Genomic DNA, 69,491 nt, shown 5'->3' on the forward strand with positions numbered 1-69,491 from the left:
GTATTACAGGTGTGTGTCAGGTGTATTACAGGTGTGTGTCAGGTGTATTACAGGCGTGTGTCAGGTGTGTGTCAGTTGTATTACAGGCGTGTGTCAGGTGTGTGTCAGGTGTATTACAGGCGTGTGTCAGGTGTGTGTCAGGTGTATTACAGGTGTGTGTCAGGTGTGTGTCAGGTGTATTACAGGTGTGTTTCAGGTGTATTACAGGTGTGTGTCAGGTGTATTACAGGCGTGTGTCAGGTGTGTGTCAGGTGTATTACAGGCGTGTGTCAGGTGTGTGTCAGGTGTATTACAGGTGTGTGTCAGGTGTGTGTCAGGTGTATTACAGGTGTGTGTCAAGTGTATTACAGGTGTGTCAGGTGTGTGTCATGTGTATTACAAGCGTGGGTCAGGTGTGTGTCAGGTGTATTACAGGCGTGTGTCAGGTGTATTACAGGTGTGTGTCAGGTGTATTACAGGTGTGTGTCAGGTGTATTACAGGCGTGTGTCAGGTGTGTGTCAGGTGTATTACAGGTGTGTGTCAGGTGTATTACAGGTGTGTGTCAAGTGTATTACGGGTGTGTCAGTTGTATTACAGGCGTGTGTCAGGTGTATTACAGGCGTGTCAGGTGTGTGTCAGGTGTATTACAGGCGTGTCAGGTGTGTGTCAGGTGTATTACAGGCGTGTCAGGTGTGTGTCAGGTGTATTACAGGCGTGTCAGGTGTGTGTCAGTTGTATTACAGGCGTGTCTGGTGTGTATCAGGTGTATTACAGGTGTGTGTCAGGTGTATTACAGGTGTGTGTCAGGTGTATTACAGGCGTGTGTCAGTTGTATTACAGGCGTGTCAGGTGTGTGTCAGGTGTATTACAGGTGTGTGTCAGGTGTATTACAGGCGTGTGTCAGGTGTGTGTCAGGTGTATTACAGGTGTGTGTCAGGTGTATTACAGGTGTGTGTCAAGTGTATTACGGGTGTGTCAGTTGTATTACAGGCGTGTGTCAGGTGTATTACAGGCGTGTCAGGTGTGTGTCAGGTGTATTACAGGCGTGTCAGGTGTGTGTCAGGTGTATTACAGGCGTGTCAGGTGTGTGTCAGGTGTATTACAGGCGTGTCAGGTGTGTGTCAGTTGTATTACAGGCGTGTCTGGTGTGTATCAGGTGTATTACAGGTGTGTGTCAGGTGTATTACAGGTGTGTGTCAGGTGTATTACAGGCGTGTGTCAGTTGTATTACAGGCGTGTCAGGTGTGTGTCAGGTGTATTACAGGCGTGTGTCAGGTGTGTGTCAGGTGTATTACAGGCGTGTATCAGGTGTGTGTCAGGTGTATTACAGGCGTGTGTCAGGTGTATTACAGGCGTGTTTCAGGTGTATTACAGGCGTGTATCAGGTGTGTGTCAGGCGTGTTTCAGGTGTATTACAGGCGTGTCAGGTGTGTGTCAGGTGTATTACAGGCGTGTATCAGGTGTATTACAGGCGTGTTTCAGGTGTATTACAGGCGTGTATCAGGTGTGTGTCAGGCGTGTGTCAGGTGTATTACAGGCGTGTATCAGGTGTATTACAGGCGTGTGTCAGGTGTGTGTCAGGTGTGTGTCATGTGTATTACAAGCGTGGGTCAGTTGTATTACAGGCGTGTGTCAGGTGTATTACAGGTTTGTGTCAGGTGTATTACAGGTGTGTGTCAGGTGTATTACAGGCGTGTGTCAGGTGTGTGTCAGGTGTATTACAGGTGTGTGTCAGGTGTATTACAGGCGTGTCAGGTGTGTGTCAGTTGTATTACAGGCGTGTGTCAGGTGTGTGTCAGGTGTATTACAGGCGTGTGTCAGGTGTGTGTCAGGTGTATTACAGGCGTGTGTCAGGTGTGTGTCAGGTGTATTACAAGCGTGGGTCAGTTGTATTACAGTCGTGTGTCAGGTGTATTACAGGTGTGTGTCAGGTGTATTACAGGTGTGTGTCAGGTGTATTACAGGCGTGTGTCAGGTGTGTGTCAGGTGTATTACAGGTGTGTGTCAGGTGTATTACAGGCGTGTCAGGTGTGTGTCAGTTGTATTACAGGTGTGTGTCAGGCGTGTGTCAGGTGTATTACAGGCGTGTGTCAGGTGTGTGTCAGGTGTATTACAGGTGTGTGTCAGGTGTATTACAGGTGTGTGTCAGGTGTATTACAGGCGTGTGTCAGGTGTGTGTCAGTTGTATTACAGGCGTGTCAGGTGTATTACAGGCGTGTGTCAGGTGTATTACAGGCGTGTGTCAGGTGTATTACAGGCGTGTATCAGGTGTGTGTCAGGCGTGTTTCAGGTGTATTACAGGCGTGTTTCAGGTGTATTTCAGGCGTGTGTCAGGTGTATTACAGGCGTGTTACAGGTGTGTGTCAGGTGTATTAGAGGCGTGTGTCAGGTGTGTGTCAGGTGTATTACAGGTGTGTGTCAGGTGTATTACAGGTGTGTGTCAGGTGTATTACAGGTGTGTCAGGTGTGTGTCAGTTGTATTACAGGCGTGTGTCAGGTGTATTACAGGTGTGTGTCAGGTGTATTACAGGTGTGTGTCAGGTGTGTGTCATGGGTATTACAAGCGTGGGTCAGTTGTATTACAGGCGTGTGTCAGGTGTATTACAGGTGTGTGTCAGGTGTATTACAGGCGTGTGTCAGGTGTGTGTCAGGTGTATTACAGGTGTGTGTCAGGTGTATTACAGGCGTGTCAGGTGTGTGTCAGTTGTATTACAGGCGTGTGTCAGGTGTATTACAGGTGTGTGTCAGGTGTATTACAGGTGTGTCAGGTGTGTGTCAGGTGTATTACAGGTGTGTCAGGTGTGTGTCAGTTGTATTACAGGCGTGTGTCAGGTGTATTACAGGTGTGTGTCAGGTGTATTACAGGTGTGTGTCAGGTGTGTGTCATGGGTATTACAAGCGTGGGTCAGTTGTATTACAGGCGTGTGTCAGGTGTATTACAGGTGTGTGTCAGGTGTATTACAGGCGTGTGTCAGGTGTGTGTCAGGTGTATTACAGGTGTGTGTCAGGTGTATTACAGGCGTGTCAGGTGTGTGTCAGTTGTATTACAGGTGTGTGTCAGGTGTATTACAGGTGTGTGTCAGGTGTATTACAGGCGTGTCAGGTGTGTGTCAGGTGTATTACAGGCGTGTGTCAGGTGTGTGTCAGGTGTGTTACAGGCGTGTGTCAGGTGTGTGTCAGGTGTATTACAGGCGTGTCAGGTGTGTTTCAGGTGTATTACAGGTGTGTGTCAGGTGTATTACAGGTGTGTGTCAAGTGTATTACAGGTGTGTCAGTTGTATTACAGGCGTGTGTCAGGTGTATTACAGGCGTGTCAGGTGTGTGTCAGGTGTATTACAGGCGTGTCAGGTGTGTGTCAGGTGTATTACAGGCGTGTCAGGTGTGTGTCAGTTGTATTACAGGCGTGTCAGGTGTGTGTCAGGTGTATCACAGGTGTGTGTCAGGTGTATTACAGGTGTGTGTCAGGTGTATTACAGGCGTGTGTCAGCTGTGTGTCAGTTGTATTACAGGCGTGTCAGGTGTGTGTCAGGTGTATTACAGGCGTGTGTCAGGTGTGTGTCAGGTGTATTACAGGCGTGTATCAGGTGTGTGTCAGGTGTATTACAGGCGTGTGTCAGGTGTATTACAGGCGTGTTTCAGGTGTATTACAGGCGTGTATCAGGTGTGTGTCAGGCGTGTTTCAGGTGTATTACAGGCGTGTCAGGTGTGTGTCAGGTGTATTACAGGCGTGTATCAGGTGTATTACAAGCGTGTTTCAGGTGTATTACAGGCGTGTATCAGGTGTGTGTCAGGCGTGTGTCAGGTGTATTACAGGCGTGTATCAGGTGTGTGTCAGGCGTGTTTCTGGTGTATTACAGGCGTGTGTCAGGTGTGTGTCATGTGTATTACAAGCGTGGGTCAGTTGTATTACAGGCGTGTGTCAGGTGTATTACAGGTGTGTGTCAGGTGTATTACAGGTGTGTGTCAGGTGTATTACAGGCGTGTGTCAGGTGTGTGTCAGGTGTATTACAGGTGTGTGTCAGGTGTATTACAGGCGTGTCAGGTGTGTGTCAGTTGTATTACAGGTGTGTGTCAGGCGTGTGTCAGGTGTATTACAGGCGTGTGTCAGGTGTGTGTCAGGTGTATCACAGGTGTGTGTCAGGTGTATTACAGGCGTGTGTCAGGTGTGTGTCAGTTGTATTACAGGCGTGTGTCAGGTGTATTACAGGCGTGTGTCAGGTGTATTACAGGCGTGTGTCAGGTGTATTACAGGCGTGTATCAGGTGTGTGTCAGGCGTGTTTCAGGTGTATTACAGGTGTGTTTCAGGTGTATTTCAGGCGTGTGTCAGGTGTATTACAGGCGTGTTACAGGTGTGTGTCAGGTGTATTAGAGGCGTGTGTCAGGTGTGTGTCAGGTGTATTACAGGTGTGTGTCAGGTGTATTACAGGTGTGTCAGGTGTGTGTCAGGTGTATTACAGGTGTGTCAGGTGTGTGTCAGCTGTATTACAGGCGTGTGTCAGGTGTATTACAGGTGTGTGTCAGGTGTATTACAGGTGTGTGTCAGGTGTGTGTAATGGGTATTACAAGCGTGGGTCAGTTGTATTACAGGCGTGTGTCAGGTGTATTACAGGTGTGTGTCAGGTGTATTACAGGCGTGTGTCAGGTGTGTGTCAGGTGTATTACAGGTGTGTGTCAGGTGTATTACAGGCGTGTCAGGTGTGTGTCAGTTGTATTACATGCGTGTGTCAGGTGTATTACAGGTGTGTGTCAGGTGTATTACAGGTGTGTGTCAGGTGTATTACAGGCGTGTGTCAGGTGTGTGTCAGTTGTATTACAGGCGTGTGTCAGGTGTGTGTCAGGTGTATTACAGGCGTGTGTCAGGTGTGTGTCAGGTGTATTACAGGTGTGTGTCAGGTGTATTACAGGTGTGTGTCAAGTGTATTACAGGTGTGTCAGGTGTGTGTCATGTCTATTACAAGCGTGGGTCAGGTGTGTGTCAGGTGTATTACAGGAGTGTGTCAGGTGTATTACAGGTGTGTGTCAGGTGTATTACAGGTGTGTGTCAGGTGTATTACAGGCGTGTGTCAGGTGTGTGTCAGGTGTATTACAGGCGTGTGTCAGGTGTGTGTCAGGTGTATTAAAGGCGTGTGTCAGGTGTATTACAGGTGTGTGTAAGGTGTATTACAGGTGTGTGTCAGGTGTATTACAGGCGTGTGTCAGGTGTGTGTCAGTTGTATTACAGGCGTGTGTCAGGTGTGTGTCAGGTGTATTACAGGCGTGTGTCAGGTGTGTGTCAGGTGTATTACAGGCGTGTCAGGTGTGTGTCAGGTGTATTACAGGCGTGTCAGGTGTGTGTCAGGTGTATTACAGGCGTGTCAGGTGTGTGTCAGTTGTATTACAGGCGTGTCAGGTGTGTGTCAGGTGTATTACAGGTGTGTGTCAGGTGTATTACAGGTGTGTGTCAGGTGTATTACAGGCGTGTGTCAGCTGTGTGTCAGTTGTATTACAGGCGTGTCAGGTGTGTGTCAGGTGTATTACAGGCGTGTGTCAGGTGTGTGTCAGGTGTATTACAGGCGTGTGTCAGGTGTGTGTCAGGTGTATTACAAGCGTGGGTCAGCTGTGTGTCAGTTGTATTACAGGCGTGTCAGGTGTGTGTCAGGTGTATTACAGGCGTGTGTCAGGTGTGTGTCAGGTGTATTACAGGTGTGTGTCAGGTGTATTACAGGTGTGTCAGGTGTGTGTCATGTGTATTACAAGCGTGGGTCAGGTGTGTGTCAGGTGTATTACAGGAGTGTGTCAGGTGTATTACAGGTGTGTGTCAGGTGTATTACAGGTGTGTGTCAGTTGTATTACAGGCGTGTCAGGTGTGTGTCAGGTGTATTACAGGTGTGTGTCAGGTGTATTACAGGTGTGTGTCAGGTGTATTACAGGCGTGTGTCAGCTGTGTGTCAGTTGTATTACAGGCGTGTCAGGTGTGTGTCAGGTGTATTACAGGCGTGTGTCAGGTGTGTGTCAGGTGTATTACAGGCGTGTGTCAGGTGTGTGTCAGGTGTATTACAAGCGTGGGTCAGCTGTGTGTCAGGTGTATTACAGGCGTGTGTCAGGTGTGTGTCAGGTGTATTACAGGCGTGTGTCAGGTGTATTAAAGGCGTGTGTCAGGTGTATTACAGGTGTGTGTCAGGTGTATTACAGGTGTGTGTCAGGTGTATTACAGGCGTGTGTCAGGTGTGTGTCAGTTGTATTACAGGCGTGTGTCAGGTGTGTGTCAGGTGTATTACAGGCGTGTGTCAGGTGTGTGTCAGGTGTATTACAGGCGTGTCAGGTGTGTGTCAGGTGTATTACAGGCGTGTCAGGTGTGTGTCAGGTGTATTACAGGCGTGTCAGGTGTGTGTCAGTTGTATTACAGGCGTGTCAGGTGTGTGTCAGGTGTATTACAGGCGTGTCAGGTGTGTGTCAGTTGTATTACAGGCGTGTGTCAGGTGTGTGTCAGGTGTATTACAGGCGTGTCAGGTGTGTGTCAGGTGTATTACAGGCGTGTCAGGTGTGTGTCAGTTGTATTACAGGCGTGTCAGGTGTGTGTCAGTTGTATTACAGGCGTGTGTCAGGTGTGTGTCAGGTGTATTACAGGCGTGTGTCAGGTGTGTGTCAGGTGTATTACAGGCGTGTCAGGTGTGTGTCAGGTGTATTACAGGCGTGTCAGGTGTGTGTCAGTTGTATTACAGGCGTGTCAGGTGTGTGTCAGTTGTATTACAGGCGTGTCAGGTGTGTCAGGTGTATTACAGGCGTGTCAGGTGTGTGTCAGTTGTATTACAGGCGTGTGTCAGGTGTGTGTCAGGTGTATTACAGGCGTGTCAGGTGTGTGTCAGGTGTATTACAGGCGTGTCAGGTGTGTGTCAGTTGTATTACAGGCGTGTCAGGTGTGTGTCAGTTGTATTACAGGCGTGTCAGGTGTGTGTCAGGTGTATTACAGGCGTGTGTCAGGTGTGTGTCAGGTGTATTACAGGCGTGTGTCAGGTGTGTGTCAGGTGTATTAAAGGCGTGTGTCAGGTGTATTACAGGTGTGTGTCAGGTGTATTACAGGTGTGTGTCAGGTGTATTACAGGCGTGTGTCAGGTGTGTGTCAGTTGTATTACAGGAGTGTGTCAGGTGTATTACAGGCGTGTGTCAGGTGTGTGTCAGGTGTATTACAGGCGTGTCAGGTGTGTGTCAGGTGTATTACAGGCGTGTCAGGTGTGTGTCAGTTGTATTACAGGCGTGTCAGGTGTGTGTCAGGTGTATTACAGGCGTGTCAGGTGTGTGTCAGTTGTATTACAGGCGTGTGTCAGGTGTGTGTCAGGTGTATTACAGGCGTGTCAGGTGTGTGTCAGGTGTATTACAGGCGTGTCAGGTGTGTGTCAGTTGTATTACAGGCGTGTCAGGTGTGTGTCAGGTGTATTACAGGTGTGTGTCAGGTGTATTACAGGTGTGTGTCAGGTGTATTACAGGCGTGTGTCAGTTGTATTACAGGCGTGTCAGGTGTGTGTCAGGTGTATTACAGGCGTGTGTCAGGTGTGTGTCAGGTGTAATACAGGCGTGTGTCAGGTGTGTGTCAGGTGTATTACAAGCGTGGGTCAGCTGTGTGTCAGTTGTATTACAGGCGTGTCAGGTGTGTGTCAGGTGTATTACAGGCGTGTGTCAGGTGTGTGTCAGGTGTATTACAGGTGTGTGTCAGGTGTATTACAGGCGTGTGTCAGGTGTGTGTCAGGTGTATTACAGGTGTGTGTCAGGTGTATTACAGGCGTGTCAGGTGTGTGTCAGTTGTATTACAGGCGTGTGTCAGGTGTGTGTCAGGTGTATTACAGGCGTGTGTCAGGTGTGTGTCAGGCGTGTGTCAGGTGTATTACAGGCGTGTGTCAGGTGTGTGTCAGGTGTATTACAGGTGTGTCAGGTGTGTGTCAGTTGTATTACAGGCGTGTGTCAGGTGTATTACAGGTGTGTGTCAGGTGTATTACAGGTGTGTGTCAGGTGTGTGTCAGGCGTGTTTCAGGTGTATTACAGGCGTGTTTCAGGTGTATTTCAGGCGTGTGTCAGGTGTATTACAGGCGTGTGTCAGGTGTGTGTCAGGTGTATTACAGGCGTGTTACAGGTGTGTGTCAGGTGTATTACAGGCGTGTGTCAGGTGTGTGTCAGGTGTATTACAGGTGTGTGTCAGGTGTATTACAGGTGTGTCAGGTGTGTGTCAGTTGTATTACAGGCGTGTGTCAGGTGTATTACAGGTGTGTGTCAGGTGTATTACAGGTGTGTGTCAGGTGTATTACAGGTGTGTCAGGTGTGTGTCAGTTGTATTACAGGCGTGTGTCAGGTGTATTACAGGTGTGTGTCAGGTGTATTACAGGTGTGTGTCAGGTGTGTGTCATGGGTATTACAAGCGTGGGTCAGTTGTATTACAGGCGTGTGTCAGGTGTATTACAGGTGTGTGTCAGGTGTATTACAGGCGTGTGTCAGGTGTGTGTCAGGTGTATTACAGGTGTGTGTCAGGTGTATTACAGGCGTGTCAGGTGTGTGTCAGTTGTATTACAGGCGTGTGTCAGGTGTGTGTCAGGTGTATTACAGGCGTGTGTCAGGTGTGTGTCAGGTGTGTTACAGGCGTGTGTCAGGTGTGTGTCAGGTGTATTACAGGCGTGTGTCAGGTGTGTGTCAGGTGTATTACAGGTGTGTGTCAGGTGTATTACAGGTGTGTGTCAAGTGAATTACAGGTGTGTCAGGTGTGTGTCATGTGTATTACAAGCGTGGGTCAGGTGTGTGTCAGGTGTATTACAGGAGTGTGTCAGGTGTATTACAGGTGTGTGTCAGGTGTATTACAGGTGTGTGTCAGGTGTATTACAGGCGTGTGTCAGGTGTGTGTCAGGTGTATTACAGGCGTGTGTCAGGTGTGTGTCAGGTGTGTGTCAGGTGTATTAAAGGCGTGTGTCAGGTGTATTACAGGTGTGTGTCAGGTGTATTACAGGTGTGTGTCAGGTGTATTACAGGCGTGTGTCAGGTGTGTGTCAGTTGTATTACAGGCGTGTGTCAGGTGTGTGTCAGGTGTATTACAGGCGTGTGTCAGGTGTATTACAGGTGTGTGTCAGGTGTGTGTCATGGGTATTACAAGCGTGGGTCAGTTGTATTACAGGCGTGTGTCAGGTGTATTACAGGTGTGTGTCAGGTGTATTACAGGCGTGTGTCAGGTGTGTGTCAGGTGTATTACAGGTGTGTGTCAGGTGTATTACAGGCGTGTCAGGTGTGTGTCAGTTGTATTACAGGCGTGTGTCAGGTGTGTGTCAGGTGTATTACAGGCGTGTGTCAGGTGTGTGTCAGGTGTGTTACAGGCGTGTGTCAGGTGTGTGTCAGGTGTATTACAGGCGTGTGTCAGGTGTATTACAGGTGTGTGTCAGGTGTATTACAGGTGTGTGTCAGGTGTATTACAGGCGTGTGTCAGGTGTGTGTCAGTTGTATTACAGGCGTGTGTCAGGTGTGTGTCAGGTGTATTACAGGCGTGTGTCAGGTGTGTGTCAGGTGTATTACAGGTGTGTGTCAGGTGTATTACAGGTGTGTGTCAAGTGTATTACAGGTGTGTCAGGTGTGTGTCATGTGTATTACAAGCGTGGGTCAGGTGTGTGTCAGGTGTATTACAGGAGTGTGTCAGGTGTATTACAGGTGTGTGTCAGGTGTATTACAGGCGTGTGTCAGGTGTGTGTCAGGTGTATTACAGGCGTGTGTCAGGTGTGTGTCAGGTGTATTAAAGGCGTGTGTCAGGTGTATTACAGGTGTGTGTCAGGTGTATTACAGGTGTGTGTCAGGTGTATTACAGGCGTGTGTCAGGTGTGTGTCAGTTGTATTACAGGCGTGTGTCAGGTGTGTGTCAGGTGTATTACAGGCGTGTGTCAGGTGTGTGTCAGGTGTATTACAGGCGTGTCATGTGTGTGTCAGGAGTATTACAGGCGTGTCAGGTGTGTGTCAGGTGTATTACAGGCGTGTCAGGTGTGTGTCAGTTGTATTACAGGCGTGTCAGGTGTGTGTCAGGTGTATTACAGGTGTGTGTCAGGTGTATTACAGGCGTGTGTCAGCTGTGTGTCAGTTGTATTACAGGCGTGTCAGGTGTGTGTCAGGTGTATTACAGGCGTGTGTCAGGTGTGTGTCAGGTGTATTACAGGCGTGTGTCAGGTGTGTGTCAGGTGTATTACAAGCGTGGGTCAGCTGTGTGTCAGTTGTATTACAGGCGTGTCAGGTGTGTGTCAGGTGTATTACAGGCGTGTGTCAGGTGTGTGTCAGGTGTATTACAGGTGTGTGTCAGGTGTATTACAGGTGTGTCAGGTGTGTGTCATGTGTATTACAAGCGTGGGTCAGGTGTGTGTCAGGTGTATTACAGGAGTGTGTCAGGTGTATTACAGGTGTGTGTCAGGTGTATTACAGGTGTGTGTCAGGTGTATTACAGGCGTGTGTCAGGTGTGTGTCAGGTGTATTACAGGCGTGTGTCAGGTGTGTGTCAGGTGTATTAAAGGCGTGTGTCAGGTGTATTACAGGTGTGTGTCAGGTGTATTACAGGTGTGTGTCAGGTGTATTACAGGCGTGTGTCAGGTGTGTGTCAGTTGTATTACAGGCGTGTGTCAGGTGTGTGTCAGGTGTATTACAGGCGTGTGTCAGGTGTGTGTCAGGTGTATTACAGGCGTGTCAGGTGTGTGTCAGGTGTATTACAGGCGTGTCAGGTGTGTGTCAGGTGTATTACAGGCGGGTCAGGTGTGTGTCAGTTGTATTACAGGCGTGTCAGGTGTGTGTCAGGTGTATTACAGGCGTGTCAGGTGTGTGTCAGTTGTATTACAGGCGTGTGTCAGGTGTGTGTCAGGTGTATTACAGGCGTGTCAGGTGTGTGTCAGGTGTATTACAGGCGTGTCAGGTGTGTGTCAGTTGTATTACAGGCGTGTCAGGTGTGTGTCAGTTGTATTACAGGCGTGTGTCAGGTGTGTGTCAGGTGTATTACAGGCGTGTGTCAGGTGTGTGTCAGGTGTATTACAGGCGTGTCAGGTGTGTGTCAGGTGTATTACAGGCGTGTCAGGTGTGTGTCAGGTGTATTACAGGCGGGTCAGGTGTGTGTCAGTTGTATTACAGGCGTGTCAGGTGTGTGTCAGGTGTATTACAGGCGTGTCAGGTGTGTGTCAGTTGTATTACAGGCGTGTGTCAGGTGTGTGTCAGGTGTATTACAGGCGTGTCAGGTGTGTGTCAGGTGTATTACAGGCGTGTCAGGTGTGTGTCAGTTGTATTACAGGCGTGTCAGGTGTGTGTCAGTTGTATTACAGGCGTGTGTCAGGTGTGTGTCAGGTGTATTACAGGTGTGTGTCAGGTGTATTACAGGTGTGTGTCAGGTGTATTACAGGCGTGTGTCAGCTGTGTGTCAGTTGTATTACAGGCGTGTCAGGTGTGTGTCAGGTGTATTACAGGCGTGTGTCAGGTGTGTGTCAGGTGTATTACAGGCGTGTGTCAGGTGTGTGTCAGGTGTATTACAAGCGTGGGTCAGCTGTGTGTCAGTTGTATTACAGGCGTGTCAGGTGTGTGTCAGGTGTATTACAGGCGTGTGTCAGGTGTGTGTCAGGTGTGTGTCAGGTGTATTAAAGGCGTGTGTCAGGTGTATTACAGGTGTGTGTCAGGTGTATTACAGGTGTGTGTCAGGTGTATTACAGGTGTGTGTCAGGTGTGTGTCAGTTGTATTACAGGCGTGTGTCAGGTGTGTGTCAGGTGTATTACAGGCGTGTGTCAGGTGTATTACAGGTGTGTGTCATGGGTATTACAAGCGTGGGTCAGTTGTATTACAGGCGTGTGTCAGGTGTATTACAGGTGTGTGTCAGGTGTGTGTCAGGTGTATTACAGGTGTGTGTCAGGTGTACTACAGGCGTGTCAGGTGTGTGTCAGTTGTATTACAGGTGTGTGTCAGGTGTGTGTCAGGTGTATTACAGGCGTGTGTCAGGTGTGTGTCAGGTGTGTTACAGGCGTGTGTCAGGTGTGTGTCAGGTGTATTACAGGCGTGTGTCAGGTGTATTACAGGTGTGTGTCAGGTGTATTACAGGTGTGTGTCAGGTGTATTACAGGCGTGTGTCAGGTGTGTGTCAGTTGTATTACAGGCATGTGTCAGGTGTGTGTCAGGTGTATTACAGGCGTGTGTCAGGTGTGTGTCAGGTGTATTACAGGTGTGTGTCAGGTGTATTACAGGTGTGTGTCAAGTGTATTACAGGTGTGTGTCAGGTGTGTGTCATGGGTATTACAAGCGTGGGTCAGTTGTATTACAGGCGTGTGTCAGGTGTATTACAGGTGTGTGTCAGGTGTATTACAGGCGTGTGTCAGGTGTGTGTCAGGTGTATTACAGGTGTGTGTCAGGTGTATTATAGGCGTGTCAGGTGTGTGTCAGTTGTATTACAGGCGTGTGTCAGGTGTGTGTCAGGTGTATTACAGGCGTGTGTCAGGTGTGTGTCAGGTGTGTTACAGGCGTGTGTCAGGTGTGTGTCAGGTGTATTACAGGCGTGTGTCAGGTGTGTGTCAGGTGTATTACAGGTGTGTGTCAGGTGTATTACAGGTGTGTGTCAAGTGTATTACAGGTGTGTCAGGTGTGTGTCATGTGTATTACAAGCGTGGGTCAGGTGTGTGTCAGGTGTATTACAGGAGTGTGTCAGGTGTATTACAGGTGTGTGTCAGGTGTATTACAGGTGTGTGTCAGGTGTATTACAGGCGTGTGTCAGGTGTGTGTCAGGTGTATTACAGGCGTGTGTCAGGTGTGTGTCAGGTGTATTAAAGGCGTGTGTCAGGTGTATTAAAGGTGTGTGTCAGGTGTATTACAGGTGTGTGTCAGGTGTATTACAGGCGTGTGTCAGGTGTGTGTCAGTTGTATTACAGGCGTGTGTCAGGTGTGTGTCAGGTGTATTACAGGCGTGTGTCAGGTGTGTGTCAGGTGTATTACAGGCGTGTCAGGTGTGTGTCAGGTGTATTACAGGCGTGTCAGGTGTGTTTCAGGTGTATTACAGGCGTGTCAGGTGTGTGTCAGTTGTATTACAGGCGTGTCAGGTGTGTGTCAGGTGTATTACAGGTGTGTGTCAGGTGTATTACAGGTGTGTGTCAGGTGTATTACAGGCGTGTGTCAGCTGTGTGTCAGTTGTATTACAGGCGTGTCAGGTGTGTGTCAGGTGTATTACAGGCGTGTGTCAGGTGTGTGTCAGGTGTATTACAGGCGTGTGTCAGGTGTGTGTCAGGTGTATTACAAGCGTGGGTCAGCTGTGTGTCAGTTGTATTACAGGCGTGTCAGGTGTGTGTCAGGTGTATTACAGGCGTGTGTCAGGTGTGTGTCAGGTGTATTACAGGTGTGTGTCAGGTGTATTACAGGTGTGTCAGGTGTGTGTCATGTGTATTACAAGCGTGGGTCAGGTGTGTGTCAGGTGTATTACAGGAGTGTGTCAGGTGTATTACAGGTGTGTGTCAGGTGTATTACAGGTGTGTGTCAGGTGTATTACAGGCGTGTGTCAGGTGTGTGTCAGGTGTATTACAGGCGTGTGTCAGGTGTGTGTCAGGTGTATTACAGGCGTGTGTCAGGTGTGTGTCAGGTGTATTTCAGGCGTGTGTCAGGTGTATTACAGGCGTGTGTCAGGTGTGTGTCAGGTGTATTACAGGCGTGTTACAGGTGTGTGTCAGGTGTATTACAGGCGTGTGTCAGGTGTGTGTCAGGTGTATTACAGGTGTGTGTCAGGTGTATTACAGGTGTGTCAGGTGTGTGTCAGTTGTATTACAGGCGTGTGTCAGGTGTGTGTCAGGTGTATTACAGGCGTGTGTCAGGTGTGTGTCAGGCGTGTGTCAGGTGTATTACAGGCGTGTGTCAGGTGTGTGTCAGGTGTATTACAGGTGTGTCAGGTGTGTGTCAGTTGTATTACAGGCGTGTGTCAGGTGTATTACAGGTGTGTGTCAGGTGTATTACAGGTGTGTGTCAGGTGTGTGTCAGGCGTGTTTCAGGTGTATTACAGGCGTGTTTCAGGTGTATTTCAGGCGTGTGTCAGGTGTATTACAGGCGTGTGTCAGGTGTGTGTCAGGTGTATTACAGGTGTGTGTCAGGTGTATTACAGGTGTGTCAGGTGTGTGTCAGGTGTATTACAGGTGTGTCAGGTGTGTGTCAGTTGTAATACAGGCGTGTGTCAGGTGTATTACAGGTGTGTGTCAGGTGTATTACAGGTGTGTGTCAGGTGTGTGTCATGGGTATTACAAGCGTGGGTCAGTTGTATTACAGGCGTGTGTCAGGTGTATTACAGGTGTGTGTCAGGTGTATTACAGGCGTGTGTCAGGTGTGTGTCAGGTGTATTACAGGTGTGTGTCAGGTGTATTATAGGCGTGTCAGGTGTGTGTCAGTTGTATTACAGGCGTGTGTCAGGTGTGTGTCAGGTGTATTACAGGCGTGTGTCAGGTGTGTGTCAGGTGTGTTACAGGCGTGTGTCAGGTGTGTGTCAGGTGTATTACAGGCGTGTGTCAGGTGTGTGTCAGGTGTATTACAGGTGTGTGTCAGGTGTATTACAGGTGTGTGTCAAGTGTATTACAGGTGTGTCAGGTGTGTGTCATGTGTATTACAAGCGTGGGTCAGGTGTGTGTCAGGTGTATTACAGGAGTGTGTCAGGTGTATTACAGGTGTGTGTCAGGTGTATTACAGGTGTGTGTCAGGTGTATTACAGGCGTGTGTCAGGTGTGTGTCAGGTGTATTACAGGCGTGTGTCAGGTGTGTGTCAGGTGTATTAAAGGCGTGTGTCAGGTGTATTAAAGGTGTGTGTCAGGTGTATTACAGGTGTGTGTCAGGTGTATTACAGGCGTGTGTCAGGTGTGTGTCAGTTGTATTACAGGCGTGTGTCAGGTGTGTGTCAGGTGTATTACAGGCGTGTGTCAGGTGTGTGTCAGGTGTATTACAGGCGTGTCAGGTGTGTGTCAGGTGTATTACAGGCGTGTCAGGTGTGTTTCAGGTGTATTACAGGCGTGTCAGGTGTGTGTCAGTTGTATTACAGGCGTGTCAGGTGTGTGTCAGGTGTATTACAGGTGTGTGTCAGGTGTATTACAGGTGTGTGTCAGGTGTATTACAGGCGTGTGTCAGCTGTGTGTCAGTTGTATTACAGGCGTGTCAGGTGTGTGTCAGGTGTATTACAGGCGTGTGTCAGGTGTGTGTCAGGTGTATTACAGGCGTGTGTCAGGTGTGTGTCAGGTGTATTACAAGCGTGGGTCAGCTGTGTGTCAGTTGTATTACAGGCGTGTCAGGTGTGTGTCAGGTGTATTACAGGCGTGTGTCAGGTGTGTGTCAGGTGTATTACAGGTGTGTGTCAGGTGTATTACAGGTGTGTCAGGTGTGTGTCATGTGTATTACAAGCGTGGGTCAGGTGTGTGTCAGGTGTATTACAGGAGTGTGTCAGGTGTATTACAGGTGTGTGTCAGGTGTATTACAGGTGTGTGTCAGGTGTATTACAGGCGTGTGTCAGGTGTGTGTCAGGTGTATTACAGGCGTGTGTCAGGTGTGTGTCAGGTGTATTACAGGCGTGTGTCAGGTGTGTGTCAGGTGTATTAAAGGCGTGTGTCAGGTGTATTACAGGTGTGTGTCAGGTGTATTACAGGTGTGTGTCAGGTGTATTACAGGCGTGTGTCAGGTGTGTGTCAGTTGTATTACAGGCGTGTGTCAGGTGTATTACAGGCGTGTGTCAGGTGTGTGTCAGGTGTATTACAGGCGTGTCAGGTGTGTGTCAGGTGTATTACAGGCGTGTCAGGTGTGTGTCAGTTGTATTACAGGCGTGTCAGGTGTGTGTCAGGTGTATTACAGGTGTGTGTCAGGTGTATTACAGGTGTGTGTCAGGTGTATTACAGGCGTGTGTCAGCTGTGTGTCAGTTGTATTACAGGCGTGTCAGGTGTGTGTCAGGTGTATTACAGGCGTGTGTCAGGTGTGTGTCAGGTGTATTACAGGCGTGTGTCAGGTGTGTGTCAGGTGTATTACAAGCGTGGGTCAGCTGTGTGTCAGTTGTATTACAGGCGTGTCAGGTGTGTGTCAGGTGTATTACAGGCGTGTGTCAGGTGTGTGTCAGGTGTATTACAGGTGTGTGTCAGGTGTATTACAGGCGTGTGTCAGGTGTGTGTCAGGTGTATTACAGGTGTGTGTCAGGTGTATTACAGGCGTGTCAGGTGTGTGTCAGTTGTATTACAGGCGTGTGTCAGGTGTGTGTCAGGTGTATTACAGGCGTGTGTCAGGTGTGTGTCAGGCGTGTGTCAGGTGTATTACAGGCGTGTGTCAGGTGTGTGTCAGGTGTATTACAGGTGTGTCAGGTGTGTGTCAGTTGTATTACAGGCGTGTGTCAGGTGTATTACAGGTGTGTGTCAGGTGTATTACAGGTGTGTGTCAGGTGTGTGTCAGGCGTGTTTCAGGTGTATTACAGGCGTGTTTCAGGTGTATTTCAGGCGTGTGTCAGGTGTATTACAGGCGTGTCTCAGGTGTGTGTCAGGTGTATTACAGGCGTGTTACAGGTGTGTGTCAGGTGTATTACAGGCGTGTGTCAGGTGTGTGTCAGGTGTATTACAGGTGTGTGTCAGGTGTATTACAGGTGTGTCAGGTGTGTGTCAGTTGTATTACAGGCGTGTGTCAGGTGTGTGTCAGGTGTATTACAGGCGTGTGTCAGGTGTGTGTCAGGCGTGTGTCAGGTGTATTACAGGCGTGTGTCAGGTGTGTGTCAGGTGTATTACAGGTGTGTCAGGTGTGTGTCAGTTGTATTACAGGCGTGTGTCAGGTGTATTACAGGTGTGTGTCAGGTGTATTACAGGTGTGTGTCAGGTGTGTGTCAGGCGTGTTTCAGGTGTATTACAGGCGTGTTTCAGGTGTATTTCAGGCGTGTGTCAGGTGTATTACAGACGTGTGTCAGGTGTGTGTCAGGTGTATTACAGGTGTGTGTCAGGTGTATTACAGGTGTGTGTCAGGTGTGTGTCAGGCGTGTTTCAGGTGTATTACAGGCGTGTTTCAGGTGTATTTCAGGCGTGTGTCAGGCGTGTTACAGGTGTGTGTCAGGTGTATTACAGGCGTGTGTCAGGTGTGTGTCAGGTGTATTACAGGTGTGTGTCAGGTGTATTACAGGTGTGTCAGGTGTGTGTCAGGTGTATTACAGGTGTGTCAGGTGTGTGTCAGTTGTAATACAGGCGTGTGTCAGGTGTATTACAGGTGTGTGTCAGGTGTATTACAGGTGTGTGTCAGGTGTGTGTCATGGGTATTACAAGCGTGGGTCAGTTGTATTACAGGCGTGTGTCAGGTGTATTACAGGTGTGTGTCAGGTGTATTACAGGCGTGTGTCAGGTGTGTGTCAGGTGTATTACAGGTGTGTGTCAGGTGTATTATAGGCGTGTCAGGTGTGTGTCAGTTGTATTACAGGCGTGTGTCAGGTGTGTGTCAGGTGTATTACAGGCGTGTGTCAGGTGTGTGTCAGGTGTGTTACAGGCGTGTGTCAGGTGTGTGTCAGGTGTATTACAGGCGTGTGTCAGGTGTGTGTCAGGTGTATTACAGGTGTGTGTCAGGTGTATTACAGGTGTGTGTCAAGTGTATTACAGGTGTGTCAGGTGTGTGTCATGTGTATTACAAGCGTGGGTCAGGTGTGTGTCAGGTGTATTACAGGAGTGTGTCAGGTGTATTACAGGTGTGTGTCAGGTGTATTACAGGTGTGTGTCAGGTGTATTACAGGCGTGTGTCAGGTGTGTGTCAGGTGTATTACAGGCGTGTGTCAGGTGTGTGTCAGGTGTGTGTCAGGTGTATTAAAGGCGTGTGTCAGGTGTATTACAGGTGTGTGTCAGGTGTATTACAGGCGTGTGTCAGGTGTGTGTCAGTTGTATTACAGGCGTGTGTCAGGTGTGTGTCAGGTGTATTACAGGCGTGTGTCAGGTGTGTGTCAGGTGTATTACAGGCGTGTCAGGTGTGTGTCAGGTGTATTACAGGCGTGTCAGGTGTGTGTCAGGTGTATTACAGGCGTGTCAGGTGTGTGTCAGTTGTATTACAGGCGTGTGTCAGGTGTGTGTCAGGTGTATTACAGGCGTGTGTCAGGTGTGTGTCAGGTGTATTACAGGCGTGTCAGGTGTGTGTCAGGTGTATTACAGGCGTGTCAGGTGTGTGTCAGGTGTGTGTCAGGTGTATTACAGGTGTGTGTCAGGTGTATTACAGGTGTGTGTCAGGTGTATTACAGGCGTGTGTCAGGTGTGTGTCAGTTGTATTACAGGCGTGTGTCAGGTGTGTGTCAGGTGTATTACAGGCGTGTGTCAGGTGTGTGTCAGGTGTATTACAGGCGTGTCAGGTGTGTGTCAGGTGTATTACAGGCGTGTCAGGTGTGTGTCAGGTGTATTACAGGCGTGTCAGGTGTGTGTCAGTTGTATTACAGGCGTGTGTCAGGTGTGTGTCAGGTGTATTACAGGCGTGTGTCAGGTGTGTGTCAGGTGTATTACAGGCGTGTCAGGTGTGTGTCAGGTGTATTACAGGCGTGTCAGGTGTGTGTCAGGTGTATTACAGGCGTGTCAGGTGTGTGTCAGGTGTATTACAGGCGTGTCAGGTGTGTGTCAGGTGTATTACAGGCGTGTCAGGTGTGTGTCAGGTGTATTACAGGTGTGTGTCAGGTGTATTACAGGTGTGTGTCAGGTGTATTACAGGCGTGTGTCAGCTGTGTGTCAGTTGTATTACAGGCGTGTCAGGTGTGTGTCAGGTGTATTACAGGCGTGTGTCAGGTGTGTGTCAGGTGTATTACAGGCGTGTGTCAGGTGTGTGTCAGGTGTATTACAAGCGTGGGTCAGCTGTGTGTCAGTTGTATTACAGGCGTGTCAGGTGTGTGTCAGGTGTATTACAGGTGTGTGTCAGGTGTATTACAGGCGTGTGTCAGGTGTGTGTCAGGTGTATTACAGGTGTGTGTCAGGTGTATTACAAGCGTGGGTCAGCTGTGTGTCAGTTGTATTACAGGCGTGTCAGGTGTGTGTCAGGTGTATTACAGGTGTGTGTCAGGTGTATTACAGGCGTGTGTCAGGTGTGTGTCAGGTGTATTACAGGTGTGTGTCAGGTGTATTACAGGCGTGTCAGGTGTGTGTCAGTTGTATTACAGGCGTGTGTCAGGTGTGTGTCAGGTGTATTACAGGCGTGTGTCAGGTGTGTGTCAGGTGTATTACAGGCGTGTGTCAGGTGTGTGTCAGGCGTGTGTCAGGTGTGTGTCAGGTGTATTACAGGCGTGTGTCAGGTGTGTGTCAGGTGTATTACAGGTGTGTCAGGTGTGTGTCAGGCGTGTGTCAGGTGTATTACAGGTGTGTGTCAGGTGTATTACAGGTGTGTGTCAGGTGTGTGTCAGGCGTGTTTCAGGTGTATTACAGGCGTGTGTCAGGTGTGTGTCAGGTGTATTACAGGTGTGTCAGGTGTGTGTCAGGCGTGTGTCAGGTGTATTACAGGTGTGTGTCAGGTGTATTACAGGTGTGTGTCAGGTGTGTGTCAGGTGTGTGTCAGGTGTATTACAGGCGTGTGTCAGGTGTGTGTCAGGTGTATTACAAGCGTGGGTCAGCTGTGTGTCAGTTGTATTACAGGCGTGTCAGGTGTGTGTCAGGTGTATTACAGGTGTGTGTCAGGTGTATTACAGGTGTGTGTCAGGTGTATTACAGGCGTGTCAGGTGTGTGTCAGTTGTATTACAGGCGTGTGTCAGGTGTGTGTCAGGTGTATTACAGGCGTGTGTCAGGTGTGTGTCAGGTGTATTACAGGCGTGTGTCAGGTGTGTGTCAGGCGTGTGTCAGGTGTGTGTCAGGTGTATTACAGGCGTGTGTCAGGTGTGTGTCAGGTGTATTACAGGTGTGTCAGGTGTGTGTCAGGCGTGTGTCAGGTGTATTACAGGTGTGTGTCAGGTGTATTACAGGTGTGTGTCAGGTGTGTGTCAGGCGTGTTTCAGGTGTATTACAGGCGTGTTTCAGGTGTATTTCAGGCGTGTGTCAGGTGTATTACAGGCGTGTGTCAGGTGTGTGTCAGGTGTATTACAGGCGTGTTACAGGTGTGTGTCAGGTGTATTACAGGCGTGTGTCAGGTGTGTGTCAGGTGTATTACAGGTGTGTGTCAGGTGTGTGTCAGGTGTATTACAGGCGTGTGTCAGGTGTGTGTCAGGTGTATTAAAGGCGTGTGTCAGGTGTATTACAGGTGTGTGTCAGGTGTATTACAGGTGTGTGTCAGGTGTATTACAGGCGTGTGTCAGGTGTGTGTCAGTTGTATTACAGGCGTGTGTCAGGTGTGTGTCAGGTGTATTACAGGCGTGTGTCAGGTGTGTGTCAGGTGTATTACAGGCGTGTCAGGTGTGTGTCAGGTGTATTACAGGCGTGTCAGGTGTGTGTCAGTTGTATTACAGGCGTGTCAGGTGTGTGTCAGGTGTATTACAGGTGTGTGTCAGGTGTATTACAGGTGTGTGTCAGGTGTATTACAGGCGTGTGTCAGCTGTGTGTCAGTTGTATTACAGGCGTGTCAGGTGTGTGTCAGGTGTATTACAGGCGTGTGTCAGGTGTGTGTCAGGTGTATTACAGGCGTGTGTCAGGTGTGTGTCAGGTGTATTACAGGCGTGGGTCAGCTGTGTGTCAGTTGTATTACAGGCGTGTCAGGTGTGTGTCAGGTGTATTACAGGCGTGTGTCAGGTGTGTGTCAGGTGTATTACAGGCGTGTGTCAGGTGTGTGTCAGGTGTATTACAGGCGTGTGTCAGCTGTGTGTCAGTTGTATTACAGGCGTGTCAGGTGTGTGTCAGGTGTATTACAGGCGTGTGTCAGGTGTGTGTCAGGTGTATTACAGGCGTGTGTCAGGTGTGTGTCAGGTGTATTACAGGCGTGGGTCAGCTCGTCCCCTTAGAATTATAAGGTTCTATCTGCGTTCTGGGTACTTTTGAGATATTGAGGTTTAAAGTTTTGACCACTCATATGAGGAAAACTATACTTACAATAAGTAATTTCATTAATTGAGAATTAAAGGCATCCTAAAGGAAGCCTAAATGCCAAATTTCAGATTATTTGAAAATTTCTAAATAGGTGATCTGGAAGTGTCCATTTTGCAGATAGAACCTTCTAATTCTGAAAAGCTCAATTTTATTGAGAATTATAAGGTTCTATCTACATAACATGTTAAAATCAATAGTTTATGTTCCCATACTTTACTTATTTTTATCAAACAACTTTTTCTGAGATAAAGTATACATGTAAAAGTAGAATGAAAAACAGTTTGACAATATTTTACTTTTTTGGTACTATACTGTGTACAGACTGTAATATAACTAATTGACACGAGTTAGTGTAAGCAAGTCAGTAAATAATAATGAATCATAATATCTGTTTGGATTAGGCCTATTTGATGATAAAAGGTCCTCTATTTGGGACTATTTTATTTATTTATTTTTTCAAAAAAGATTCAAAAAATACTGTCAACAGTAAATTTATTAGATATAAAATCACATAACAACACTTGGAAATAGTTAACAGTAGTACATGACATTAATAACACAACAATATCATGTAATAAATAAATGTAATTAATAAATATTTTATCTTTATAGTTTACCTTTGTTTTTTAACAATAACCCTCACTTTTAGAAAAAAACAGGCTCAAAAATTACCTTTTTAGTGTAAACAAGGCTCTGTAGTACGTTCTGTCAACAGTAGCCATGAGTGGATACATCGACACAATGTCTCTCATCTTTGCATCAGAAATACTAGTTTGCTTGCGAAGTACTTTTGGATTTGGCAAGACAAGAGTAGGTGTAGGTGGTGATATATTTCGCAAACATTTCTGTGAGGCTCTCAGATCTACTGTAACTAATGTTTCTTCAGCATGAGATGTTTTGTATTGGATTCTGAATGGGCACTGATCAATCACAAGCTGAGATACCTCTGAAAAGGGAACTTTGTTGTACTGAAGGAGCTGGGAACATGCTTTAAAGTCAAAGAATTCTGTTTCTTTCATTTGGATGACATGGAAAGGGCATTTTCTGCTCACTTTAAGTAACACTCTTAAAAATGACACTGGAGAGTAGAACTCACATACACTCATTGCTCTTTCAATTTGACTATGCATATTGTCAACCTCCTGTACAGCTGAATGACCTGGTGTGGAGTATTTCATTGTAATCTGTACTAAATGACTGTGTTTTTTCATGAAGCGTGTCATAGCATATGCCATTATAGAGTTCCGATTTTGTGGCACACAGCTGTCACTCCATGTGGTGATGTGGGTAGCATTTGGATGATCTTGCACAACCTGGTCAAGTATTTTTCCAAGAGCACTTGCAATGTCATTTGCACCTCTTCCTGACATCCCCTCTGTCCACAAAGCACAATAGCCTTTCTTTATCTGTGAACTGTGAGCAGTAAGATTGTACATGTTTAACTTTCTTTTGTAAAAAAATGAACTTATTTCAGCTCGTGGACATAAAATAACATTTTGTAGGTCAAAACAGATTGTTAGTGTATTCTTATTTTGCCTGTCTTTTTGCCTCTCATTACGCATGGCAACTTTTGCAGCCATGTGCTTTCTTTGTTTTTTCACCTCACTTTCACTTAGTAAGTTGTGCTTTTCAGCCATTTGGAATGCTTCACATTGGTCACACCTGTCCTTTTTTGGTATGTGAAAACTCAGGTTGAACTCTGTATTGAAAATAAATCGGTAGTATGACTCCTTTACTGGCGTGTGGTTGTTTTCGGTGCAGTGAATAAGGTAGAGACCATACATTCGAGAGATATTCAGGCCTGCTTCCAAATAGTGTCTTCCTGTCTTTGCACGACAGTAATGAGATTGGACAACTGGGAAAGAACGAATGTGGCTTTTTACTAGCTCTTTCTGTTGTTCATCAACTTTTTTTTTAGGATGCTTTCCTCTTTTGTCTTCTTTCGGCACACCATTTTGGCTCTTTTTAAAATGCATATTGTAAATAGGTTTCTGACTTATAGCCAGTGTGCTGAGATAAAATTTTTTACAAACCCTAACATTATTGCCTTCAACATTTAAAAAATATTTAAAGGATAACTTTCTTCTTGAAACTGCTTCACATGTTTTCCTTTCTGTCACACCACATTCTGTTGTCATTGCAATGTAGTCGTACTTACGACTTTGGTCTAATTGATAGAACACCTTAAAACACCTCTCTCTTTCAGTTTTGGTTACTTTCTGTTCGCATTTAAATTTACACGCTGTTGTGCAGTCTTTTAGTGTTGTGATTCTCTTGGCTGGAACCATTTTTTTTGCAGAGTTTACATGTTCTTGTCCTTCCTGATAAAGTTTTTTTCGTATAGATGTTTTCCACATGGATGGATTTGAGCCTCTTTTTCTGGTTTTTATTTTTAAATGATCTGTTATAGTATGCTCAAGCTGATCCTCTGCCAGAGCTGTTTGCTGGTCTTCGAAGATGCCAAGTGTCTCCACTTCATTTGCCTCACAGTTGTCCTGAAATTATGAACATACAAACTTAATCATGCACTTATTGCAACAAATATGTAATATTTATAAACATTTTGGTGATTTTAGTTTAACAACAAATTACTGTATCTTGCCTTTTCTGTATGTGCTGTCTGTGGCCTATTTTCTTTATCATTAATTTCCAAGCTGTCCATCTCAACTATGTCACATTCTTTTGCTTTTCGCTGTAACGTTGTTTCTAATCCTCTCTTTTGTGTTTTATTTCTTACATGTTGTTCTTCATGTCTGTTCTTGTTCCTTTAAAGATGTTGAATATCAGTATTCATTGCTGACACAAGCAAGTCATTATTAACATATAAATTTATATCACAGTGACTTACAGAACACCTGAAGTGGTTTGTACAGGCTGATCTTTTGGCATGGCTGACGACTGGCCTTCACAGATCCTCCATGTCTCCACTGCTTCTGCTTCGTCATCGTCCTCAAAGATAAAAAAAAAAAAAAAAAAAATAATGTATTTATTGTCATATGTAATATTTAAGATCATCCTAGTGATATCAGTTTTTGTATCTTGCCTTTTTCTCTCTGTGCTGTGCTCTGCGCCTTTTCTCTCTCTCATCTTTTATTTCCAAACTGTCCATCTCAGTTGTGGCACATTCTTCTGCTTTTTGGTGTGAAGTTTCTAACCATCTCTTTTGTCTTTTATTTCTTTTACCTTTTCCTTCACAAGTGCTCTTCCTTTAAAAACATTAAACAACATCGTTATATATTGCTGTAGGGGGCATTTGACTACATTAACATAATCATTTACAAAGAGTAACTTATTTACAAAAGTATTAATTCCACAGTGACTAGCAGTAATAATTGTGTTAATGGGTATTTATTTCATGGTTCTAATAATTAGATTCATTCATCAAATTATTCTATCTAATTAAGTAGGTAAAACTAAAATAGCTACAGAGGGCTAGTTAGATTAGCTACTGAGCTAACAATGCTAACGTCTTTTTAAACTGTTTAAATATTAAGAAAAAGACCAGAGAAAAAATCCTTACCTCTTAGTTTTGGTTCTGCCTTTAAAAATCTCAGTGAGGGCATCTTCCATTTTTAGTGTTTTCTGAAATTTTAACCGTGATGACATTTTTTCCTCATTCATTTAGCTATCAGAACAGTCTGTTTTCCCCAGTAGCCTACATGGCAGCTAGCTTGAATGTGATTGGTGGATCAATGTGGAGTCTACGTTCTGATTGGCAGAAGCAGATAGAACCTTCTAGCACCAAAGAAATCACTGAAATCGCAGATAGAACCTTCTGTTTTTGCTCATAAAAACCTCAAAAATGGACCAAATGCTATAAAAATTAGATACAGTGTACAGAAGGGCTCCAGAAACAAGAATATGTAAATAACTCAATTTTGACAAAAATGTCAGATAGAACCTTATAATTCTAAGGGGACGAGCTGTGTGTCAGTTGTATCACAGGCGTGTCAGGTGTGTGTCAGGTGTATTACAGGCGTGTGTCAGGTGTGTGTCAGGTGTATTACAGGTGTGTGTCAGGTGTATTACAGGCGTGTGTCAGGTGTGTGTCAGGTGTATTACAGGTGTGTGTCAGGTGTATTACAGGCGTGTCAGGTGTGTGTCAGTTGTATTACAGGCGTGTGTCAGGTGTGTGTCAGGTGTATTACAGGCGTGTGTCAGGTGTGTGTCAGGCGTGTGTCAGGTGTATTACAGGCGTGTGTCAGGTGTGTGTCAGGTGTATTACAGGTGTGTCAGGTGTGTGTCAGTTGTATTACAGGCGTGTGTCAGGTGTATTACAGGTGTGTGTCAGGTGTATTACAGGTGTGTGTCAGGTGTGTGTCAGGCGTGTTTCAGGTGTATTACAGGCGTGTTTCAGGTGTATTTCAGGCGTGTGTCAGGTGTATTACAGGCGTGTGTCAGGTGTGTGTCAGGTGTATTACAGGCGTGTTACAGGTGTGTGTCAGGTGTATTACAGGCGTGTGTCAGGTGTGTGTCAGGTGTATTACAGGTGTGTGTCAGGTGTATTACAGGTGTGTCAGGTGTGTGTCAGGTGTATTACAGGTGTGTCAGGTGTGTGTCAGTTGTAATACAGGCGTGTGTCAGGTGTATTACAGGTGTGTGTCAGGTGTATTACAGGTGTGTGTCAGGTGTGTGTCATGGGTATTACAAGCGTGGGTCAGTTGTATTACAGGCGTGTGTCAGGTGTATTACAGGTGTGTGTCAGGTGTATTACAGGCGTGTGTCAGGTGTGTGTCAGGTGTATTACAGGTGTGTGTCAGGTGTATTATAGGCGTGTCAGGTGTGTGTCAGTTGTATTACAGGCGTGTGTCAGGTGTGTGTCAGGTGTATTACAGGCGTGTGTCAGGTGTGTGTCAGGTGTGTTACAGGCGTGTGTCAGGTGTGTGTCAGGTGTATTACAGGCGTGTGTCAGGTGTGTGTCAGGTGTATTACAGGTGTGTGTCAGGTGTATTACAGGTGTGTGTCAAGTGTATTACAGGTGTGTCAGGTGTGTGTCAGGTGTATTACAGGCGTGTGTCAGGTGTGTGTCAGGTGTATTACAGGCGTGTGTCAGGTGTGTGTCAGGTGTATTACAGGTGTGTGTCAGGTGTATTACAGGCGTGTGTCAGGTGTGTGTCAGGTGTATTACAGGTGTGTGTCAAGTGTATTACAGGTGTGTCAGCTGTGTGTCAGTTGTATTACAGGCGTGTCAGGTGTGTGTCAGGTGTATTACAGGTGTGTGTCAGGTGTATTACAGGCGTGTGTCAGGTGTGTGTCAGGTGTATTACAGGTGTGTGTCAGGTGTATTACAGGCGTGTCAGGTGTGTGTCAGTTGTATTACAGGCGTGTGTCAGGTGTGTGTCAGGTGTATTACAGGCGTGTGTCAGGTGTGTGTCAGGCGTGTGTCAGGTGTATTACAGGCGTGTGTCAGGTGTGTGTCAGGTGTATTACAGGTGTGTCAGGTGTGTGTCAGTTGTATTACAGGCGTGTGTCAGGTGTATTACAGGTGTGTGTCAGGTGTATTACAGGTGTGTGTCAGGTGTGTGTCAGGCGTGTTTCAGGTGTATTACAGGCGTGTTACAGGTGTGTGTCAGGTGTATTACAGGCGTGTGTCAGGTGTGTGTCAGGTGTATTACAGGTGTGTGTCAGGTGTATTACAGGTGTGTCAGGTGTGTGTCAGGTGTATTACAGGTGTGTCAGGTGTGTGTCAGTTGTAATACAGGCGTGTGTCAGGTGTATTACAGGTGTGTGTCAGGTGTATTACAGGTGTGTGTCAGGTGTGTGTCATGGGTATTACAAGCGTGGGTCAGTTGTATTACAGGCGTGTGTCAGGTGTGTGTCATGTGTATTACAAGCGTGGGTCAGTTGTATTACAGGCGTGTGTCAGGTGTATTACAGGTGTGTGTCAGGTGTATTACAGGCGTGTGTCAGGTGTGTGTCAGGTGTATTACAGGTGTGTGTCAGGTGTATTATAGGCGTGTCAGGTGTGTGTCAGTTGTATTACAGGCGTGTGTCAGGTGTGTGTCAGGTGTATTACAGGCGTGTGTCAGGTGTGTGTCAGGTGTGTTACAGGCGTGTGTCAGGTGTGTGTCAGGTGTATTACAGGCGTGTGTCAGGTGTGTGTCAGGTGTATTACAGGTGTGTGTCAGGTGTATTACAGGTGTGTGTCAAGTGTATTACAGGTGTGTCAGGTGTGTGTCATGTGTATTACAAGCGTGGGTCAGGTGTGTGTCAGGTGTATTACAGGAGTGTGTCAGGTGTATTACAGGTGTGTGTCAGGTGTATTACAGGTGTGTGTCAGGTGTATTACAGGCGTGTGTCAGGTGTGTGTCAGGTGTATTACAGGCGTGTGTCAGGTGTGTGTCAGGTGTGTGTCAGGTGTATTAAAGGCGTGTGTCAGGTGTATTACAGGTGTGTGTCAGGTGTATTACAGGTGTGTGTCAGGTGTATTACAGGCGTGTGTCAGGTGTGTGTCAGTTGTATTACAGGCGTGTGTCAGGTGTGTGTCAGGTGTATTACAGGCGTGTGTCAGGTGTGTGTCAGGTGTATTACAGGCGTGTCAGGTGTGTGTCAGGTGTATTACAGGCGTGTCAGGTGTGTGTCAGGTGTATTACAGGCGTGTGTCAGGTGTGTGTCAGGTGTATTACAGGCGTGTGTCAGGTGTATTACAGGCGTGTCAGGTGTGTGTCAGTTGTATTACAGGCGTGTCAGGTGTGTGTCAGGTGTATTACAGGTGTGTGTCAGGTGTATTACAGGTGTGTGTCAGGTGTATTACAGGCGTGTGTCAGCTGTGTGTCAGTTGTATTACAGGCGTGTCAGGTGTGTGTCAGGTGTATTACAGGCGTGTGTCAGGTGTGTGTCAGGTGTATTACAGGCGTGTGTCAGGTGTGTGTCAGGTGTATTACAAGCGTGGGTCAGCTGTGTGTCAGTTGTATTACAGGCGTGTCAGGTGTGTGTCAGGTGTATTACAGGCGTGTGTCAGGTGTGTGTCAGGTGTATTACAGGTGTGTGTCAGGTGTATTACAGGCGTGTGTCAGGTGTGTGTCAGGTGTATTACAGGTGTGTGTCAGGTGTATTACAGGCGTGTCAGGTGTGTGTCAGTTGTATTACAGGCGTGTGTCAGGTGTGTGTCAGGTGTATTACAGGCGTGTGTCAGGTGTGTGTCAGGCGTGTGTCAGGTGTGTGTCAGGTGTATTACAGGCGTGTGTCAGGTGTGTGTCAGGCGTGTCAGGTGTGTGTCAGGCGTGTGTCAGGTGTGTGTCAGGTGTATTACAGGCGTGTGTCAGGTGTGTGTCAGGTGTATTACAGGCGTGTGTCAGGTGTGTGTCAGGCGTGTGTCAGGTGTGTGTCAGGTGTATTACAGGCGTGTGTCAGGTGTGTGTCAGGTGTATTACAGGTGTGTCAGGTGTGTGTCAGGCGTGTGTCAGGTGTATTACAGGTGTGTGTCAGGTGTATTACAGGTGTGTGTCAGGTGTGTGTCAGGCGTGTTTCAGGTGTATTACAGGCGTGTTTCAGGTGTATTTCAGGCGTGTGTCAGGTGTATTACAGGCGTGTGTCAGGTGTGTGTCAGGTGTATTACAGGCGTGTTACAGGTGTGTGTCAGGTGTATTACAGGCGTGTGTCAGGTGTGTGTCAGGTGTAATACAGGTGTGTGTCAGGTGTATTACAGGTGTGTCAGGTGTGTGTCAGGTGTATTACAGGTGTGTCAGGTGTGTGTCAGTTGTATTACAGGCGTGTGTCAGGTGTATTACAGGTGTGTGTCAGGTGTATTACAGGTGTGTGTCAGGTGTGTGTCATGGGTATTACAAGCGTGGGTCAGTTGTATTACAGGCGTGTGTCAGGTGTATTACAGGTGTGTGTCAGGTGTATTACAGGCGTGTGTCAGGTGTGTGTCAGGTGTATTACAGGTGTGTGTCAGGTGTATTACAGGTGTGTGTCAGGTGTATTACAGGTGTGTGTCAAGTGTATTACAGGTGTGTCAGGTGTGTGTCATGTGTATTACAAGCGTGTGTCAGGTGTGTGTCAGGTGCATTACAGGAGTGTGTCAGGTGTATTACAGGTGTGTGTCAGGTGTATTACAGGTGTGTGTCAGGTGTATTACAGGCGTGTGTCAGGTGTGTGTCAGGTGTATTACAGGCGTGTGTCAGGTGTGTGTCAGGTGTATTAAAGGCGTGTGTCGGGTGTATTACAGGTGTGTGTCAGGTGTATTACAGGTGTGTGTCAGGTGTATTACAGGCGTGTCAGGTGTGTGTCAGGTGTATTACAGGCGTGTCAGGTGTGTGTCAGGTGTATTACAGGCGTGTCAGGTGTGTGTCAGTTGTATTACAGGCGTGTCAGGTGTGTGTCAGGTGTATTACAGGTGTGTGTCAGGTGTATTACAGGCGTGTGTCAGCTGTGTGTCAGTTGTATTACAGGCGTGTCAGGTGTGTGTCAGGTGTATTACAGGCGTGTGTCAGGTGTGTGTCAGGTGTATTACAGGCGTGTGTCAGGTGTGTGTCAGGTGTATTACAGGTGTGTGTCAGGTGTATTACAGGTGTGTCAGGTGTGTGTCATGTGTATTACAAGCGTGGGTCAGGTGTGTGTCAGGTGTATTACAGGAGTGTGTCAGGTGTATTACAGGTGTGTGTCAGGTGTAGTACAGGTGTGTGTCAGGTGTATTACAGGCGTGTGTCAGGTGTATTACAGGCGTGTGTCAGGTGTGTGTCAGGTGTATTACAGGTGTGTGTCAGGTGTATTACAGGCGTGTCAGGTGTGTGTCAGTTGCATTACAGGCGTGTGTCAGGTGTGTGTCAGGTGTATTACAGGCGTGTGTCAGGTGTGTGTCAGGCGTGTGTCAGGTGTATTACAGGCGTGTGTCAGGTGTGTGTCAGGTGTATTACAGGTGTGTCAGGTGTGTGTCAGTTGTATTACAGGCGTGTGTCAGGTGTATTACAGGTGTGTGTCAGGTGTATTACAGGTGTGTGTCAGGTGTGTGTCAGGCGTGTTTCAGGTGTATTACAGGCGTGTTTCAGGTGTATTTCAGGCGTGTGTCAGGTGTATTACAGGCGTGTGTCAGGTGTGTGTCAGGTGTATTACAGGCGTGTTACAGGTGTGTGTCAGGTGTATTACAGGCGTGTGTCAGGTGTGTGTCAGGTGTATTACAGGTGTGTGTCAGGTGTATTACAGGTGTGTCAGGTGTGTGTCAGGTGTATTACAGGTGTGTCAGGTGTGTGTCAGTTGTAATACAGGCGTGTGTCAGGTGTATTACAGGTGTGTGTCAGGTGTATTACAGGTGTGTGTCAGGTGTGTGTCATGGGTATTACAAGCGTGGGTCAGTTGTATTACAGGCGTGTGTCAGGTGTATTACAGGTGTGTGTCAGGTGTATTACAGGCGTGTGTCAGGTGTGTGTCAGGTGTATTACAGGTGTGTGTCAGGTGTATTATAGGCGTGTCAGGTGTGTGTCAGTTGTATTACAGGCGTGTGTCAGGTGTGTGTCAGGTGTATTACAGGCGTGTGTCAGGTGTGTGTCAGGTGTGTTACAGGCGTGTGTCAGGTGTGTGTCAGGTGTATTACAAGCGTGGGTCAGGTGTGTGTCAGGTGTATTACAGGAGTGTGTCAGGTGTATTACAGGTGTGTGTCAGGTGTATTACAGGTGTGTGTCAGGTGTATTACAGGCGTGTGTCAGGTGTGTGTCAGGTGTATTACAGGCGTGTGTCAGGTGTGTGTCAGGTGTGTGTCAGGTGTATTAAAGGCGTGTGTCAGGTGTATTACAGGTGTGTGTCAGGTGTATTAAAGGTGTGTGTCAGGTGTATTACAGGCGTGTGTCAGGTGTGTGTCAGTTGTATTACAGGCGTGTGTCAGGTGTGTGTCAGGTGTATTACAGGCGTGTGTCAGGTGTGTGTCAGGTGTATTACAGGCGTGTCAGGTGTGTGTCAGGTGTATTACAGGCGTGTCAGGTGTGTGTCAGGTGTATTACAGGCGTGTCAGGTGTGTGTCAGTTTTATTACAGGCGTGTCAGGTGTGTGTCAGGTGTATTACAGGTGTGTGTCAGGTGTATTACAGGTGTGTGTCAGGTGTATTACAGGCGTGTGTCAGCTGTGTGTCAGTTGTATTACAGGCGTGTCAGGTGTGTGTCAGGTGTATTACAGGCGTGTGTCAGGTGTGTGTCAGGTGTATTACAGGCGTGTCAGGTGTGTGTCAGGTGTATTACAGGCGTGTGTCAGGTGTGTGTCAGGTGTATTACAGGTGTGTGTCAGGTGTATTACAGGCGTGTGTCAGGTGTATTACAGGTGTGTGTCAGGTGTATTACAGGCGTGTCAGGTGTGTGTCAGTTGTATTACAGGCGTGTGTCAGGTGTGTGTCAGGTGTATTACAGGCGTGGGTCAGGTGTGTGTCAGGTGTATTACAGGCGTGTGTCAGGTGTGTGTCAGGCGTGTGTCAGGTGTATTACAGGCGTGTGTCAGGTGTGTGTCAGGTGTATTACAGGTGTGTCAGGTGTGTGTCAGGCGTGTGTCAGGTGTATTACAGGTGTGTGTCAGGTGTATTACAGGTGTGTGTCAGGTGTGTGTCAGGCGTGTTTCAGGTGTATTACAGGCGTGTTTCAGGTGTATTTCAGGCGTGTGTCAGGTGTATTACAGGCGTGTGTCAGGTGTGTGTCAGGTGTATTACAGGCGTGTTACAGGTGTGTGTCAGGTGTATTACAGGCGTGTGTCAGGTGTGTGTCAGGTGTATTACAGGTGTGTGTCAGGTGTATTACAGGTGTGTCAGGTGTGTGTCAGGTGTATTACAGGTGTGTCAGGTGTGTGTCAGTTGTATTACAGGCGTGTGTCAGGTGTATTACAGGTGTGTGTCAGGTGTATTACAGGTGTGTGTCAGGTGTGTGTCATGGGTATTACAAGCGTGGGTCAGTTGTATTACAGGCGTGTGTCAGGTGTATTACAGGTGTGTGTCAGGTGTATTACAGGCGTGTGTCAGGTGTGTGTCAGGTGTATTACAGGTGTGTGTCAGGTGTATTACAGGTGTGTGTCAGGTGTATTACAGGTGTGTGTCAAGTGTATTACAGGTGTGTCAGGTGTGTGTCATGTGTATTACAAGCGTGGGTCAGGTGTGTGTCAGGTGTATTACAGGAGTGTGTCAGGTGTATTACAGGTGTGTGTCAGGTGTATTACAGGTGTGTGTCAGGTGTATTACAGGCGTGTGTCAGGTGTGTGTCAGGTGTATTACAGGCGTGTGTCAGGTGTGTGTCAGGTGTATTAAAGGCGTGTGTCAGGTGTATTACAGGTGTGTGTCAGGTGTATTACAGGTGTGTGTCAGGTGTATTACAGGCGTGTCAGGTGTGTGTCAGGTGTATTACAGGCGTGTCAGGTGTGTGTCAGGTGTATTACAGGCGTGTCAGGTGTGTGTCAGTTGTATTACAGGCGTGTCAGGTGTGTGTCAGGTGTATTACAGGTGTGTGTCAGGTGTATTACAGGTGTGTGTCAGGTGTATTACAGGCGTGTGTCAGCTGTGTGTCAGTTGTATTACAGGCGTGTCAGGTGTGTGTCAGGTGTATTACAGGCGTGTGTCAGGTGTGTGTCAGGTGTATTACAGGCGTGTGTCAGGTGTGTGTCAGGTGTATTACAGGTGTGTGTCAGGTGTATTACAGGTGTGTCAGGTGTGTGTCATGTGTATTACAAGCGTGGGTCAGGTGTGTGTCAGGTGTATTACAGGAGTGTGTCAGGTGTATTACAGGCGTGTGTCAGGTGTGTGTCAGGTGTATTACAGGTGTGTGTCAGGTGTATTACAGGCGTGTCAGGTGTGTGTCAGTTGTATTACAGGCGTGTGTCAGGTGTGTGTCAGGTGTATTACAGGCGTGTGTCAGGTGTGTGTCAGGTGTGTTACAGGCGTGTGTGAGGTGTGTGTCAGGTGTATTACAGGCGTGTGTCAGGTGTATTACAGGTGTGTGTCAGGTGTATTACAGGCGTGTGTCAGGTGTGTGTCAGTTGTATTACAGGCGTGTGTCAGGTGTGTGTCAGGTGTATTACAGGCGTGTGTCAGGTGTGTGTCAGGTGTATTACAGGTGTGTGTCAGGTGTATTACAGGTGTGTGTCAAGTGTATTACAGGTGTGTCAGGTGTGTGTCATGTGTATTACAAGCGTGGGTCAGGTGTGTGTCAGGTGTATTACAGGAGTGTGTCAGGTGTATTACAGGTGTGTGTCAGGTGTATTACAGGTGTGTGTCAGGTGTATTACAGGCGTGTGTCAGGTGTGTGTCAGGTGTATTACAGGCGTGTGTCAGGTGTGTGTCAGGTGTATTAAAGGCGTGTGTCAGGTGTATTACAGGTGTGTGTCAGGTGTATTACAGGTGTGTGTCAGGTGTATTACAGGCGTGTGTCAGGTGTGTGTCAGTTGTATTACAGGCGTGTGTCAGGTGTGTGTCAGGTGTATTACAGGCGTGTGTCAGGTGTGTGTCAGGTGTATTACAGGCGTGTCAGGTGTGTGTCAGGTGTATTACAGGCGTGTCAGGTGTGTGTCAGGTGTATTACAGGCGTGTCAGGTGTGTGTCAGTTGTATTACAGGCGTGTCAGGTGTGTGTCAGGTGTATTACAGGTGTGTGTCAGGTGTATTACAGGTGTGTGTCAGGTGTATTACAGGCGTGTGTCAGGTGTGTGTCAGGTGTATTACAGGCGTGTGTCAGGTGTGTGTCAGGTGTATTACAAGCGTGGGTCAGCTGTGTGTCAGTTGTATTACAGGCGTGTCAGGTGTGTGTCAGGTGTATTACAGGCGTGTGTCAGGTGTGTGTCAGGTGTATTACAGGTGTGTGTCAGGTGTATTACAGGCGTGTCAGGTGTGTGTCAGGTGTATTACAGGCGTGTCAGGTGTGTGTCAGGTGTATTACAGGCGTGTCAGGTGTGTGTCAGTTGTATTACAGGCGTGTCAGGTGTGTGTCAGGTGTATTACAGGTGTGTGTCAGGTGTGTGTCAGTTGTGTGTCAGTTGTATTACAGGCGTGTCAGGTGTGTGTCAGGTGTATTACAGGCGTGTGTCAGGTGTGTGTCAGGTGTATTACAGGCGTGTGTCAGGTGTGTGTCAGGTGTATTACAGGCGTGTGTCAGGTGTGTGTCAGGTGTATTACAGGCGTGTCAGGTGTGTGTCAGGTGTATTACAGGCGTGTCAGGTGTGTGTCAGGTGTATTACAGGCGTGTCAGGTGTGTGTCAGTTGTATTACAGGCGTGTCAGGTGTGTGTCAGGTGTATTACAGGTGTGTGTCAGGTGTATTACAGGTGTGTGTCAGGTGTATTACAGGCGTGTGTCAGCTGTGTGTCAGTTGTATTACAGGCGTGTGTCAGGTGTATTACAGGTGTGTGTCAGGTGTATTACAGGTGTGTGTCAGGTGTGTGTCATGGGTATTACAAGAGTGGGTCAGTTGTATTACAGGCGTGTGTCAGGTGTATTACAGGTGTGTGTCAGGTGTATTACAGGTGTGTGTCAGGTGTGTGTCATGGGTATTACAAGCGTGGGTCAGTTGTATTACAGGCGTGTGTCAGGTGTATTACAGGTGTGTGTCAGGTGTATTACAGGCGTGTGTCAGGTGTGTGTCAGGTGTATTACAGGTGTGTGTCAGGTGTATTACAGGCGTGTCAGGTGTGTGTCAGTTGTATTACAGGCGTGTGTCAGGTGTGTGTCAGGTGTATTACAGGCGTGTGTCAGGTGTGTGTCAGGTGTATTACAGGCGTGTCAGGTGTGTGTCAGGTGTATTACAGGCGTGTCAGGTGTGTGTCAGGTGTATTACAGGCGTGTCAGGTGTGTGTCAGTTGTATTACAGGCGTGTCAGGTGTGTGTCAGGTGTATTACAGGTGTGTGTCAGGTGTATTACAGGTGTGTGTCAGGTGTATTACAGGCGTGTGTCAGCTGTGTGTCAGTTGTATTACAGGCGTGTGTCAGGTGTATTACAGGTGTGTGTCAGGTGTATTACAGGTGTGTGTCAGCTGTGTGTCATGGGTATTACAAGAGTGGGTCAGTTGTATTACAGGCGTGTGTCAGGTGTATTACAGGTGTGTGTCAGGTGTATTACAGGTGTGTGTCAGGTGTGTGTCATGGGTATTACAAGCGTGGGGCAGTTGTATTACAGGCGTGTGTCAGGTGTATTACAGGTGTGTGTCAGGTGTATTACAGGCGTGTGTCAGGTGTGTGTCAGGTGTATTACAGGTGTGTGTCAGTTGTATTACAGGCGTGTCAGGTGTGTGTCAGTTGTATTACAGGCGTGTGTCAGGTGTGTGTCAGGTGTATTACAGGCGTGTGTCAGGTGTGTGTCAGGTGTGTTACAGGCGTGTGTCAGGTGTGTGTCAGGTGTATTACAGGCATGTGTCAGGTGTATTACAGGTGTGTGTCAGGTGTATTACAGGCGTGTGTCAGGTGTGTGTCAGTTGTATTACAGGCGTGTGTCAGGTGTGTGTCAGGTGTATTACAGGCGTGTGTCAGGTGTGTGTCAGTTGTATTACAGGCGTGTGTCAGGTGTGTGTCAGGTGTATTACAGGCGTGTGTCAGGTGTGTGTCAGGTGTATTACAGGTGTGTGTCAGGTGTATTACAGGTGTGTGTCAAGTGTATTACAGGTGTGTCAGGTGTGTGTCATGTCTATTACAAGCGTGGGTCAGGTGTGTGTCAGGTGTATTACAGGAGTGTGTCAGGTGTATTACAGGTGTGTGTCAGGTGTATTACAGGTGTGTGTCAGGTGTATTACAGGCGTGTGTCAGGTGTGTGTCAGGTGTATTACAGGCGTGTGTCAGGTGTGTGTCAGGTGTATTAAAGGCGTGTGTCAGGTGGATTACAGGTGTGTGTCAGGTGTATTACAGGTGTGTGTCAGGTGTATTACAGGTGTGTGTCAGGTGTGTGTCAGTTGTGTGTCAGTTGTATTACAGGCGTGTCACGTGTGTGTCAGGTGTATCACAGGCGTGTGTCAGGTGTGTGTCAGGTGTATTACAGGCGTGTGTCAGGTGTGTGTCAGGTGTATTACAGGCGTGTCAGGTGTGTGTCAGGTGTATTACAGGCGTGTCAGGTGTGTGTCAGGTGTATTACAGGCGTGTCAGGTGTGTGTCAGTTGTATTACAGGCGTGTCAGGTGTGTGTCAGGTGTATTACAGGTGTGTGTCAGGTGTATTACAGGTGTGTGTCAGGTGTATTACAGGCGTGTGTCAGCTGTGTGTCAGTTGTATTACAGGCGTGTGTCAGGTGTATTACAGGTGTGTGTCAGGTGTATTACAGGTGTGTGTCAGGTGTGTGTCATGGGTATTACAAGCGTGGGTCAGTTGTATTACAGGCGTGTGCCAGGTGTATTACAGGTGTGTGTCAGGTGTATTACAGGTGTGTGTCAGGTGTGTGTCATGGGTATTACAAGCGTGGGTCAGTTGTATTACAGGCGTGTGTCAGGTGTATTACAGGTGTGTGTCAGGTGTATTACAGGCGTGTGTCAGGTGTGTGTCAGGTGTATTACAGGTGTGTGTCAGGTGTATTACAGGCGTGTCAGGTGTGTGTCAGTTGTATTACAGGCGTGTGTCAGGTGTGTGTCAGGTGTATTACAGGCGTGTGTCAGGTGTGTGTCAGGTGTGTTACAGGCGTTTGTCAGGTGTGTGTCAGGTGTATTACAGGCGTGTGTCAGGTGTATTACAGGTGTGTGTCAGGTGTATTACAGGCGTGTGTCAGGTGTGTGTCAGGTGTATTACAGGCGTGTGTCAGGTGTGTGTCAGGTGTATTACAGGCGTGTGTCAGGTGTGTGTCAGGTGTATTACAGGTGTGTGTCAGGTGTATTACAGGTGTGTGTCAAGTGTATTACAGGTGTGTCAGGTGTGTGTCATGTGTATTACAAGCGTGGGTCAGGTGTGTGTCAGGTGTATTACAGGAGTGTGTCAGGTGTATTACAGGTGTGTGTCAGGTGTGTGTCAGTTGTATTACAGGCGTGTGTCAGGTGTGTGTCAGGTGTATTACAGGTGTGTGTCAGGTGTATTACAGGTGTGTGTCAGGTGTATTACAGGCGTGTGTCAGGTGTGTGTCAGTTGTATTACAGGCGTGTGTCAGGTGTGTGTCAGGTGTATTACAGGCGTGTGTCAGGTGTGTGTCAGGTGTATTACAGGCGTGTCAGGTGTGTGTCAGGTGTATTACAGGCGTGTCAGGTGTGTGTCAGGTGTATTACAGGCGTGTGTCAGGTGTGTGTCAGGTGTATTACAGGCGTGTCAGGTGTGTGTCAGGTGTATTACAGGCGTGTCAGGTGTGTGTCAGGTGTATTACAGGCGTGTGTCAGTTGTATTACAGGCGTGTGTCAGGTGTGTGTCAGGTGTATTACAGGCGTGTGTCAGGTGTGTGTCAGGTGTATTACAGGCGTGTCAGGTGTGTGTCAGGTGTATTACAGGCGTGTCAGGTGTGTGTCAGGTGTATTACAGGCGTGTCAGGTGTGTGTCAGTTGTATTACAGGCGTGTCAGGTGTGTGTCAGGTGTATTACAGGTGTGTGTCAGGTGTATTACAGGTGTGTGTCAGGTGTATTACAGGCGTGTGTCAGCTGTGTGTCAGTTGTATTACAGGCGTGTGTCAGGTGTATTACAGGTGTGTGTCAGGTGTATTACAGGTGTGTGTCAGGTGTGTGTCATGGGTATTACAAGAGTGGGTCAGTTGTATTACAGGCGTGTGTCAGGTGTATTACAGGTGTGTGTCAGGTGTATTACAGGTGTGTGTCAGGTGTGTGTCATGGGTATTACAAGCGTGGGTCAGTTGTATTACAGGCGTGTGTCAGGTGTATTACAGGTGTGTGTCAGGTGTATTACAGGCGTGTGTCAGGTGTGTGTCAGGTGTATTACAGGTGTGTGTCAGGTGTATTACAGGCGTGTCAGGTGTGTGTCAGTTGTATTACAGGCGTGTGTCAGGTGTGTGTCAGGTGTATTACAGGCGTGTGTCAGGTGTGTGTCAGGTGTATTACAGGCGTGTCAGGTGTGTGTCAGGTGTATTACAGGCGTGTCAGGTGTGTGTCAGGTGTATTACAGGCGTGTCAGGTGTGTGTCAGTTGTATTACAGGCGTGTCAGGTGTGTGTCAGGTGTATTACAGGTGTGTGTCAGGTGTATTACAGGTGTGTGTCAGGTGTATTACAGGCGTGTGTCAGCTGTGTGTCAGTTGTATTACAGGCGTGTGTCAGGTGTATTACAGGTGTGTGTCAGGTGTATTACAGGTGTGTGTCAGCTGTGTGTCATGGGTATTACAAGAGTGGGTCAGTTGTATTACAGGCGTGTGTCAGGTGTATTACAGGTGTGTGTCAGGTGTATTACAGGTGTGTGTCAGGTGTGTGTCATGGGTATTACAAGCGTGGGTCAGTTGTATTACAGGCGTGTGTCAGGTGTATTACAGGTGTGTGTCAGGTGTATTACAGGCGTGTGTCAGGTGTGTGTCAGGTGTATTACAGGTGTGTGTCAGGTGTATTACAGGCGTGTCAGGTGTGTGTCAGTTGTATTACAGGCGTGTGTCAGGTGTGTGTCAGGTGTATTACAGGCGTGTGTCAGGTGTGTGTCAGGTGTGTTACAGGCGTGTGTCAGGTGTGTGTCAGGTGTATTACAGGCGTGTGTCAGGTGTATTACAGGTGTGTGTCAGGTGTATTACAGGCGTGTGTCAGGTGTGTGTCAGTTGTATTACAGGCGTGTGTCAGGTGTGTGTCAGGTGTATTACAGGCGTGTGTCAGGTGTGTGTCAGTTGTATTACAGGCGTGTGTCAGGTGTGTGTCAGGTGTATTACAGGCGTGTGTCAGGTGTGTGTCAGGTGTATTACAGGTGTGTGTCAGGTGTATTACAGGTGTGTGTCAAGTGTATTACAGGTGTGTCAGGTGTGTGTCATGTGTATTACAAGCGTGGGTCAGGTGTGTGTCAGGTGTATTACAGGAGTGTGTCAGGTGTATTACAGGTGTGTGTCAGGTGTATTACAGGTGTGTGTCAGGTGTATTACAGGCGTGTGTCAGGTGTGTGTCAGGTGTATTACAGGCGTGTGTCAGGTGTGTGTCAGGTGTATTAAAGGCGTGTGTCAGGTGGATTACAGGTGTGTGTCAGGTGTATTACAGGTGTGTGTCAGGTGTATTACAGGTGTGTGTCAGGTGTGTGTCAGTTGTGTGTCAGTTGTATTACAGGCGTGTCACGTGTGTGTCAGGTGTATTACAGGCGTGTGTCAGGTGTGTGTCAGGTGTATTACAGGCGTGTGTCAGGTGTGTGTCAGGTGTATTACAGGCGTGTCAGGTGTGTGTCAGGTGTATTACAGGCGTGTCAGGTGTGTGTCAGGTGTATTACAGGCGTGTCAGGTGTGTGTCAGTTGTATTACAGGCGTGTCAGGTGTGTGTCAGGTGTATTACAGGTGTGTGTCAGGTGTATTACAGGTGTGTGTCAGGTGTATTACAGGCGTGTGTCAGCTGTGTGTCAGTTGTATTACAGGCGTGTGTCAGGTGTATTACAGGTGTGTGTCAGGTGTATTACAGGTGTGTGTCAGGTGTGTGTCATGGGTATTACAAGCGTGGGTCAGTTGTATTACAGGCGTGTGCCAGGTGTATTACAGGTGTGTGTCAGGTGTATTACAGGTGTGTGTCAGGTGTGTGTCATGGGTATTACAAGCGTGGGTCAGTTGTATTACAGGCGTGTGTCAGGTGTATTACAGGTGTGTGTCAGGTGTATTACAGGCGTGTGTCAGGTGTGTGTCAGGTGTATTACAGGTGTGTGTCAGGTGTATTACAGGCGTGTCAGGTGTGTGTCAGTTGTATTACAGGCGTGTGTCAGGTGTGTGTCAGGTGTATTACAGGCGTGTGTCAGGTGTGTGTCAGGTGTGTTACAGGCGTGTGTCAGGTGTGTGTCAGGTGTATTACAGGCGTGTGTCAGGTGTATTACAGGTGTGTGTCAGGTGTATTACAGGCGTGTGTCAGGTGTGTGTCAGGTGTATTACAGGCGTGTGTCAGGTGTGTGTCAGGTGTATTACAGGCGTGTGTCAGGTGTGTGTCAGGTGTATTACAGGTGTGTGTCAGGTGTATTACAGGTGTGTGTCAAGTGTATTACAGGTGTGTCAGGTGTGTGTCATGTGTATTACAAGCGTGGGTCAGGTGTGTGTCAGGTGTATTACAGGAGTGTGTCAGGTGTATTACAGGTGTGTGTCAGGTGTGTGTCAGTTGTATTACAGGCGTGTGTCAGGTGTGTGTCAGGTGTATTACAGGTGTGTGTCAGGTGTATTACAGGTGTGTGTCAGGTGTATTACAGGCGTGTGTCAGGTGTGTGTCAGTTGTATTAAAGGCGTGTGTCAGGTGTGTGTCAGGTGTATTACAGGCGTGTGTCAGGTGTGTGTCAGGTGTATTACAGGCGTGTCAGGTGTGTGTCAGGTGTATTACAGGCGTGTCAGGTGTGTGTCAGGTGTATTACAGGCGTGTCAGGTGTGTGTCAGGTGTATTACAGGTGTGTGTCAGGTGTATTACAGGTGTGTGTCAGGTGTATTACAGGCGTGTGTCAGGTGTGTGTCAGGTGTATTACAGGCGTGTGTCAGGTGTGTGTCAGGTGTATTACAAGCGTGGGTCAGCTGTGTGTCAGTTGTATTAAAGGCGTGTCAGGTGTGTGTCAGGTGTATTACAGGCGTGTGTCAGGTGTGTGTCAGGTGTATTACAGGTGTGTGTCAGGTGTATTACAGGCGTGTCAGGTGTGTGTCAGGTGTATTACAGGCGTGTCAGGTGTGTGTCAGGTGTATTACAGGTGTGTCAGGTGTATGTCAGTTGTATTACAGGCGTGTCAGGTGTGTGTCAGGTGTATTACAGGTGTGTGTCAGGTGTGTGTCAGTTGTGTGTCAGTTGTATTACAGGCGTGTCAGGTGTGTGTCAGGTGTATTACAGGCGTGTGTCAGGTGTGTGTCAGGTGTATTACAGGCGTGTGTCAGGTGTGTGTCAGGTGTATTACAAGCGTGGGTCAGCTGTGTGTCAGTTGTATTACAGGCGTGTCAGGTCTGTGTCAGGTGTATTACAGGCGTGTTTCAGGTGTGTGTCAGGTGTATTACAGGTGTGTGTCAGGTGTATTACAGGCGTGTGTCAGGTGTGTGTCAGTTGTATTACAGGTGTGTGTCAGGTGTATTACAGGCGTGTCAGGTGTGTGTCAGTTGTATTACAGGCGTGTGTCAGGTGTGTGTCAGGTGTATTACAGGCGTGTGTCAGCTGTGTGTCAGTTGTATTACAGGCGTGTCAGGTGTGTGTCAGGTGTATTACAGGCGTGTGTCAGGTGTGTGTCAGGTGTATTACAGGCGTGTGTCAGGTGTGTGTCAGGTGTATTACAAGCGTGGGTCAGCTGTGTGTCAGTTGTATTACAGGCGTGTCAGGTCTGTGTCAGGTGTATTACAGGCGTGTGTCAGGTGTGTGTCAGGTGTATTACAGGTGTGTGTCAGGTGTATTACAGGCGTGTGTCAGGTGTGTGTCAGGTGTATTACAGGTGTGTGTCAGGTGTATTACAGGCGTGTCAGGCGTGTGTCAGTTGTATTACAGGCGTGTGTCAGGTGTGTGTCAGGTGTATTACAGGCGTGTGTCAGGTGTGTGTCAGGTGTATTACAGGCGTGTGTCAGGTGTGTGTCAGGCGTGTGTCAGGTGTATTACAGGCGTGTGTCAGGTGTGTGTCAGGTGTATTACAGGTGTGTCAGGTGTGTGTCAGTTGTATTACAGGCGTGTGTCAGGTGTATTACAGGTGTGTGTCAGGTGTATTACAGGTGTGTGTCAGGTGTGTGTCAGGCGTTTCAGGTGTATTACAGGCGTGTTTCAGGTGTATTTCAGGCGTGTGTCAGGTGTATTACAGGCGTGTGTCAGGTGTGTGTCAGGTGTATTACAGGCGTGTTACAGGTGTGTGTCAGGTGTATTACAGGCGTGTGTCAGGTGTGTGTCAGGTGTATTACAGGTGTGTGTCAGGTGTATTACAGGTGTGTCAGGTGTGTGTCAGGTGTATTACAGGTGTGTCAGGTGTGTGTCAGTTGTATTACAGGCGTGTGTCAGGTGTATTACAGGTGTGTGTCAGGTGTATTACAGGTGTGTGTCAGGTGTGTGTCATGGGTATTACAAGCGTGGGTCAGTTGTATTACAGGCGTGTGTCAGGTGTATTACAGGTGTGTGTCAGGTGTATTACAGGCGTGTGTCAGGTGTGTGTCAGGTGTATTACAGGTGTGTGTCAGGTGTATTACAGGCGTGTCAGGTGTGTGTCAGTTGTATTACAGGCGTGTGTCAGGTGTGTGTCAGGTGTATTACAGGCGTGTGTCAGGTGTGTGTCAGGTGTGTTACAGGCGTGTGTCAGGTGTGTGTCAGGTGTATTACAGGCGTGTGTCAGGTGTATTACAGGTGTGTGTCAGGTGTATTACAGGCGTGTGTCAGGTGTGTGTCAGTTGTATTACAGGCGTGTGTCAGGTGTGTGTCAGGTGTATTACAGGCGTGTGTCAGGTGTGTGTCAGGTGTATTACAGGTGTGTGTCAGGTGTATTACAGGTGTGTGTCAAGTGTATTACAGGTGTGTCAGGTGTGTGTCATGTGTATTACAAGCGTGGGTCAGGTGTGTGTCAGGTGTATTACAGGAGTGTGTCAGGTGTATTACAGGTGTGTGTCAGGTGTATTACAGGTGTGTGTCAGGTGTATTACAGGCGTGTGTCAGGTGTGTGTCAGGTGTATTACAGGCGTGTGTCAGGTGTGTGTCAGGTGTATTAAAGGCGTGTGTCAGGTGTATTACAGGTGTGTGTCAGGTGTATTACAGGTGTGTGTCAGGTGTATTACAGGCGTGTGTCAGGTGTGTGTCAGTTGTATTACAGGCGTGTGTCAGGTGTATTACAGGCGTGTGTCAGGTGTGTGTCAGGTGTATTACAGGCGTGTCAGGTGTGTGTCAGGTGTATTACAGGCGTGTCAGGTGTGTGTCAGGTGTATTACAGGCGTGTCAGGTGTGTGTCAGTTGTATTACAGGCGTGTCAGGTGTGTGTCAGGTGTTTTACAGGTGTGTGTCAGGTGTATTACAGGTGTGTGTCAGGTGTATTACAGGCGTGTGTCAGCTGTGTGTCAGGTGTATTACAGGCGTGTGTCAGGTGTGTGTCAGGTGTATTACAAGCGTGGGTCAGCTGTGTGTCAGTTGTATTACAGGCGTGTCAGGTGTGTGTCAGGTGTATTACAGGCGTGTGTCAGGTGTGTGTCAGGTGTATTACAGGTGTGTGTCAGGTGTATTACAGGCGTGTGTCAGGTGTGTGTCAGGTGTATTACAGGTGTGTGTCAGGTGTATTACAGGCGTGTGTCAGTTGTATTACAGGCGTGTGTCAGGTGTGTGTCAGGTGTGTGTCAGGCGTGTGTCAGGTGTATTACAGGCATGTGTCAGGTGTGTGTCAGGTGTATTACAGGCATGTGTCAGGTGTGTGTCAGGTGTGTCAGGTGTGTGTCAGTTGTATTACAGGCGTGTGTCAGGTGTATTACAGGTGTGTGTCAGGTGTATTACAGGTGCGTGTCAGGTGTGTGTCAGGCGTGTTTCAGGTGTATTACAGGCGTGTTTCAGGTGTATTTCAGGCGTGTGTCAGGTGTATTACAGGCGTGTGTCAGGTGTGTGTCAGGTGTATTACAGGCGTGTGTCAGGTGTATTACAGGTGTGTCAGGTGTGTGTCAGGTGTATTACAGGTGTGTGTCAGGTGTATTACAGGTGTGTCAGGTGTGTGTCAGGTGTATTACAGGTGTGTGTCAGGTGTATTACAGGTGTGTGTCAGGTGTGTGTCATGGGTATTACAAGCATGGGTCAGTTGTATTACAGGCGTGTGTCAGGTGTATTACAGGTGTGTGTCAGGTGTATTACAGGCGTGTGTCAGGTGTATTACAGGTGTGTGTCAGGTGTATTACAGGCGTGTCAGGTGTGTGTCAGTTGAATTACAGGCGTGTGTCAGGTGTGTGTCAGGTGTATTAGAGGCGTGTGTCAGGTGTGTGTCAGGTGTGTGTCAGGTGTATGACAGGCGTGTGTCAGGTGTGTGTCAGGTGTATTACAGGTGTGTGTCAGGTGTATTACAGGTGTGTGTCAGGTGTATTACAGGCGTGTGTCAGGTGTGTGTCAGTTGTATTACAGGCGTGTGTCAGGTGTGTGTCAGGTGTATTACAGGCGTGTGTCAGGTGTGTGTCAGGTGTATTACAGGTGTGTGTAAGGTGTATTACAGGTGTGTGTCAAGTGTATTACAGGTGTGTCAGGTGTGTGTCATGTGTATTACAAGCGTTGGTCAGGTGTGTGTCAGGTGTATTACAGGTTTGTGTCAGGTGTATTACAGGTGTGTGTCAGGTGTATTACAGGCGTGTGTCAGGTGTGTGTCAGGTGTATTACAGGCGTGTGTCAGGTGTGTGTCAGGTGTGTGTCAGGTGTATTACAGGCGTGTGTCAGGTGTATTACAGGTGTGTGTCAGGTGTATTACAGGTGTGTGTCAGGTGTATTACAGGCGTGTGTCAGGTGTGTGTCAGTTGTATTACAGGCGTGTGTCAGGTGTGTGTCAGGTGTATTACAGGCGTGTGTCAGGTGTGTGTCAGGTGTATTACAGGTGTGTGTCAGGTGTGTGTCAGGTGTATTACAGGTGTGTGTCAGGTGTATTACAGGTGTGTGTCAGGTGTATTACAGGCGTGTGTCAGGTGTGTGTCAGTTGTATTACAAGCGTGTGTCAGGTGTGTGTCAGGTGTATTACAGGCGTGTGTCAGGTGTGTGTCAGGTGTATTACAGGTGTGTGTCAGGTGTGTGTCAGGTGTATTACAGGTGTGTGTCAAGTGTATTACAGGTGTGTCAGGTGTGTGTCATGTGTATTACAAGCGTGGGTCAGGTGTGTGTCAGGTGTATTACAGGCGTGTGTCAGGTGTATTACAGGTGTGTGTCAGGTGTATTACAGGTGTGTGTCAGGTGTATTACAGGCGTGTGTCAGGTGTGTGTCAGGTGTATTACAGGTGTGTGTCAAGTGTATTACAGGTGTGTCAGTTGTATTACAGGCGTGTGTCAGGTGTATTACAGGTGTGTCAGGTGTGTGTCAGGTGTATTACAGGCGTGTCAGGTGTGTGTCAGGTGTATTACAGGCGTGTCAGGTGTGTGTCAGTTGTATTACAGGCGTGTCAGGTGTGTGTCAGGTGTATTACAGGTGTGTGTCAGGTGTATTACAGGTGTGTGTCAGGTGTATTACAGGCGTGTGTCAGCTGTGTGTCAGTTGTAATACAGGCGTGTCAGGTGTGTGTCAGGTGTATTACAGGCGTGTGTCAGGTGTGTGTCAGGTGTATTACAGGCGTGTATCAGGTGTGTGTCAGGTGTATTACAGGCGTGTGTCAGGTGTATTACAGGCGTGTTTCAGGTGTATTACAGGCGTGTATCAGGTGTGTGTCAGGCGTGTTTCAGGTGTATTACAGGCGTGTGTCAGGTGTGTGTCAGGTGTATTACAGGCGTGTATCAGGTGTATTACAGGCGTGTTTCAGGTGTGTGTCAGGCGTGTGTCAGGTGTATTACAGGCGTGTATCAGGTGTGTGTCAGGCGTGTTTCAGGTGTATTACAGGCGTGTGTCAGGTGTGTGTCAGGTGTGTGTCATGTGTATTACAAGCGTGGGTCAGTTGTATTACAGGCGTGTGTCAGGTGTATTACAGGTGTGTGTCAGGTGTATTACAGGTGTGTGTCAGGTGTATTACAGGCGTGTGTCAGGTGTGTGTCAGGTGTATTACAGGTGTGTGTCAGGTGTATTACAGGCGTGTCAGGTGTGTGTCAGTTGTATTACAGGCGTGTGTCAGGTGTGTGTCAGGTGTATTACAGGCGTGTGTCAGGTGTGTGTCAGGTGTGTGTCAGGTGTGTGTCATGTGTATTACAAGCGTGGGTCAGTTGTATTACAGTCGTGTGTCAGGTGTATTACAGGTGTGTGTCAGGTGTATTACAGGCGTGTGTCAGGTGTGTGTCAGGTGTATTACAGGTGTGTGTCAGGTGTATTACAGGCGTGTCAGGTGTGTGTCAGTTGTATTACAGGTGTGTGTCAGGCGTGTGTCAGGTGTATTACAGGTGTGTGTCAGGTGTGTGTCAGGTGTATTACAGGTGTGTGTCAGGTGTATTACAGGTGTGTGTCAGGTGTATTACAGGCGTGTGTCAGGTGTGTGTCAGTTGTATTACAGGCGTGTGTCAGGTGTATTACAGGCGTGTGTCAGGTGTATTACAGGCGTGTGTCAGGTGTATTACAGGCGTGTATCAGGTGTGTGTCAGGCGTGTTTCAGGTGTATTACAGGCGTGTTTCAGGTGTATGTCAGGCGTGTGTCAGGTGTATTACAGGCGTGTGTCAGGTGTGTGTCAGGTGTATTACAGGCGTGTGTCAGGTGTGTGTCAGGTGTATTACAGGTGTGTGTCAGGTGTATTACAGGCGTGTGTCAGGTGTGTGTCAGTTGTATTACAGGCGTGTGTCAGGTGTGTGTCAGGTGTATTACAGGCGTGTGTCAGGTGTGTGTCAGGTGTATTACAGGTGTGTGTCAGGTGTATTACAGGTGTGTGTCAAGTGTATTACAGGTGTGTCAGGTGTGTGTCATGTGTATTACAAGCGTGGGTCAGGTGTGTGTCAGGTGTATTACAGGAGTGTGTCAGGTGTATTACAGGTGTGTGTCAGGTGTATTACAGGTGTGTCAGTTGTATTACAGGCGTGTGTCAGGTGTATTACAGGCGTGTCAGGTGTGTGTCAGGTGTATTACAGGCGTGTCAGGTGTGTGTCAGGTGTATTACAGGCGTGTCAGGTGTGTGTCAGTTGTATTACAGGCGTGTCAGGTGTGTGTCAGGTGTATTACAGGTGTGTGTCAGGTGTATTACAGGTGTGTGTCAGGTGTATTACAGGCGTGTGTCAGCTGTGTGTCAGTTGTAATACAGGCGTGTCAGGTGTGTGTCAGGTGTATTACAGGCGTGTGTCAGGTGTGTGTCAGGTGTATTACAGGCGTGTATCAGGTGTGTGTCAGGTGTATTACAGGCGTGTGTCAGGTGTATTACAGGCGTGTTTCAGGTGTATTACAGGCGTGTATCAGGTGTGTGTCAGGCGTGTTTCAGGTGTATTACAGGCGTGTGTCAGGTGTGTGTCACGTGTATTACAGGCGTGTATCAGGTGTATTACAGGCGTGTTTCAGGTGTGTGTCAGGCGTGTGTCAGGTGTATTACAGGCGTGTATCAGGTGTGTGTCAGGCGTGTTTCAGGTGTATTACAGGCGTGTGTCAGGTGTGTGTCAGGTGTGTGTCATGTGTATTACAAGCGTGGGTCAGTTGTATTACAGGCGTGTGTCAGGTGTATTACAGGCGTGTGTCAGGTGTATTACAGGTGTGTGTCAGGTGTATTACAGGCGTGTGTCAGGTGTGTGTCAGGTGTATTACAGGTGTGTGTCAGGTGTATTACAGGCGTGTCAGGTGTGTGTCAGTTGTATTACAGGCGTGTGTCAGGTGTGTGTCAGGTGTATTACAGGCGTGTGTCAGGTGTGTGTCAGGTGTATTACAGGCGTGTGTCAGGTGTGTGTCATGTGTATTACAAGCGTGGGTCAGTTGTATTACAGTCGTGTGTCAGGTGTATTACAGGTGTGTGTCAGGTGTATTACAGGTGTGTGTCAGGTGTATTACAGGCGTGTGTCAGCTGTGTGTCAGTTGTATTACAGGCGTGTCAGGTGTGTGTCATGTGTATTACAAGCGTTGGTCAGGTGTGTGTCAGGTGTATTACAGGTTTGTGTCAGGTGTATTACAGGTGTGTGTCAGGTGTATTACAGGCGTGTGTCAGGTGTGTGTCAGGTGTATTACAGGCGTGTGTCAGGTGTGTGTCAGGTGTGTGTCAGGTGTATTACAGGCGTGTGTCAGGTGTATTACAGGTGTGTGTCAGGTGTATTACAGGTGTGTGTCAGGTGTATTACAGGCGTGTGTCAGGTGTGTGTCAGTTGTATTACAGGCGTGTGTCAGGTGTGTGTCAGGTGTATTACAGGCGTGTGTCAGGTGTGTGTCAGGTGTATTACAGGTGTGTGTCAGGTGTGTGTCAGGTGTATTACAGGTGTGTGTCAGGTGTATTACAGGTGTGTGTCAGGTGTATTACAGGCGTGTGTCAGGTGTGTGTCAGGTGTATTACAGGCGTGTGTCAGGTGTGTGTCAGGTGTATTACAGGTGTGTGTCAGGTGTGTGTCAGGTGTATTACAGGTGTGTGTCAAGTGTATTACAGGTGTGTCAGGTGTGTGTCATGTGTATTACAAGCGTGGGTCAGGTGTGTGTCAGGTGTATTACAGGCGTGTGTCAGGTGTATTACAGGTGTGTGTCAGGTGTATTACAGGTGTGTCAGTTGTATTACAGGCGTGTGTCAGGTGTATTACAGGCGTGTCAGGTGTGTGTCAGGTGTATTACAGGCGTGTCAGGTGTGTGTCAGGTGTATTACAGGCGTGTCAGGTGTGTGTCAGTTGTATTACAGGCGTGTCAGGTGTGTGTCAGGTGTATTACAGGTGTGTGTCAGGTGTATTACAGGTGTGTGTCAGGTGTATTACAGGCGTGTGTCAGCTGTGTGTCAGTTGTAATACAGGCGTGTCAGGTGTGTGTCAGGTGTATTACAGGCGTGTGTCAGGTGTGTGTCAGGTGTATTACAGGCGTGTATCAGGTGTGTGTCAGGTGTATTACAGGCGTGTGTCAGGTGTATTACAGGCGTGTTTCAGGTGTATTACAGGCGTGTATCAGGTGTGTGTCAGGCGTGTTTCAGGTGTATTACAGGCGTGTGTCAGGTGTGTGTCACGTGTATTACAGGCGTGTATCAGGTGTATTACAGGCGTGTTTCAGGTGTGTGTCAGGCGTGTGTCAGGTGTATTACAGGCGTGTATCAGGTGTGTGTCAGGCGTGTTTCAGGTGTATTACAGGCGTGTGTCAGGTGTGTGTCAGGTGTGTGTCATGTGTATTACAAGCGTGGGTCAGTTGTATTACAGGCGTGTGTCAGGTGTATTACAGGCGTGTGTCAGGTGTATTACAGGTGTGTGTCAGGTGTATTACAGGCGTGTGTCAGGTGTGTGTCAGGTGTATTACAGGTGTGTGTCAGGTGTATTACAGGCGTGTCAGGTGTGTGTCAGTTGTATTACAGGCGTGTGTCAGGTGTGTGTCAGGTGTATTACAGGCGTGTGTCAGGTGTGTGTCAGGTGTATTACAGGCGTGTGTCAGGTGTGTGTCATGTGTATTACAAGCGTGGGTCAGTTGTATTACAGTCGTGTGTCAGGTGTATTACAGGTGTGTGTCAGGTGTATTACAGGTGTGTGTCAGGTGTATTACAGGCGTGTGTCAGGTGTGTGTCAGGTGTATTACAGGTGTGTGTCAGGTGTATTACAGGCGTGTCAGGTGTGTGTCAGTTGTATTACAGGTGTGTGTCAGGCGTGTGTCAGGTGTATTACAGGCGTGTGTCAGGTGTGTGTCAGGTGTATTACAGGTGTGTGTCAGGTGTATTACAGGTGTGTGTCAGGTGTATTACAGGCGTGTGTCAGGTGTGTGTCAGTTGTATTACAGGCGTGTGTCAGGTGTATTACAGGCGTGTGTCAGGTGTATTACAGGCGTGTGTCAGGTGTGTGTCAGGTGTGTGTCATGTGTATTACAAGCGTGGGTCAGTTGTATTACAGGCGTGTGTCAGGTGTATTACAGGTGTGTGTCAGGTGTATTACAGGTGTGTGTCAGGTGTATTACAGGCGTGTGTCAGGTGTGTGTCAGGTGTATTACAGGTGTGTGTCAGGTGTATTACAGGCGTGTCAGGTGTGTGTCAGTTGTATTACAGGCGTGTGTCAGGTGTGTGTCAGGTGTATTACAGGCGTGTGTCAGGTGTGTGTCAGGTGTGTGTCAGGTGTGTGTCATGTGTATTACAAGCGTGGGTCAGTTGTATTACAGTCGTGTGTCAGGTGTATTACAGGTGTGTGTCAGGTGTATTACAGGCGTGTGTCAGGTGTGTGTCAGGTGTATTACAGGTGTGTGTCAGGTGTATTACAGGCGTGTCAGGTGTGTGTCAGTTGTATTACAGGTGTGTGTCAGGCGTGTGTCAGGTGTATTACAGGTGTGTGTCAGGTGTGTGTCAGGTGTATTACAGGTGTGTGTCAGGTGTATTACAGGTGTGTGTCAGGTGTATTACAGGCGTGTGTCAGGTGTGTGTCAGTTGTATTACAGGCGTGTGTCAGGTGTATTACAGGCGTGTGTCAGGTGTATTACAGGCGTGTGTCAGGTGTATTACAGGCGTGTATCAGGTGTGTGTCAGGCGTGTTTCAGGTGTATTACAGGCGTGTTTCATGTGTATGTCGGGCGTGTGTCAGGTGTATTACAGGCGTGTGTCAGGTGTGTGTCAGGTGTATTACAGGCGTGTGTCAGGTGTGTGTCAGGTGTATTACAGGTGTGTGTCAGGTGTATTACAGGCGTGTGTCAGGTGTGTGTCAGTTGTATTACAGGCGTGTGTCAGGTGTGTGTCAGGTGTATTACAGGCGTGTGTCAGGTGTGTGTCAGGTGTATTACAGGTGTGTGTCAGGTGTATTACAGGTGTGTGTCAAGTGTATTACAGGTGTGTCAGGTGTGTGTCAGGTGTATTACAGGAGTGTGTCAGGTGTATTACAGGTGTGTGTCAGGTGTATTACAGGTGTGTGTCAGGTGTATTACAGGCGTGTGTCAGGTGTGTGTCAGGTGTATTACAGGCGTGTGTCAGGTGTGTGTCAGGTGTATTAAAGGCGTGTGTCAGGTGTATTACAGGTGTGTGTCAGGTGTATTACAGGTGTGTGTCAGGTGTATTACAGGCGTGTGTCAGGTGTGTGTCAGTTGTATTACAGGCGTGTGTCAGGTGTGTGTCAGGTGTATTACAGGCGTGTGTCAGGTGTGTGTCAGGTGTATTACAGGCGTGTCAGGTGTGTGTCAGGTGTATTACAGGCGTGTCAGGTGTGTGTCAGGTGTATTACAGGCGTGTCAGGTGTGTGTCAGTTGTATTACAGGCGTGTCAGGTGTGTGTCAGGTGTATTACAGGTGTGTGTCAGGTGTATGACAGGTGTGTGTCAGGTGTATTACAGGCGTGTGTCAGCTGTGTGTCAGTTGTATTACAGGCGTGTCAGGTGTGTGTCATGTGTATTACAAGCGTTGGTCAGGTGTGTGTCAGGTGTATTACAGGTTTGTGTCAGGTGTATTACAGGTGTGTGTCAGGTGTATTACAGGCGTGTGTCAGGTGTGTGTCAGGTGTATTACAGGCGTGTGTCAGGTGTGTGTCAGGTGTGTGTCAGGTGTATTACAGGCGTGTGTCAGGTGTATTACAGGTGTGTGTCAGGTGTATTACAGGTGTGTGTCAGGTGTATTACAGGCGTGTGTCAGGTGTGTGTCAGTTGTATTACAGGCGTGTGTCAGGTGTGTGTCAGGTGTATTACAGGCGTGTGTCAGGTGTGTGTCAGGTGTATTACAGGTGTGTGTCAGGTGTGTGTCAGGTGTATTACAGGTGTGTGTCAGGTGTATTACAGGTGTGTGTCAGGTGTATTACAGGCGTGTGTCAGGTGTGTGTCAGTTGTATTACAAGCGTGTGTCAGGTGTGTGTCAGGTGTATTACAGGCGTGTGTCAGGTGTGTGTCAGGTGTATTACAGGTGTGTGTCAGGTGTGTGTCAGGTGTATTACAGGTGTGTGTCAAGTGTATTACAGGTGTGTCAGGTGTGTGTCATGTGTATTACAAGCGTGGGTCAGGTGTGTGTCAGGTGTATTACAGGCGTGTGTCAGGTGTATTACAGGTGTGTGTCAGGTGTATTACAGGTGTGTGTCAGGTGTATTACAGGCGTGTGTCAGGTGTGTGTCAGGTGTATTACAGGTGTGTGTCAAGTGTATTACAGGTGTGTCAGTTGTATTACAGGCGTGTGTCAGGTGTATTACAGGCGTGTCAGGTGTGTGTCAGGTGTATTACAGGCGTGTCAGGTGTGTGTCAGGTGTATTACAGGCGTGTCAGGTGTGTGTCAGTTGTATTACAGGCGTGTCAGGTGTGTGTCAGGTGTATTACAGGTGTGTGTCAGGTGAATTACAGGTGTGTGTCAGGTGTATTACAGGCGTGTGTCAGCTGTGTGTCAGTTGTAATACAGGCGTGTCAGGTGTGTGTCAGGTGTATTACAGGCGTGTGTCAGGTGTGTGTCAGGTGTATTACAGGCGTGTATCAGGTGTGTGTCAGGTGTATTACAGGCGTGTGTCAGGTGTATTACAGGCGTGTTTCAGGTGTATTACAGGCGTGTATCAGGTGTGTGTCAGGCGTGTTTCAGGTGTATTACAGGCGTGTGTCAGGTGTGTGTCAGGTGTATTACAGGCGTGTATCAGGTGTATTACAGGCGTGTTTCAGGTGTGTGTCAGGCGTGTGTCAGGTGTATTACAGGCGTGTATCAGGTGTGTGTCAGGCGTGTTTCAGGTGTATTACAGGCGTGTGTCAGGTGTGTGTCAGGTGTGTGTCATGTGTATTACAAGCGTGGGTCAGTTGTATTACAGGCGTGTGTCAGGTGTATTACAGGCGTGTGTCAGGTGTATTACAGGTGTGTGTCAGGTGTATTACAGGCGTGTGTCAGGTGTGTGTCAGGTGTATTACAGGTGTGTGTCAGGTGTATTACAGGCGTGTCAGGTGTGTGTCAGTTGTATTACAGGCGTGTGTCAGGTGTGTGTCAGGTGTATTACAGGCGTGTGTCAGGTGTGTGTCAGGTGTATTACAGGCGTGTGTCAGGTGTGTGTCATGTGTATTACAAGCGTGGGTCAGTTGTATTACAGTCGTGTGTCAGGTGTATTACAGGTGTGTGTCAGGTGTATTACAGGTGTGTGTCAGGTGTATTACAGGCGTGTGTCAGGTGTGTGTCAGGTGTATTACAGGTGTGTGTCAGGTGTATTACAGGCGTGTCAGGTGTGTGTCAGTTGTATTACAGGTGTGTGTCAGGCGTGTGTCAGGTGTATTACAGGCGTGTGTCAGGTGTGTGTCAGGTGTATTACAGGTGTGTGTCAGGTGTATTACAGGTGTGTGTCAGGTGTATTACAGGCGTGTGTCAGGTGTGTGTCAGTTGTATTACAGGCGTGTGTCAGGTGTATTACAGGCGTGTGTCAGGTGTATTACAGGCGTGTGTCAGGTGTATTACAGGCGTGTATCAGGTGTGTGTCAGGCGTGTTTCAGGTGTATTACAGGCGTGTTTCAGGTGTATGTCAGGCGTGTGTCAGGTGTATTACAGGCGTGTGTCAGGTGTGTGTCAGGTGTATTACAGGCGTGTGTCAGGTGTGTGTCAGGTGTATTACAGGTGTGTGTCAGGTGTATTACAGGCGTGTGTCAGGTGTGTGTCAGTTGTATTACAGGCGTGTGTCAGGTGTGTGTCAGGTGTATTACAGGCGTGTGTCAGGTGTGTGTCAGGTGTATTACAGGTGTGTGTCAGGTGTATTACAGGTGTGTGTCAAGTGTATTACAGGTGTGTCAGGTGTGTGTCATGTGTATTACAAGCGTGGGTCAGGTGTGTGTCAGGTGTATTACAGGCGTGTGTCAGGTGTATTACAGGTGTGTGTCAGGTGTATTACAGGCGTGTGTCAGGTGTGTGTCAGTTGTATTACAGGCGTGTGTCAGGTGTGTGTCAGGTGTATTACAGGCGTGTGTCAGGTGTGTGTCAGGTGTATTACAGGTGTGTGTCAGGTGTATTACAGGTGTGTGTCAGGTGTATTACAGGTGTGTGTCAGGTGTATTACAGGCGTGTGTCAGGTGTGTGTCAGTTGTATTACAGGCGTGTGTCAGGTGTGTGTCAGGTGTATTACAGGCGTGTGTCAGGTGTGTGTCAGGTGTATTACAGGTGTGTGTCAGGTGTGTGTCAGGTGTATTACAGGTGTGTGTCAAGTGTATTACAGGTGTGTCAGGTGTGTGTCATGTGTATTACAAGCGTGGGTCAGGTGTGTGTCAGGTGTATTACAGGCGTGTGTCAGGTGTATTACAGGTGTGTGTCAGGTGTATTACAGGTGTGTGTCAGGTGTATTACAGGCGTGTGTCAGGTGTGTGTCAGGTGTATTACAGGTGTATTACAGGTGTGTGTCAAGTGTATTACAGGTGTGTCAGTTGTATTACAGGCGTGTGTCAGGTGTATTACAGGCGTGTCAGGTGTGTGTCAGGTGTATTACAGGCGTGTCAGGTGTGTGTCAGGTGTATTACAGGCGTGTCAGGTGTGTGTCAGTTGTATTACAGGCGTGTCAGGTGTGTGTCAGGTGTATTACAGGCGTGTGTCAGGTGTATTACAGGTGTGTCAGGTGTGTGTCAGTTGTATTACAGGCGTGTCAGGTGTGTGTCAGGTGTATTACAGGCGTGTGTCAGCTGTGTGTCAGTTGTATTACAGGCGTGTCAGGTGTGTGTCAGGTGTATTACAGGCGTGTGTCAGGTGTGTGTCAGGTGTATTACAGGCGTGTGTCAGGTGTGTGTCAGGTGTATTACAGGCGTGTGTCAGGTGTGTGTCAGGTGTATTACAGGTGTGTGTAAGGTGTATTACAGGTGTGTGTCAAGTGTATTACAGGTGTGTCAGGTGTGTGTCATGTGTATTACAAGCGTTGGTCAGGTGTGTGTCAGGTGTATTACAGGTTTGTGTCAGGTGTATTACAGGTGTGTGTCAGGTGTATTACAGGCGTGTGTCAGGTGTATTACAGGCGTGTGTCAGGTGTGTGTCAGGTGTGTGTCAGGTGTATTACAGGCGTGTGTCAGGTGTATTACAGGTGTGTGTCAGGTGTATTACAAGTGTGTGTCAGGTGTATTACAGGCGTGTGTCAGGTGTGTGTCAGTTGTATTACAGGCGTGTGTCAGGTGTGTGTCAGGTGTATTACAGGCGTGTGTCAGGTGTGTGTCAGGTGTATTACAGGTGTGTGTCAGGTGTGTGTCAGGTGTATTACAGGTGTGTGTCAGGTGTATTACAGGCGTGTGTCAGGTGTGTGTCAGTTGTATTACAGGCGTGTGTCAGGTGTGTGTCAGGTGTATTACAGGCGTGTGTCAGGTGTGTGTCAGGTGTATTACAGGTGTGTGTCAGGTGTGTGTCAGGTGTATTACAGGTGTGTGTCAAGTGTATTACAGGTGTGTCAGGTGTGTGTCATGTGTATTACAAGCGTGGGTCAGGTGTGTGTCAGGTGTATTACAGGCGTGTGTCAGGTGTATTACAGGTGTGTGTCAGGTGTATTACAGGCGTGTGTCAGGTGTGTGTCAGGTGTATTACAGGTGTATTACAGGTGTGTGTCAAGTGTATTACAGGTGTGTCAGTTGTATTACAGGCGTGTGTCAGGTGTATTACAGGCGTGTCAGGTGTGTGTCAGGTGTATTACAGGCGTGTCAGGTGTGTGTCAGGTGTATTACAGGCGTGTCAGGTGTGTGTCAGTTGTATTACAGGCGTGTCAGGTATGTGTCAGGTGTATTACAGGTGTGTGTCAGGTGTATTACAGGTGTGTGTCAGCTGTGTGTCAGTTGTATTACAGGCGTGTCAGGTGTGTGTCAGGTGTATTACAGGCGTGTGTCAGGTGTGTGTCAGGTGTATTACAGGCGTGTATCAGGTGTGTGTCAGGTGTATTACAGGCGTGTGTCAGGTGTATTACAGGCGTGTTTCAGGTGTATTACAGGCGTGTATCAGGTGTGTGTCAGGCGTGTTTCAGGTGTATGACAGGCGTGTGTCAGGTGTGTGTCAGGTGTATTACAGGCGTGTATCAGGTGTATTACAGGCGTGTTTCAGGTGTGTGTCAGGCGTGTGTCAGGTGTATTACAGGCGTGTATCAGGTGTGTGTCAGGCGTGTTTCAGGTGTATTACAGGCGTGTGTCAGGTGTGTGTCAGGTGTGTGTCATGTGTATTACAAGCGTGGGTCAGTTGTATTACAGGCGTGTGTCAGGTGTATTACAGGTGTGTGTCAGGTGTATTACAGGTGTGTGTCAGGTGTATTACAGGCGTGTGTCAGGTGTGTGTCAGGTGTATTACAGGTGTGTGTCAGGTGTATTACAGGCGTGTCAGGTGTGTGTCAGTTGTATTACAGGCGTGTGTCAGGTGTGTGTCAGGTGTATTACAGGCGTGTGTCAGGTGTGTGTCAGGTGTATTACAGGCGTGTGTCAGGTGTGTGTCATGTGTATTACAAGCGTGGGTCAGGTGTATTACAGGTGTGTGTCAGGTGTATTACAGGTGTGTGTCAGGTGTATTACAGGCGTGTGTCAGGTGTATTACAGGCGTGTGTCAGGTGTGTGTCAGGTGTATTACAGGTGTGTGTCAGGTGTATTACAGGCGTGTCAGGTGTGTGTCAGTTGTATTACAGGTGTGTGTCAGGCGTGTGTCAGGTGTATTACAGGCGTGTGTCAGGTGTGTGTCAGGTGTATTACAGGTGTGTGTCAGGTGTATTACAGGTGTGTGTCAGGTGTATTACATGCGTGTCAGGTGTGTGTCAGTTGTATTACAGGCGTGTGTCAGGTGTATTACAGGTGTGTGTCAGGTGTATTACAGGCGTGTGTCAGGTGTATTACAGGCGTGTATCAGGTGTGTGTCAGGCGTGTTTCAGGTGTATTACAGGCGTGTTTCAGGTGTGTGTCAGGTGTATTACAGGCGTGTGTCAGGTGTGTGTCAGGTGTGTTACAGGCGTGTGTCAGGTGTGTGTCAGGTGTATTACAGGCGTGTGTCAGGTGTATTACAGGTGTGTGTCAGGTGTATTACAGGCGTGTCAGGTGTGTGTCAGGTGTATTACAGGCGTGTCAGGTGTGTGTCAGGTGTATTACAGGCGTGTCAGGTGTGTGTCAGTTGTATTACAGGCGTGTCAGGTGTGTGTCAGGTGTATTACAGGCGTGTGTCAGGTGTATTACAGGTGTGTGTCAGGTGTATTACAGGCGTGTGTCAGGTGTGTGTCAGTTGTATTACAGGCGTGTCAGGTGTGTGTCAGGTGTATTACAGGCGTGTGTCAGGTGTATTACAGGTGTGTGTCAGGTGTATTACAGGTGTGTGTCAGGTGTATTACAGGCGTGTGTCAGGTGTGTGTCAGGTGTATTACAGGTGTATTACAGGTGTGTGTCAAGTGTATTACAGGTGTGTCAGTTGTATTACAGGCGTGTGTCAGGTGTATTACAGGCGTGTCAGGTGTGTGTCAGGTGTATTACAGGCGTGTGTCAGGTGTGTGTCAGGTGTATTACAGGCGTGTGTCAGCTGTGTGTCAGTTGTATTACAGGCGTGTCAGGTGTGTGTCAGGTGTATTACAGGCGTGTGTCAGGTGTGTGTCAGGTGTATTACAGGCGTGTGTCAGGTGTGTGTCAGTTGTATTACAGGCGTGTGTCAGGTGTGTGTCAGGAGTATTACAGGCGTGTGTCAGGTGTGTGTCAGGTGTATTACAGGTGTGTGTAAGGTGTATTACAGGTGTGTGTCAAGTGTATTACAGGTGTGTCAGGTGTGTGTCATGTGTATTACAAGCGTTGGTCAGGTGTGTGTCAGGTGTATTACAGGTTTGTGTCAGGTGTATTACAGGTGTGTGTCAGGTGTATTACAGGCGTGTGTCAGGTGTATTACAGGCGTGTGTCAGGTGTGTGTCAGGTGTGTGTCAGGTGTATTACAGGCGTGTGTCAGGTGTGTGTCAGTTGTATTACAGGCGTGTCAGGTGTGTGTCAGGTGTATTACAGGCGTGTGTCAGGTGTATTACAGGTGTGTGTCAGGTGTATTACAGGCGTGTGTCAGGTGTGTGTCAGTTGTATTACAGGCGTGTCAGGTGTGTGTCAGGTGTATTACAGGCGTGTGTCGGGTGTATTACAGGTGTGTGTCAGGTGTATTACAGGCGTGTGTCAGGTGTGTGTCAGGTGTATTACAGGTGTATTACAGGTGTGTGTCAAGTGTATTACAGGTGTGTCAGTTGTATTACAGGCGTGTGTCAGGTGTATTACAGGCGTGTCAGGTGTGTGTCAGGTGTATTACAGGCGTGTGTCAGGTGTGTGTCAGGTGTATTACAGGCGTGTGTCAGCTGTGTGTCAGTTGTATTACAGGCGTGTCAGGTGTGTGTCAGGTGTATTACAGGCGTGTGTCAGGTGTGTGTCAGGTGTATTACAGGCGTGTGTCAGGTGTGTGTCAGTTGTATTACAGGCGTGTGTCAGGTGTGTGTCAGGAGTATTACAGGCGTGTGTCAGGTGTGTGTCAGGTGTATTACAGGTGTGTGTAAGGTGTATTACAGGTGTGTGTCAAGTGTATTACAGGTGTGTCAGGTGTGTGTCATGTGTATTACAAGCGTTGGTCAGGTGTGTGTCAGGTGTATTACAGGTTTGTGTCAGGTGTATTACAGGTGTGTGTCAGGTGTATTACAGGCGTGTGTCAGGTGTATTACAGGCGTGTGTCAGGTGTGTGTCAGGTGTATTACAGGCGTGTGTCAGGTGTATTACAGGTGTGTGTCAGGTGTATTACAGGTGTGTGTCAGGTGTATTACAGGCGTGTGTCAGGTGTGTGTCAGTTGTATTACAGGCGTGTCAGGTGTGTGTCAGGTGTATTACAGGCGTGTGTCAGGTGTATTACAGGTGTGTGTCAGGTGTATTACAGGTGTGTGTCAGGTGTATTACAGGCGTGTGTCAGGTGTGTGTCAGGTGTATTACAGGTGTATTACAGGTGTGTGTCAAGTGTATTACAGGTGTGTCAGTTGTATTACAGGCGTGTGTCAGGTGTATTACAGGCGTGTCAGGTGTGTGTCAGGTGTATTACAGGTGTGTGTCAGGTGTATTACAGGCGTGTGTCAGGTGTGTGTCAGGTGTATTACAGGTGTATTACAGGTGTGTGTCAAGTGTATTACAGGTGTGTCAGTTGTATTACAGGCGTGTGTCAGGTGTATTACAGGCGTGTCAGGTGTGTGTCAGGTGTATTACAGGCGTGTCAGGTGTGTGTCAGGTGTATTACAGGCGTGTCAGGTGTGTGTCAGTTGTATTACAGGCGTGTCAGGTATGTGTCAGGTGTATTACAGGTGTGTGTCAGGTGTATTACAGGTGTGTGTCAGCTGTGTGTCAGTTGTATTACAGGCGTGTCAGGTGTGTGTCAGGTGTATTACAGGCGTGTGTCAGGTGTGTGTCAGGTGTATTACAGGCGTGTATCAGGTGTGTGTCAGGTGTATTACAGGCGTGTGTCAGGTGTATTACAGGCGTGTTTCAGGTGTATTACAGGCGTGTATCAGGTGTGTGTCAGGCGTGTTTCAGGTGTATGACAGGCGTGTGTCAGGTGTGTGTCAGGTGTATTACAGGCGTGTATCAGGTGTATTACAGGCGTGTTTCAGGTGTGTGTCAGGCGTGTGTCAGGTGTATTACAGGCGTGTATCAGGTGTGTGTCAGGCGTGTTTCAGGTGTATTACAGGCGTGTGTCAGGTGTGTGTCAGGTGTGTGTCATGTGTATTACAAGCGTGGGTCAGTTGTATTACAGGCGTGTGTCAGGTGTATTACAGGTGTGTGTCAGGTGTATTACAGGTGTGTGTCAGGTGTATTACAGGCGTGTGTCAGGTGTGTGTCAGGTGTATTACAGGTGTGTGTCAGGTGTATTACAGGCGTGTCAGGTGTGTGTCAGTTGTATTACAGGCGTGTGTCAGGTGTGTGTCAGGTGTATTACAGGCGTGTGTCAGGTGTGTGTCAGGTGTATTACAGGCGTGTGTCAGGTGTGTGTCATGTGTATTACAAGCGTGGGTCAGGTGTATTACAGGTGTGTGTCAGGTGTATTACAGGTGTGTGTCAGGTGTATTACAGGCGTGTGTCAGGTGTATTACAGGCGTGTGTCAGGTGTGTGTCAGGTGTATTACAGGTGTGTGTCAGGTGTATTACAGGCGTGTCAGGTGTGTGTCAGTTGTATTACAGGTGTGTGTCAGGCGTGTGTCAGGTGTATTACAGGCGTGTGTCAGGTGTGTGTCAGGTGTATTACAGGTGTGTGTCAGGTGTATTACAGGTGTGTGTCAGGTGTATTACATGCGTGTCAGGTGTGTGTCAGTTGTATTACAGGCGTGTGTCAGGTGTATTACAGGTGTGTGTCAGGTGTATTACAGGCGTGTGTCAGGTGTATTACAGGCGTGTATCAGGTGTGTGTCAGGCGTGTTTCAGGTGTATTACAGGCGTGTTTCAGGTGTGTGTCAGGTGTATTACAGGCGTGTGTCAGGTGTGTGTCAGGTGTGTTACAGGCGTGTGTCAGGTGTGTGTCAGGTGTATTACAGGCGTGTGTCAGGTGTATTACAGGTGTGTGTCAGGTGTATTACAGGCGTGTCAGGTGTGTGTCAGGTGTATTACAGGCGTGTCAGGTGTGTGTCAGGTGTATTACAGGCGTGTCAGGTGTGTGTCAGTTGTATTACAGGCGTGTCAGGTGTGTGTCAGGTGTATTACAGGCGTGTGTCAGGTGTATTACAGGTGTGTGTCAGGTGTATTACAGGCGTGTGTCAGGTGTGTGTCAGTTGTATTACAGGCGTGTCAGGTGTGTGTCAGGTGTATTACAGGCGTGTGTCAGGTGTATTACAGGTGTGTGTCAGGTGTATTACAGGTGTGTGTCAGGTGTATTACAGGCGTGTGTCAGGTGTGTGTCAGGTGTATTACAGGTGTATTACAGGTGTGTGTCAAGTGTATTACAGGTGTGTCAGTTGTATTACAGGCGTGTGTCAGGTGTATTACAGGCGTGTCAGGTGTGTGTCAGGTGTATTACAGGCGTGTGTCAGGTGTGTGTCAGGTGTATTACAGGCGTGTGTCAGCTGTGTGTCAGTTGTATTACAGGCGTGTCAGGTGTGTGTCAGGTGTATTACAGGCGTGTGTCAGGTGTGTGTCAGGTGTATTACAGGCGTGTGTCAGGTGTGTGTCAGTTGTATTACAGGCGTGTGTCAGGTGTGTGTCAGGAGTATTACAGGCGTGTGTCAGGTGTGTGTCAGGTGTATTACAGGTGTGTGTAAGGTGTATTACAGGTGTGTGTCAAGTGTATTACAGGTGTGTCAGGTGTGTGTCATGTGTATTACAAGCGTTGGTCAGGTGTGTGTCAGGTGTATTACAGGTTTGTGTCAGGTGTATTACAGGTGTGTGTCAGGTGTATTACAGGCGTGTGTCAGGTGTATTACAGGCGTGTGTCAGGTGTGTGTCAGGTGTGTGTCAGGTGTATTACAGGCGTGTGTCAGGTGTGTGTCAGTTGTATTACAGGCGTGTCAGGTGTGTGTCAGGTGTATTACAGGCGTGTGTCAGGTGTATTACAGGTGTGTGTCAGGTGTATTACAGGCGTGTGTCAGGTGTGTGTCAGTTGTATTACAGGCGTGTCAGGTGTGTGTCAGGTGTATTACAGGCGTGTGTCGGGTGTATTACAGGTGTGTGTCAGGTGTATTACAGGCGTGTGTCAGGTGTGTGTCAGGTGTATTACAGGTGTATTACAGGTGTGTGTCAAGTGTATTACAGGTGTGTCAGTTGTATTACAGGCGTGTGTCAGGTGTATTACAGGCGTGTCAGGTGTGTGTCAGGTGTATTACAGGCGTGTGTCAGGTGTGTGTCAGGTGTATTACAGGCGTGTGTCAGCTGTGTGTCAGTTGTATTACAGGCGTGTCAGGTGTGTGTCAGGTGTATTACAGGCGTGTGTCAGGTGTGTGTCAGGTGTATTACAGGCGTGTGTCAGGTGTGTGTCAGTTGTATTACAGGCGTGTGTCAGGTGTGTGTCAGGAGTATTACAGGCGTGTGTCAGGTGTGTGTCAGGTGTATTACAGGTGTGTGTAAGGTGTATTACAGGTGTGTGTCAAGTGTATTACAGGTGTGTCAGGTGTGTGTCATGTGTATTACAAGCGTTGGTCAGGTGTGTGTCAGGTGTATTACAGGTTTGTGTCAGGTGTATTACAGGTGTGTGTCAGGTGTATTACAGGCGTGTGTCAGGTGTATTACAGGCGTGTGTCAGGTGTGTGTCAGGTGTATTACAGGCGTGTGTCAGGTGTATTACAGGTGTGTGTCAGGTGTATTACAGGTGTGTGTCAGGTGTATTACAGGCGTGTGTCAGGTGTGTGTCAGTTGTATTACAGGCGTGTCAGGTGTGTGTCAGGTGTATTACAGGCGTGTGTCAGGTGTATTACAGGTGTGTGTCAGGTGTATTACAGGTGTGTGTCAGGTGTATTACAGGCGTGTGTCAGGTGTGTGTCAGGTGTATTACAGGTGTATTACAGGTGTGTGTCAAGTGTATTACAGGTGTGTCAGTTGTATTACAGGCGTGTGTCAGGTGTATTACAGGCGTGTCAGGTGTGTGTCAGGTGTATTACAGGCGTGTGTCAGCTGTGTGTCAGTTGTATTACAGGCGTGTCAGGTGTGTGTCAGGTGTATTACAGGCGTGTGTCAGGTGTGTGTCAGGTGTATTACAGGCGTGTGTCAGGTGTGTGTCAGTTGTATTACAGGCGTGTGTCAGGTGTGTGTCAGGAGTATTACAGGCGTGTGTCAGGTGTGTGTCAGGTGTATTACAGGTGTGTGTAAGGTGTATTACAGGTGTGTGTCAAGTGTATTACAGGTGTGTCAGGTGTGTGTCATGTGTATTACAAGCGTTGGTCAGGTGTGTGTCAGGTGTATTACAGGTTTGTGTCAGGTGTATTACAGGTGTGTGTCAGGTGTATTACAGGCGTGTGTCAGGTGTATTACAGGCGTGTGTCAGGTGTGTGTCAGGTGTGTGTCAGGTGTATTACAGGCGTGTGTCAGGTGTATTACAGGTGTGTGTCAGGTGTATTACAGGTGTGTGTCAGGTGTATTACAGGCGTGTGTCAGGTGTGTGTCAGTTGTATTACAGGCGTGTGTCAGGTGTGTGTCAGGTGTATTACAGGCGTGTGTCAGGTGTGTGTCAGGTGTATTACAGGTGTGTGTCAGGTCTGTGTCAGGTGTATTACAGGTGTGTGTCAGGTGTATTACAGGCGTGTGTCAGGTGTGTGTCAGTTGTATTACAGGCGTGTGTCAGGTGTGTGTCAGGTGTATTACAGGCGTGTGTCAGGTGTGTGTCAGGTGTATTACAGGTGTGTGTCAGGTGTGTGTCAGGTGTATTACAGGTGTGTCAGGTGTGTGTCATGTGTATTACAAGCGTGGGTCAGGTGTGTGTCAGGTGTATTACAGGCGTGTGTCAGGTGTATTACAGGTGTGTGTCAGGTGTATTACAGGCGTGTGTCAGGTGTGTGTCAGGTGTATTACAGGTGTATTACAGGTGTGTGTCAAGTGTATTACAGGTGTGTCAGTTGTATTACAGGCGTGTGTCAGGTGTATTACAGGCGTGTCAGGTGTGTGTCAGGTGTATTACAGGCGTGTCAGGTGTGTGTCAGGTGTATTACAGGCGTGTCAGGTGTGTGTCAGTTGTATTACAGGCGTGTCAGGTGTGTGTCAGGTGTATTACAGGTGTGTGTCAGGTGTATTACAGGCGTGTGTCAGCTGTGTGTCAGTTGTATTACAGGCGTGTCAGGTGTGTGTCAGGTGTATTACAGGCGTGTGTCAGGTGTGTGTCAGGTGTATTACAGGCGTGTATCAGGTGTGTGTCAGGTGTATTACAGGCGTGTGTCAGGTGTATTACAGGCGTGTTTCAGGTGTATTACAGGCGTGTATCAGGTGTGTGTCAGGCGTGTTTCAGGTGTATGACAGGCGTGTGTCAGGTGTGTGTCAGGTGTATTACAGGCGTGTATCAGGTGTATTACAGGCGTGTTTCAGGTGTGTGTCAGGCGTGTGTCAGGTGTATTACAGGCGTGTATCAGGTGTGTGTCAGGCGTGTTTCAGGTGTATTACAGGCGTGTGTCAGGTGTGTGTCAGGTGTGTGTCATGTGTATTACAAGCGTGGGTCAGTTGTATTACAGGCGTGTGTCAGGTGTATTACAGGTGTGTGTCAGGTGTATTACAGGCGTGTGTCAGGTGTGTGTCAGGTGTATTACAGGTGTGTGTCAGGTGTATTACAGGCGTGTCAGGTGTGTGTCAGTTGTATTACAGGTGTGTGTCAGGTGTGTGTCAGGTGTATTACAGGCGTGTGTCAGGTGTGTGTCAGGTGTATTACAGGCGTGTGTCAGGTGTGTGTCATGTGTATTACAAGCGTGGGTCAGGTGTATTACAGGTGTGTGTCAGGTGTATTACAGGTGTGTGTCAGGTGTATTACAGGCGTGTGTCAGGTGTGTGTCAGGTGTATTACAGGTGTGTGTCAGGTGTATTACAGGCGTGTCAGGTGTGTGTCAGTTGTATTACAGGTGTGTGTCAGGCGTGTGTCAGGTGTATTACAGGCGTGTGTCAGGTGTGTGTCAGGTGTATTACAGGTGTGTGTCAGGTGTATTACAGGTGTGTGTCAGATGTATTACATGCGTGTGTCAGGTGTGTGTCAGTTGTATTACAGGCGTGTGTCAGGTGTATTACAGGCGTGTGTCAGGTGTATTACAGGCGTGTTTCAGGTGTATTACAGGCGTGTTTCAGGTGTATGTCAGGCGTGTGTCAGGTGTGTGTCAGGTGTATTACAGGTGTATTACAGGTGTGTGTCAAGTGTGTGTCAGGTGTATTACAGGTGTGTGTCAAGTGTATTACAGGTGTGTCAGGTGTGTGTCATGTGTATTACAAGCGTGGGTCAGGTGTGTGTCAGGTGTATTACAGGCGTGTGTCAGGTGTATTACAGGTGTGTGTCAGGTGTATTACAGGCGTGTGTCAGGTGTGTGTCAGGTGTATTACAGGTGTATTACAGGTGTGTGTCAAGTGTATTACAGGTGTGTCAGTTGTATTACAGGCGTGTGTCAGGTGTATTACAGGCGTGTCAGGTGTGTGTCAGGTGTATTACAGGCGTGTGTCAGGTGTGTGTCATGTGTATTACAGGCGTGTCAGGTGTGTGTCAGTTGTATTACAGGCGTGTCAGGTGTGTGTCAGGTGTATTACAGGTGTGTGTCAGGTGTATTACAGGTGTGTGTCAGGTGTATTACAGGCGTGTGTCAGCTGTGTGTCAGTTGTATTACAGGCGTGTCAGGTGTGTGTCAGGTGTATTACAGGCGTGTGTCAGGTGTGTGTCAGGTGTATTACAGGCGTGTATCAGGTGTGTGTCAGGTGTATTACAGGCGTGTGTCAGGTGTATTACAGGCGTGTTTCAGGTGTATTACAGGCGTGTATCAGGTGTGTGTCAGGCGTGTTTCAGGTGTATGACAGGCGTGTGTCAGGTGTGTGTCAGGTGTATTACAGGCGTGTATCAGGTGTATTACAGGCGTGTTTCAGGTGTGTGTCAGGCGTGTGTCAGGTGTATTACAGGCGTGTATCAGGTGTGTGTCAGGCGTGTTTCAGGTGTATTACAGGCGTGTGTCAGGTGTGTGTCAGGTGTGTGTCATGTGTATTACAAGCGTGGGTCAGTTGTATTACAGGCGTGTGTCAGGTGTATTACAGGTGTGTGTCAGGTGTATTACAGGTGTGTGTCAGGTGTATTACAGGCGTGTGTCAGGTGTGTGTCAGGTGTATTACAGGTGTGTGTCAGGTGTATTACAGGCGTGTCAGGTGTGTGTCAGTTGTATTACAGGCGTGTGTCAGGTGTGTGTCAGGTGTATTACAGGCGTGTGTCAGGTGTGTGTCAGGTGTATTACAGGCGTGTGTCAGGTGTGTGTCATGTGTATTACAAGCGTGGGTCAGGTGTATTACAGGTGTGTGTCAGGTGTATTACAGGTGTGTGTCAGGTGTATTACAGGCGTGTGTCAGGTGTGTGTCAGGTGTATTACAGGTGTGTGTCAGGTGTATTACAGGCGTGTCAGGTGTGTGTCAGTTGTATTACAGGTGTGTGTCAGGCGTGTGTCAGGTGTATTACAGGCGTGTGTCAGGTGTGTGTCAGGTGTATTACAGGTGTGTGTCAGGTGTATTACAGGTGTGTGTCAGATGTATTACATGCGTGTGTCAGGTGTGTGTCAGTTGTATTACAGGCGTGTGTCAGGTGTATTACAGGCGTGTGTCAGGTGTATTACAGGCGTGTTTCAGGTGTATTACAGGCGTGTTTCAGGTGTATGTCAGGCGTGTGTCAGGTGTATTACAGGCGTGTGTCAGGTGTGTGTCAGGTGTATTACAGAAGTGTGTCAGGTGTGTGTCAGGTGTATTACAGGTGTGTGTCAGGTGTATTACAGGTGTGTCAGGTGTGTGTCAGGTGTATTACAGGTGTGTCAAGTGTGTGTCAGTTGTATTACAGGCGTGTCAGGTGTGTGTCAGGTGTATTACAGGTGTGTGTCAGGTGTATTACAGGTGTGTGTCAGGTGTAGTACAGGCGTGTGTCAGCTGTGTGTCAGTTGTATTACAGGCGTGTCAGGTGTGTGTCAGGTGTATTACAGGCGTGTGTCAGGTGTGTGTCAGGTGTATTACAGGCGTGTGTCAGGTGTGTGTCAGTTGTATTACAGGCGTGTGTCAGGTGTGTGTCAGGTGTATTACAGGCGTGTGTCAGGTGTGTGTCAGGTGTATTACAGGTGTGTGTAAGGTGTATTACAGGTGTGTGTCAAGTGTATTACAGGTGTGTCAGGTGTGTGTCATGTGTATTACAAGCGTTGGTCAGGTGTGTGTCAGGTGTATTACAGGTTTGTGTCAGGTGTATTACAGGTGTGTGTCAGGTGTATTACAGGCGTGTGTCAGGTGTATTACAGGCGTGTGTCAGGTGTGTGTCAGGTGTGTGTCAGGTGTATTACAGGCGTGTGTCAGGTGTATTACAGGTGTGTGTCAGGTGTATTACAGGTGTGTGTCAGGTGTATTACAGGCGTGTGTCAGGTGTGTGTCAGTTGTATTACAGGCGTGTGTCAGGTGTGTGTCAGGTGTATTACAGGCGTGTGTCAGGTGTGTGTCAGGTGTATTACAGGTGTGTGTCAGGTGTGTGTCAGGTGTATTACAGGTGTGTGTCAGGTGTATTACAGGTGTGTGTCAGGTGTATTACAGGCGTGTGTCAGGTGTGTGTCAGTTGTATTACAGGCGTGTGTCAGGTGTGTGTCAGGTGTATTACAGGTGTGTGTCAGGTGTGTGTCAGGTGTATTACAGGTGTGTCAGGTGTGTGTCAGGTGTATTACAAGCGTGGGTCAGGTGTGTGTCAGGTGTATTACAGGCGTGTGTCAGGTGTATTACAGGTGTGTGTCAGGTGTATTACAGGTGTGTGTCAGGTGTATTACAGGTGTGTGTCAGGTGTGTGTCAGGTGTATTACAGGTGTATTACAGGTGTGTGTCAAGTGTATTACAGGTGTGTCAGTTGTATTACAGGCGTGTGTCAGGTGTATTACAGGCGTGTCAGGTGTGTGTCAGGTGTATTACAGGCGTGTCAGGTGTGTGTCAGGTGTATTACAGGCGTGTCAGGTGTGTGTCAGTTGTATTACAGGCGTGTCAGGTGTGTGTCAGGTGTATTACAGGTGTGTGTCAGGTGTATTACAGGTGTGTGTCAGGTGTATTACAGGCGTGTGTCAGCTGTGTGTCAGTTGTATTACAGGCGTGTCAGGTGTGTGTCAGGTGTATTACAGGCGTGTGTCAGGTGTGTGTCAGGTGTATTACAGGCGTGTATCAGGTGTGTGTCAGGTGTATTACAGGCGTGTGTCAGGTGTATTACAGGCGTGTTTCAGGTGTATCACAGGCGTGTATCAGGTGTGTGTCAGGCGTGTTTCAGGTGTATTACAGGCGTGTGTCAGGTGTGTGTCAGGTGTATTACAGGTGTGTGTCAGGTGTATTACAGGCGTGTGTCAGGTGTGTGTCAGGTGTATTACAGGTGTGTGTCAGGTGTATTACAGGCGTGTCAGGTGTGTGTCAGTTGTATTACAGGCGTGTGTCAGGTGTGTGTCAGGTGTATTACAGGCGTGTGTCAGCTGTGTGTCAGTTGTATTACAGGCGTGTCAGGTGTGTGTCAGGTGTATTACAGGCGTGTGTCAGGTGTGTGTCAGGTGTATTACAGGCGTGTGACAGGTGTGTGTCAGGTGTATTACAAGCGTGGGTCAGCTGTGTGTCAGTTGTATTACAGGCGTGTCAGGTCTGTGTCAGGTGTATTACAGGCGTGTGTCAGGTGTGTGTCAGGTGTATTACAGGTGTGTGTCAGGTGTATTACAGGTGTGTGTCAGGTGTATTACAGGTGTGTGTCAGGTGTATTACAGGCGTGTGTCAGGTGTGTGTCAGGTGTATTACAGGTGTGTGTCAGGTGTATTACAGGCGTGTCAGGTGTGTGTCAGTTGTATTACAGGCGTGTTTCAGGTGTATGTCAGGCGTGTGTCAGGTGTATTACAGGCGTGTGTCAGGTGTGTGTCAGGTGTATTACAGAAGTGTGTCAGGTGTGTGTCAGGTGTATTACAGGTGTGTGTCAGGTGTATTACAGGTGTGTCAGGTGTGTGTCAGGTGTATTACAGGTGTGTCAAGTGTGTGTCAGTTGTATTACAGGCGTGTCAGGTGTGTGTCAGGTGTATTACAGGTGTGTGTCAGGTGTATTACAGGTGTGTGTCAGGTGTAGTACAGGCGTGTGTCAGCTGTGTGTCAGTTGTATTACAGGCGTGTCAGGTGTGTGTCAGGTGTATTACAGGCGTGTGTCAGGTGTGTGTCAGGTGTATTACAGGCGTGTGTCAGGTGTGTGTCAGTTGTATTACAGGCGTGTGTCAGGTGTGTGTCAGGTGTATTACAGGCGTGTGTCAGGTGTGTGTCAGGTGTATTACAGGTGTGTGTAAGGTGTATTACAGGTGTGTGTCAAGTGTATTACAGGTGTGTCAGGTGTGTGTCATGTGTATTACAAGCGTTGGTCAGGTGTGTGTCAGGTGTATTACAGGTTTGTGTCAGGTGTATTACAGGTGTGTGTCAGGTGTATTACAGGCGTGTGTCAGGTGTATTACAGGCGTGTGTCAGGTGTGTGTCAGGTGTGTGTCAGGTGTATTACAGGCGTGTGTCAGGTGTATTACAGGTGTGTGTCAGGTGTATTACAGGTGTGTGTCAGGTGTATTACAGGCGTGTGTCAGGTGTGTGTCAGTTGTATTACAGGCGTGTGTCAGGTGTGTGTCAGGTGTATTACAGGCGTGTGTCAGGTGTGTGTCAGGTGTATTACAGGTGTGTGTCAGGTGTGTGTCAGGTGTATTACAGGTGTGTGTCAGGTGTATTACAGGTGTGTGTCAGGTGTATTACAGGCGTGTGTCAGGTGTGTGTCAGTTGTATTACAGGCGTGTGTCAGGTGTGTGTCAGGTGTATTACAGGCGTGTGTCAGGTGTGTGTCAGGTGTATTACAGGTGTGTGTCAGGTGTGTGTCAGGTGTATTACAGGTGTGTCAGGTGTGTGTCAGGTGTATTACAAGCGTGGGTCAGGTGTGTGTCAGGTGTATTACAGGCGTGTGTCAGGTGTATTACAGGTGTGTGTCAGGTGTATTACAGGTGTGTGTCAGGTGTATTACAGGCGTGTGTCAGGTGTGTGTCAGGTGTATTACAGGTGTATTACAGGTGTGTGTCAAGTGTATTACAGGTGTGTCAGTTGTATTACAGGCGTGTGTCAGGTGTATTACAGGCGTGTCAGGTGTGTGTCAGGTGTATTACAGGCGTGTCAGGTGTGTGTCAGTTGTATTACAGGCGTGTCAGGTGTGTGTCAGGTGTATTACAGGTGTGTGTCAGGTGTATTACAGGTGTGTGTCAGGTGTATTACAGGCGTGTGTCAGCTGTGTGTCAGTTGTATTACAGGCGTGTCAGGTGTGTGTCAGGTGTATTACAGGCGTGTGTCAGGTGTGTGTCAGGTGTATTACAGGCGT

General features: G+C 48.1%; 1 long non-coding RNA gene across 1 annotated transcript; it reads right to left on the bottom strand.

Moving 5' to 3' along the window:
• Positions 1–21,551: 21,551 nt before the first annotated feature.
• Positions 21,552–24,766, bottom strand: LOC306758891. The gene is made up of 4 exons (XR_013771405.1): positions 24,450–24,766; positions 23,973–24,135; positions 23,778–23,878; positions 21,552–23,424 (listed from the first exon to the last, which is right to left on the bottom strand). It is a non-coding gene; the product is annotated as an uncharacterized lncRNA (long non-coding RNA).
• Positions 24,767–69,491: the final 44,725 nt, after the last annotated feature.

Source organism: Telmatherina bonti (genome assembly GCF_933228915.1).
Source record: "Telmatherina bonti genome assembly, chromosome: 7".
Classification (NCBI taxonomy): Eukaryota; Metazoa; Chordata; class Actinopteri; order Atheriniformes; family Telmatherinidae; genus Telmatherina; species Telmatherina bonti.